Here is a 68,812-nt window from a genome sequence, read left to right on the forward strand (position 1 = left end):
GACTGACCCAGTCCACGGCTCCCATACGTGTGCTATTCATTTAAGTGTTTGGTTGTTTTGGTTTGGTTTGGTTTGGTTTTGGTTTTGGTGTTTTGTTTTGTTTTGTTTTGTTTTGTTTTGTTTTGTTTTGTTTTTAAGAGAGAGAGAGACCATCTTACCACCTAGCCCTGGCTAGCCTGGCTGGCTAGCAGCCTGGAACTCAAAGATTTGCCTGCCTCTACCTCGCTAGTGTTGAAATTAAAGACATGCGCCATCCACCAGCAGCAGCCTCCAGTGGTGGGTTTTGAGTTGCTCTGTATGGCAGTGGACTGAAGCTGAACACATTGGCTGCTAGGAACTTTTATTGAATTCAAAGACAAGTGAAGCTCAGATAACTGCAGGAGGGCTAGGAAACCATTCAAACCACAGCGGTTTTTCTTTCTGCTTCAGGCGGAAGCTAAACTTGTTCCCATTCTACAGCCTATGAATCTGAGGCTATCTCCTTAGGGAAGATCCAGGCGGTCCTTTGGGGCGGCTCCTCAGTTAGTCCTTTGCCCTCGGGGAGACAGCGAGCCCGATCGGACTTCCCACTTCCCGGAAAGGCTAAAGAGAAGAGTAAGTATCCTGGGACGGGGGAGTCCCTTTCCCCGCCCCTCCCCGCCCCGTGGCCGCGGCGTGGCTGAGCCTGGGGCGGAGCTGGCGTCTCCTCGAGCACTGGCGGCGGGACGGCGGCCGCGGCCCAGATCAGACTGGTGGGTAGACGCTGAGACCCGCACGGCGGGATCACAGGCCGGAGGACGACCGGCGCGTTGCGGTGTGGCCGCAGGGACAGAGACCCGGAGCTGTCCACTCAGGCGGAGCGGGTGAGTGAGCGCCGCGTCTCCGCGCCCCCCAGGGCCCAGTCTTGCTTCCACTTTTAGTTCTTCTTGGTCCTCGCGTGGCACCTTCTGGAAGCGACTCCGGCCCAAAAGCAGGCTGGCCACAGTCCTCAGCCCAGGGTCCGAGGCTCTCAGTGTCCGAAGTCCGGGGTGGGGGTGGCGGTAGCTGGCGGTGGTGGGGGGCGTGTCTTCAGGAGCGGAAATGTCAGGCTGGCTCCTCTGGGTCCTAGGACCTGTTTGGCCCTAACAGCTGAAGCTAAGGGGAGGTTCTTAGGAGCTCGCGGGAGGTAGGGGCGGGTCTGGCTGGACAGCGCTGCGTCTGTCGCTCCCTCTTTCTCTGAGAATCTCAAACTTAGATCTTGTCCCGCAGGGCGTGCTAGGCTAGATTCTGAGTTCAAACTGGGACCATCTTCTGGCTGATTCTAAGCCAGACTAAGGAAGGAGCAGGTGTGTCCCTGGCAGGGGACGAGGTAAGACAAACAGGCAGTGTCAGTCAGCCTGTGCTCTTCATCTAGGAAGATTAAATGCTTGGTCACGGAGTAAGCAAACCACTGACCACCTACCTAGTAATTAAAGTGGGGGGTCCACAGGGAAGAGGAAGAGAGGCTCCGTGTGAGGCTGGGAGAGGATAGTGCTAACAGACGGGATGCCCTCTTAGCTTACCTTCCGTACTCACCTCCAAGTTTACTCTTTCTAGGAAAAGTCCTGGGGCCTAAAGTTCTATACTAAGGAGGTGGGGCCTCTCTACTCCCTTCCTTCACAATTATCTATATCAGGCCAGTGGCCAGACAGCAGGAAAGGGACACTTTGTACCTTGTCATAGGCTGAGTCCCTTTTTATACCAGTCCCCTACTTCTAACTTGCTGTGCAAATTCAGGCTCCTCAAATCCTCCTCCTAGGCCTCAGTTTCGCCATCTGTTCATGTGGGACGTACCACTTGACCTCTCAGCTATCCCAACGTGTGTGTGTATGTGTGTGTGTGTGTGTGTGTGTGTGTGTGTGTGTGTGGTGCTGTGGGTATATGAAGATGGGCATGCAGAGATGGAGGCCCAGAGCTGATATCAGTTCTTTCCCCCTCACTTTTCATTTATTGAGAGGCAAGATTTACTTTCAAAACTTAATTACATTTATTTATGTGTGTCCACACACTTGCTCATGCATGCACGTATGAGCTCGGGAACACACACATTTATGTGCGCATTACAGTGCACATGTGGAGGTCAGAGACAGTTTGTGGGAGTGCTCTCCTTCCACCATGTTGGTCCCAAGAATCAAACTCAGGCAAGTTTACCCACTGAGACATCTCCCCAGCCAACTCTAAGACTCTAGAGTCTAAGCTAAAGCCTAGCCACCAACTTAAGTCCTGACGGAGAGGGGTAGGAACAAGCAGTCAGAGAAGCCACACACAAGGTTGGGATCTGGAGGAAGCTGCCAAAGAAGGGATCATTCGGTCAGATAGAAAGAGAAAACAGAAACTGACCAGCAAAAGACACACAGGCAGGACAGTGAGGACATGTTTAGGGATCAAGAAGAATCCCAGGGTGGCTGCTGGAGGCCGGTGGGTCAGGAAAGGTAGGCTGTGGAATTGAAAGGCAGAGTGAGAGAATCTGTAACAATCAATCAGTAATGGGGAGGCCAAAGGAAAGCGGAGGCCTCAGAAATGCCTTATCCCCTCCCTTTCTTCCCCAGTCCTGCCCCAGCAGTTATCAATGAAAAAGGAAACTTGCTTCAAAGTTGAGTCAGAGGCAGTCAGAGGTAAGGATAAGCTTTCTCTGCCACTGTCTCAAGCCTCATTCAGTGTGAGGCTCAGGGCTCAGACTAACCAGGGCTGGGGGCAAGCCAGAATTTAGCATGGAACTTGAGCTTAGTTTATAAGTCTGTGTTCAGGGTCCGTGTTCAGTCTGTGGCTGTTGCAGTCTTGGCCATTGCCTGGATCTGCGTCCTCCAATAGCTCATGTATATTGGTGCGCGAGATGAAATGCCTGAGATGCTCAGACACCTACCTGTAGGGTGTTCAAGGATTCGCATGGACTAAATCCATGGTGATGCAAGCAAGCTAGTTTTGAAGCAGGGACAAGATCCCAGGACTTTGGGAGACTCTGGTGGATGCTCCCTGAAGTCTGTGCTGAGTCTGGGATCCTTCTATTCTAAGAGGTAACGCAAACATGCAGAAGGACAGGTAGGGTGAGTCTGGCTGTTCTACCCCAGCCCCCAGTGCTAGGTGCATACATAGTAGGCATGCTGAAAATCCATGGAGTGTTGGGTGCAAGGGGAAGGTCAGCGGCTCATACTGTTTGGGAATTGAAGGAGGGGTTAGCTTTGAGGAAAGGAACTCTAGTGTCTGTCAGAGGAAGTAACACTGTTCTGGGCCTGCCACCCTCCTCTTCCTGCAGAGCCTGCAGCCACACTTAAGGCCACTCAGCTGGCCTTGTGAGGGCCCTTTCCTCTTTCAGTGTAAAGAAAACGGAAAAGACATTTTTGGTAGAAAAGTCCCTTCTGTTCCCTGGGAATCCCCGGTGGCCAGATGGACTTCGGGATATCCCAGAGGAACTCAAAGTCCACCCCCCTCTCAAGTACAGCGCAGCCAGGCTCTCTCACTACACAGATGGCCTATGGGGCTTCCAGAGGATACCTTGTCTGGGGCCTGCAAAACCCTCTGTCACTTCTGTAAAGCTCAACAGTAAGTCCTGTAAGCACCGGTTTGGAGCCCAGGGCACACCCTCTGCAAGATTTCAAGAAAGCAGGGAGGAAAGGAAGCAGAAAGAAAGGCTTGTGGCGCTGCTTCAGGGGTGGGGTGTGCGGCTAAAGTAGACCACAAAGGATTTGACGCTGCTGGGGATGAGAGTTTCATGGAGGTAAAGAAACTGTCCCCGGGCTGACAGCTTAGAGAAAAATGATGTGTTGGGAAGTCAAAACCCACTTTCTAAGGCCCTGACCACTACTTCCCCTGCCCCTGTCTCTGGCAGGTCATCTTCAAGTCCCTGTGCCGAGAGATCCAGCTGCACCCGCCTGGCCATGGCACTGTGTCTGAAACAGGTGTTTGCGAAGGACAAGACTTTCCGGCCCCGGAAGCGCTTCGAGCCTGGCACACAGCGCTTTGAGCTATATAAGAAGGCACAAGCTTCACTCAAGTCCGGCCTGGACCTTCGGAGTGTGGTGAGGCTGCCGCCTGGGGAGAGCATCGATGACTGGATCGCTGTGCATGTGGTGGACTTCTTCAACCGTATCAACCTCATCTATGGCACCATGGCTGAGCACTGCAGTGAGAGCAGCTGCCCAGTCATGGCTGGTGGGCCCCGCTACGAGTACCGCTGGCAGGACGAGCGTCAGTACCGAAGGCCCGCCAAGCTCTCAGCACCCCGCTATATGGCATTGCTCATGGACTGGATCGAGGGTCTCATCAATGATGAGGATGTCTTTCCTACACGTGTGGGTGAGCACTGATGACTGGAGAGGTAGCCTAGCCAGGGAAGGTCCTTCCCATATTGTGGAAGAGGAAACCGGTTGAGGCAGCATCTTGGTTATGATCAAACATTTAACAAGGACTATCTAATTCCCATTTGGGGCACCTCGTGTCTAAAACATGAGTGTTTCACTGTGAACTATCCCAGCATGTCACAAACCCCATTTTTCCACTCTCCAGAACAAGTGATATATTGTTGCGCTTGGGCTGATCTTGCTTCCAGCCTCCCCAGAGTCCCCTCTGAATCCTGGCTTCAGGGACAGGAAGGATTGGAAGCTGGATTGGCCCAAAATTTTTGGTATCTTTTCCACAGACTAGTTGGGTCCAGCTGGACTTGGGCAGGTAGGGTGTGGATAGGAGATGAATAATGTCACCCTGGCCCAGGGACCCCACCCAGAAGCTGAACTGTATTCATCACAGAAGCCCCACCTGCAAACTGGGTCCCAGCATCCTCCTGGGCTATAGAGACTCAAGTGGGTGGGGCAGATGGTCTAGCCCCGAGGGAAGAAGTCTGAATGCTGGGGAAAGCTGGGCACTGAGTCACAATTCAAGCACCGCCCCCTCCCCAGCTGTTGCTACCATTTCCTGCAGTGTTGTGTGCAACAGGTACCTTCATTTTACACAGGAGGAAACTGAGGCCAATGGTGGGATAGCACACTGAATAGAAAAGGCTTCAGAACTGGAATTCTGTGTTGTGGGGACCAGATGCCATTGTCCAGATAAGTAGGGCAGGAGTGTGGGGACTAGGCTGGGTTCTCAGAGAGGCAGAGCACAAGCCCCAGGGAACAGTGGGAAGGAAGGATGTGTATGGACTAGGGCTTAGTCTGATCCTGGCTCTTATTTCCTCTAGCCTACATCCCTGGGTTTGTGAGCCCTGGGTAAACTTTCCACTAGATGACTGGATGATTCTGTCATAGTAGAAATGAGGGTGTAAACCACCAGGATCTCTGGCCTGGATGTGGGGCCTGCACATGCACTGGCTTTCCCATGCCTCTAGTGGCCTTTCCTGGCCAGGCAGGATTGATATTATTTATCTCTAAGAGGTACTGCTGTGCAAAGAGGGTTTGAGTCCTGCCTCCGGTTCGTACTAAGTAATAATTATGGGTCCTCAGGCGGGTGGCTTCACCTTTACACATTACCTACATTTTATCATATCTGGAATGACTATCAGAGCCATCAGCACAATTGTGAAGAGCAGAGGGCAGAGGTACAAAGGGCCCAGCTCACAGCTGGGCTCACAGAGGGAAAGTCCCTTATATTATTGAATATCTGAAGGAATGAATGCTATTCTGAAGCAGTTCTTGGAGTGTTGGCAAGCGGGTGGGGGACGGGAGAGTAATGAGCCAGCTGTGAGAACAGTAAGCAGCAGAACTGAGCATGCGACTGGAGAGGGCCATCAGGATTGGCTCATAAAAGCTTTGCACCTTGCCATGCTGTGATAATAAGACTTAACCCCGAAGGCCCATGTTTTTAAAAACTGGCCCACGTACTGACAACCTCCCCACTGGACTGTACAGGAGAAAGTGGTGTGTATGTATATCTGTATGGGTGCTCAGGTTTCTGAGGAAAGGTTATGCCATAATTTTCACTGTGGTCTGAGGCAGACTGGCCAGTGACAAGCTTGCAAAGCCCTACCTTAAGGAGTGGGAAATGTGGAAGGTGATCTGGGATAGAGCAGGAAGAAGGCATTTTAAGATCTGCTGGGGTTAGGGCTCATGGTGTGAATGGATTCCTAGATTCAGTCCCCAGCACTTCTTCCCACTCAAAAAGAAAACTATAGGAGAAAGCGAAACTCTTGTTCTGCCTTTCTCTACGGGTCCTGTGCGGAGGAGGGGTGAAGACTGCCTGGGTGGGGGGAGGCAGAGTTTTCTCCCTAGGATTTTGATTCCTCTTCCACTCATCTCCATCCCTAGGAGTTCCCTTCCCCAAGAACTTCCAGCAGGTCTGCACCAAGATCCTGACCCGACTCTTCCGAGTCTTTGTCCATGTCTACATCCACCACTTTGACAGCATCCTCAGCATGGGGGCGGAGGCACATGTCAACACCTGCTATAAGCACTTTTACTACTTCATCCAGGAGTTCAGCCTGGTGGACCAGAGGGAACTGGAGCCACTGGTAAGGTCATGTCTCACTACCCTGTGCTACCAGTGCTCGCTCCTGAAAGTTCAGATCCAAAGGAGCTGTATGAAACGCCTATACCCAGGGGCTACAACTCATTTATCATTAGATTCTGTACTCTCATAGAGAATTCATGGAGATGTCAGTTTACAACTCCAGATCTGCTGCCATGATTTGCAGCTTAGGGGTGGAGGGGTGAGGCTCAATAAACCCCATGATTTGGCAAGGAGTTGCCTGGCAAGCTGAGATCAAACTAACCCTTCCTTACTTTGTGTCTCTACAGAGGGAGATGACAGAACGGATCTGTCACTGAGTCCAGATCTGGATGCTGTTGCCTGTCAGATGGACCATCTGCAGACAGTGTAGCCTGGAGAGGGGACCCTTAGGAGCCTGTGGGTAGAGAAATCTGAAGGCCTGCTTAAGAGTAGGAACCCTCTATAGACCCAACACCTCTGGACTTCTCAGAAGTCTGTCTGCATCCTAGAATGCATGAAGAAGGGAGGGTTCCAAGTGGGCCACAGAAGAAAAGGAGTTTAGCCCCTCATATTAAGTCCAAGAGTAGGGCAGGCTACCAGGGTTCTGCTCTGATATTTCAACCTTACACTCTACCATGACAGTTCCCAACTCCATGGGGGAATAAGGATGTGGCTGAGTGCTGGCAAGAAAATTATAGAGAGTGAGTGCCTGTTCCTGAGTAAGCAAGTGTGTGTGTGTGTGTGTGTGTGTGTGTGTGTGTGTGTGTGTGTGTGATTGTGGGATTTGTCTGAGAGATCTAGGTCCTTCCAGACACATAGTAGGCTCTCATTATGGATGGATAGATGATGGATGTATAGATAGATGGAGAGGTTAACTATAAGTCCATGACCATTTTAGGAGTAATGACAGCTTAGTGACCCAACTCTGACCATGTGTACAAGTGTACAAATGTGTGTGTATAGATGGAATTGTACCTCTGAATCTTCTAGACTACCATCTTCTATAAACATGAGTCCCTGGCATTTGAGTGGAGGTTAGACAGTGCAGCTTTGCCCTGAGTTCCTTAAACCTCTGACCTATCACCATGTGGGCTGATTTGCCCAGCCAAGGATGTCTATGGATTGTTAGTTCACTCATCTCTGCCTCTAGCAGGGCCTGATATCATTAAGCCTATGAGCCTGGCAGTGGTGGCACACACCTTTAATCTCAGCACTTAGGAGGCAGAGGTAGGTTCGATCTCTGAGTTCGAGGCCAGCCTGGTCTACAGAGTGAGTTCCAGGACAGCCAGGGCTACATAGAGAAACCCTGTCTCAAAAAACAAAAAACAAAAAAACAAAAACAAAAACAAAAAAAACAAGCAAACATATGGTCAGCCTCTTGAGGGTTGGGATTGATCCCTCAGGGTCCCCTGGATCTTGAACTTGGACACAAGATACTTCAATCTCAAACCCAGAATCTACTGACATGACTGAAGGCCAGCACAAAATAGCCCTCCAGACCAGGGAGCCACTGGAACTTGAATGAATTGAAGAATCCAATTTTCTTCTATCTCAGGACACTGAGGATCATGCAACTGATGGAGACCTTCCCATCCTAAAAACACCTGCCTCGGCCCAGCCTCCTGATACATTCAGGCTTCTTGGATTTCCAAGCCACAGCTATCCAGAGAGGCTAGGATGCTTATTCATTAGCCATTACTTAATACCTCCATGCTGAGCCCTCTGCACAGACTCACAGGCAGGGAAACCGGCAGAAATAGGTTTCTGCCCTTCCAGAGCCTTTATCCTGAGAGGCCAGGAGGGCAAGAAGTCACATAAGAATATTGTCTCTGTCTCTCAATATGCATTGGAGGAAATTGAAACCGGTAAAAATTCAAAGCTCTTGACTTCTACTCTAGGGCCTGCTGATTGCAACACCAAGATGCATGTGCAAATAGAGGCTGTCAGACACTCTCCAGGACACAACTGTTTCTGCTTTGAGTAAGGATTTCTAGCCTGATGCCACAAAGCCCTACCACACCCTGGCCTGGCTAGAGATGGCTGCTGAGGCAAACCTCCAAAACCAGGCCCCTTCTTATGGCTGAGGAACTGCCTGCCTTCCAAAGAAACAGTGGGGCTCTCCGGGGCAGCAGGACCTGGGATGTCTGCTGGCTCCAGAAAAGTCCCCAAGGGAAACAGGCTGGCCTGCAGCTTTGGCAATGTCTCAGAACTGAGGACAGTGGGAGATTCCCCCCACGGTGGGCTGCAGAATATATTCTGAAATCTAGGCTGTGAAAAGGGACCACAGGGGAGGGGGGAGGAGGGAAATCTATTTTTGTGAAAAGAAAGATTTTGCTATTTTTTTGTAAAATAAAAGATACAAACTAAAGCAACCACTGGTGGGAAGTGGTGTTCTGGGTGCCACACGTGTCTTGGTGGATTGTAGGAGAGACCGTTAGAGTGGGATTAAGACATTCTGTCCTAAGCTCCTGGACCATATGGGCACAGTCATGACTGACTAGCTACCCAGTGTGGGGACACCCAAGTTCTCCCAGGGCTCTGAGTCGTAGAGTAAGATAAGTCGAGAGCCTTGAGGATGTCGTAGGAGGGCAGTGCAGGGTGTGCCTCCAAGGTACTCATTCAAAGGAGGGAATTGTTCCTTGTTTTGACACTGGCAATGCTGGTTCATGTCAGGGTGGTTTGGAAGAACCGATGGCTAAAAGTGCAGTAGGAAATACAGCCCCAACCCCAACCACAGAACAAGGAGCCCCTCTCAGGACTCAAAGTAGGGGAGGTAGGGCAGGTTTCAATCCAGAGCATATTCCCCAGGAGACAGCTAGAACTCACTGCCCCTAAACCACAACCACTCAGACAGGAGTCAAAAGCAGCTTGGTTCTGAAGATTCAACAGAGGTCCTCTTATACCTTCAAAAGAGCCGGCAGGGACTCTACCTGAGAAGCTGAGGCCTGAGCTTCTAGCCTTCCCTCTATAAACCACTTTCTATTTTATGATCAGAAGTGGTAGACTACCAAGATGGCACAGTGGATAAAGGCACTTACTGCCCAACAATGTAAGCGTGATGACCTAGGTTCAATTCTCAAGACCCACATAAAGGCAAAAGAAGAGACGCCACTTGGAATGGGGTCCCACTCATGTCACATACACAGTAGTAATGATTTTTTTTGAGACAGGGTCTCGTTATGTAGTGCTGGCTACCTTGGAACTCACCCTGTAGACTAGGATGGCCTCAAATTCACAGGGATCCACCTTTCTCTGTCTCCTGAGTGCTGTGGTTAAAGGTGTGCACCTCCACACCTGGCAGAAGTATCATTTTAAAATAGAAGTAGGGGTGAGGGTCTGACCTCTAAGCTCCTTCATCCTCACCCTGTGAATGGACATGATAATAATCCAGCTAATACTCAACATGTCTCAAGTGATTGACACAAGTCTTTAGCCAGCTGCCTGGCTCTCCTTCCACCCACCCCACCCCCAGTATCTGCTCTAGAATCTGGAAGGTTTTCCATTTTGCTGTTCCTTCTAATGCCCAGAGCCCAGTGTTCTAAAAGAGTGTTTTCAAACCCATTACAAATCATTATCTCTTCAGTCACTGGACAGTCCAGCTGTTAGAAAGTCCATGTACGTTGTGGAAGAGTTAAATTTATCTCAAATTTGAGATGTCTGGAAATATGTTAGGAAGGACATATGCACAGACAGACACACACACACTTGCTTGGAGAGTCTGAGAAGGATGCTTAGAGGACAAAGAGGGAGAGCTTTGACCTTAGTAATGAGAAATAAGAAGACTCTCACCTAAACAGGCAAAACCTAACAAAAGCAACTTACCTGGGAAGCCAGGGCTTAGTTGTCTTGTTGGCTCAGGATCTGCATCCATTGAGGGGACAGGGAACAGGGAATAAGCTGTCACCTCCACCCTGGGGCAGAACATCCCACACTGACTAATGATGCTGGATGAACTCAGCGTTCATGAGCCCTGTGGCCCTTTTATATGTTCGTGGCTACCACAGTATGGAACTATGGAATGCGGTCAAATAGGCCAGAGGAAGGTCTGAGTTCTACATGGTTTGCCCTCCTTCCTGGGAGCACCCTAGAGCCTTTATCCAATGTTAATTAACCATCATGGTTGCCATGGGGAGGTGGGTAGTAATTTTGAGAATCTGGATCCCAATCTATGCTTGAGTGACCCTGGACTGGTTGGCTATCAAGGGTTGGGGAATAGACTAGAAAGGGCAGTGAAGACACGAAGTTTGGTGGGCCTGGAAGGTTATAAGTTGAAAGAGATTGCAATATCCAGCCTTTGAAGGGGACTCAAATTTGGAAAGGAAGTAAATACAAATGCTTGGGAAAAAGACGTCCCTTTCCAGTCTTCATCTAGATTTGAAATCTAGCAAAGTCTTGAATACTTCCACTTCCTTCCCTCATATAGTTGAACACATAGGCCAGAAGAGGGAATAAATGTGTTTTAGAGGAGTGATGGGAAACGGAGATGCTCTTTAAGCCCCTTACTCTCCAGACCCTAACAACAATACTGAATGGGATAGGGAAGTTTACTTCACCACACAAAAGAAAACTGCGTCAGAACCTGAACTGAAACCAAGCACCCCGTCTTCCCGTCTCAGGCATCTGCAGCCTGTGGAAGTGAGGCAAGGAGGCTGGTTGGGGTACTACTCTAATTAGTACACAGAGGGGAGAGGGGGAGAGGGGGGAGGGGGGAGGGGGAGAGAAGAGAGAGAGAGAGAGAGAGAGAGAGAGAGAGAGAGAGAGAGAGAGAGAGAGCAGAGAGGAGAGAGAGCAGAGAGGAGAGAGAAAAAGAAATAGATCTTTAAGAACATTTGTTTTAGCTGTTGTTTTAGCTGCTGTAGTGGCACACACCTTTAATACTAGCACTCAGAAGGCAGAGGCAGGTAGATCTCTTTAAGTTTGAGGCCAGCCAGGGTTACATAGTGAGACTATTTAGAAAAACAACAATTTAAAAAATTTAATTACCGGAAGTAATGAACTTCTGTATACGCAGACCTTTATAGAAATTTTACAGTCATGCCCGGTGGTGTGCGTCTGTAATCAGAGAACTCTGGAGACTGAGTCAGAAGAAAAACGAGTTTGAAGTCAAGTCTGGAGTATACAAAAGGCCTTGTCTCAAAAATAAACTTTACTTAACAGAGCTGCCCTCAGGTTTACAAGAACTCCGTTCTGGCTCGCAGAAGTAACTATTTGCACCTGCAGCGTCTTCCACTTTCCGCTTGTAAAAGAAACCCGCAACAACCAGAGGACGCTCTGATATGCCACGCCTGCGCAGTGAACTGGCCTTGCTTCTCGCCACGTGTGGCCCTCGGGGCGCAGGCGTGACTCCTCCCCCTCACGCCTCCTTCTGCTCGGGCCCTCCCCCTGAGTTTAGCTCCGCCTCTTCCGCGTTCTCGACGGAGACCTGCAGGTGGGGGTGCTCGCGGCCGTTCCCGCGGTGGTCAACTAAGGTAAAAGTGAGCCAGCGAGGAGTCCCTCGGCGGGGAAACGGGGCCGGGGTCTGGGGTGCGGCGCTGCAGTCGCCCGGGAGGGGCAGACAGGGCCTTCTGAGCAGCTCGAGGTTAAGACCCGGTTCTTCTGCGGAGGAGCAGCCGAAGGGGACATCCTTTTAGAACTGTCCTCAAAGCTGCTTCCCTGCCCAGACCGCAGCGCATAAGATCCTCTTTCGGACTCTCAGCCCGTGCTTATGGACAGGCTTGGGTTGTGACAGGTCCGGAGCCGGTGGGTACGGGCTGTCGAGGAGGAGCTCAGCCTATAAGGAGTTTGAGCCTCAGACCAAACAAGGATACACTCAAGACTGACAGGGCTCAAGACAGTTCACTGGCATGAGCACATTATAAAATATGTGTACTTCGTTGTGTTAAATTGGCGGTTTCCACTTATTTTGCAATATAGTATACAAATGATTCTGCCACACTTTTTTCAACAGAGAGGTGGGAGTGTGGGTAGGATGCAGTCTCTTTCCTATAGCTGTAGGACTGTGGACCATCAGAAGCTAGGTAAGAGGGTGGGAGTGCTTGACTTTGGGGGTGAGCTATGCTTTCCCCTCTCCTAGGAAGCATCCTAGAACAACTCATTTTTCTCTCTTAGAGCTTTTTAAAACGAATATAATAATGTCACTGTGAGGGTTAAGTATGCTTATATGTAAATTGCCCACATGCAATGGTACTGATACATACGATTGTGATTTCCAGGAAAGAGTGTTTTGATCTGGCATATTTCAGGGAGGCCCTGGGGGGAGAAGCTGATGTAACCTGAGCCTTGGAGCCTCTGGGATTTACACGTGGAATTGACCTTGCAGTATGAGGAGGGAGCTCAAACTTGTTGACCACAGGCCTTGTGCCAAGAACCAGCTGAGTGGTTGATGTATAATGTTTCCCTGGATCCCCAGCCATCAGAGAGCTGCTGCCCACTGTCCCTAGCTTCGGGCCTTCTAAAGGGCCTGGGCTGGAAGTACTGTGAAGAATAGACACGGAGTCAGGATTGTGTATAGAAGTGAACTAGCAAAATAAATAAATAAATAAAATAAAAAACAAAAAACAAACAAACAAACAAACAAAAAAAACAAGCTGGGCGTGGTGGCACATGCCTTTAATCCCAGCATTCAGGAGGCAGAGGCAGGCAGATTTCTGAGTTCGAGGCCAGTCTGGTCTACAGAGTGAGTTCCAGGACAGCCAGGGCTACACAGAGAAACCCTGTCTCGAAAACCAAAAAAAAAGTGAACTAGCCAGGAAGTTTGGAGCCCCTTCGGAGCATCTGTTCCCACCTCAGTGTTCCTCTTTCTATAATCCAGGGTCTTTGGCTTGCATAGGAGTGTCATTTCTCTAGTGCAGATTTGGCAGTCAGAGGGCCTGGCACCAGCCAACCCAACCATGGAGAGAGAAGTTCTGAGAAGAAGCTGGCAAATTGCAGCACATGTTTAGCTAGGTCTCCTGTTGTGTGGTCTGTAGTTATTCAATAATATGGCACCTTCTGCAGCTTCTTCACGGGTGCTCACACCACATCTTTGGTGACGCGTCTCATCCTCCTGCTGGTTAGATGCTCCCAATCCAGTCTCCTGTAGCAGAGACTGAGCTTCCTATAGACGTCTTAGCAAAGTCTGTCTTGGGGTACATCACTCATATGTACCCCGACTACAGTTGGTGGCAAGGAGCCAAGTCTATGTCACACCTGCTCTTCATGGTACAGGACTGGCACATAGTAGGTCTCTGTAATGCTTGTGGTCAAATGAGTCAGTGCCTTTTTTTTTTTTTATCCCTCTTTGGTCTTTGTTTTACAAGCCATCAAGATTAGAAGGAGACCTCATGTTTTCCTTCATGGCTAAGGAGGGCCCTGGTTAGATGGATGTTGCCCTACTTACAGGCACCAGAGGCACAAAGGTGCAGGAATTCTTCATGAACCAAGATTCTTCACTGCTGTTATTGATTTCAGGCCCTGGCCTTGCTGTTGGTGAGTTTAGTTACAAGAGAAGTCGTGCAGTGTTCAGGGACCTGTATAGTCTGTGATATAGTTCAGGTACGAGAAAGCTCACAGGTGGCTGACTAATCAATTGTTCTGCCTTTGGCCTTGGTAAACAGTAGTCTCTTCCATGTGGGACCAGCAGCTACAAATTCACATTTTTCCTTGCCAACAGCCCCAACATATGGAATAGAAAGTTCTTTGTGTGTGTGTGTGTGTGTGTGTGTGTGTGAAGGCAGAAAGCATAGGAACCATCTAGTTACACTACCTTTATCTTGTGGATAGGGAAAGACTCAAGCAAGATTTCACAAGGACTCAGTCAAGGATAGAGAGTTCTGGAAGTGATATGCCCAGACACTTGTTTTTTCTAATTCTACTCTAGTGAATTAGTTAATTTGAGACAGCCCTGAACCTTGTCTCTCTGACTGATCTGGAATTCAGGATGTGCACAGGCTGGTCTTACACTCAGATCCACCTACCTCTGCCTCCCACATGTTGGGGCTAAGGTATGCCACACCACATCTGACCTTATTTGTATTTTTTAATTGTGTACATGTACACATGAATATAGGTTCCCAGGAAGATCATAAGAGGGTGTTAAATTCTCTGAAGCTGAAATTTCAGGTCATTTTGAGCCATTTACCATGAATGTTGGGAACTGAACTCAGGTCCTTTGCAAGAGTAGCACATGCCCTTAACTACTGAGCCATCTTTCTGGTTCTCTACAAAATTTTTAAAAAAGAAAGAAAGAAGAAAGAACTTAAATGAATTGATTTTAATTCTTTGAGATGGACTCTGTGATACCCAGGCTGGCATCAATTGCTAAGTCAAGTTCGTACCCTGCTTATGAGGGCTCCCAAGGAGTTCTACACGGTTGGTGAAGCTAACATTTATGACATACTTACTATGGACTGAGCTATAGTTTTGTTTCTTTTTTTTTAAAGATGTATTTATTTATGTGAGTACATGTTGCTCTCTGCAGACACACCAGAAGAGGGCATCAGATCCCATTACAGATGGTTGTGAGCACCATGTGGTTGCTGGGAATCGAACTCAGGACCTCTGGAAGAGCAGTCAGTGCTCTTAACCTCTGAGCCATCTCTCTGGCCCTGGACTATAGTTTTAAGTACCTTAAACTGTTATGGACTTGGAAACCAATGCAGATAGGAACCCTTTCCACTGTTTTCTGGTCTTATAGTTCTGGACTTAAAGTATAGTTGTCATGGCAGTCACCTACCCAGTGGGGTGGAGAGCTTGTTCCAGGAGCCTTCCTTCTCTGTGAGTGAAAGCCATCCTCATGCTGAAGAGATAGCCCAAGAGGAGTCCAAGATGTGCCAGCAGGATAGACAAAGGAATGTCGCAAGTCCACATGAGTACTAGCAGATCTCAGCTTAGGGATATGAATATGCCTACAAAATTGTTGGGCTGGTGCTTACAAGGCTCTGACCCCCAGCAATACAAAAACTGTCTGCTTATTGTAAAATACACAGCTTTAAGAAAAATGCAGTCCTAGATCTTTCAATAAAGAGTCCCACTGTAAGCTGGAAAGATTCTACTCAGTAACATACAAAGCTCTTGCTGTCAAAGAGCCTCTGGTGTTGAGAAATATGCACCAGTGATAACAACTTGTTTTTTTTTGTTGTTGTTTTTTTTTTGTTGTTTTTTTTTTCTCTCCTATAAGTAATTGTCTCTTGGAAGCCTTCTCCCTCGTGTATAGTTAGGAAGATGGATCAGTACATAAATAACTGAAGTCAGATTGACTTGGGTAAATGAAACCAAGTGGGAGTTAGGCAGGAGAAATCAATGCCTGCATGACCAGATTCCTGAAGGTGGAGACATTAGGCTGGAACATGGCGGGAGTTCTTTCCTGGGAGAAAGGGCAGCTGGAACCATGACTGGAGGCAGAAATGTGTGGAAGGGAACACACACACATGTGAGCATAGCACACTGGGGGAGAGCTGTGGACTGGGACGAGAGAAGAGCTCTAGCATTCAGCATATGTATGCTCTGTGGCTTGCAGTGAGCCACACAGTTTACCCACTGTAATTTACTTAATCCTCATGACCTCTGTAATAGAGGCATATTTATCCCCAATTTAAAGATCAGGAAACCAGACCTCAGAAGATTACAGTAGCTTTGCTAAGGCTGGGTAGCTAGTAAGTGACAGCATGGTTCACACAGGACAGTTGAGTTCAAAGACTCATATTCTTTCCATTTTGCTGCAGGGCTCTGGATGTCATGATAAGGCTTCTGTTGACCGTGGACAGAGACCCACTGGCACAAAGCTTCTAGAGTAGGGACATGAATGAGGAGGCTTCAACTGTGAAGCATTGGAGATGCTCAGTCTAAGTCTGCTTGTGCAGGTTATGTGAACCTATGGCTGCTGTCACCATGCTGTAGGTCAGCACATCTCTGTCCTCCGTTCCTACAATCTTAGAAAGCGTTTACAGAGGCCGTGGGTGCCCTTGGATTTCAGACACAGGTCCTGTGATACAATGGACAGCATCATAGTGGTTCATTATTTTTTTCACCATCAGATTCAACAGGAATCTGTGATGGCCAGAGCTGGAGCCAGGAGACTGGCCTTCAGTCCAGGCCTTACTCATCCCCATTGTGTTTCTTGCCCTCCTTTCCCAGGATGGAGGGTTAGGGCTCACTTGAGAGCACTTCTGTCTTGCCAATGCCATGTATTGCTTTGCTCTCCCTGCCTAAAGATAAAGCCGAGAGGATGAACCTGAGTTTAGAAAGGTTTAAACTCCAGACTCTTCCCCCTGTGGGGAAGCCGTAGGTAGTGTACAGACTTTAAGTTGGACTGTCTGGGTTTAAGTGCGGGCCCTGGCACTGGCTAGCTATATGACTTGGACAAAGTTATTTAACTTTGCATAGTTTCAGGTTTCTTCATCTGAAAAATGAGGTACAGATGTCCCCTAGCTCATAGGGCTGCTCTGAGGACTACAATGACATTAAGCAGTTCAGTGGCCAGCAGGCAGCAGATGCTTAGTGAACAAAAGCTGTCTCAGTAGCAATATTAGTAATTACATTAATAGCCTGTTTGGTACTGATTTCATAGGAAGTGTGTGCGTGCTTGTGTGCATACACACATACATGTTATATATAATATGGACATATATAATTATATAACATATACATGTGTACATTACTCTGACATTGCTGTTCTCTCTCTTCATTGTCCCATCAAGAAGCTGGAAGTTAGGGCAGTTGGGTAGATGTAGCCTTTGTCCCCTGTGGCTGGAAGAGAGGGTAAGCTTACTATAGGAGGCCAGTCTGGGCACTAAAGGAAGCCTGAGTCACCCCAGCAGAGGCAATGGCACCTATTAGACATCTAACATTAGAATTCCATCATAGGATTCCAAAGCATGACACCACAAACGTGCTCGGTGGGAAACAGTCCATTAAAATGCCAATGGCTTGATAGAAAATCTCACCTGACTCGGGTTTCCCACACCTGTCTCCACAGTAAACAGGACTAGAGCAGGTGTTTATTTCCTTTCCCACAGCCTTCAGCAAGAGTTGCAAGCAAGGCCCCTCCAGTTCACTTGCCAAACAGAACGACAGTATGGTGTCTCTGGAAAGTGGTGTCTAATTTAGCTCCTCCCAGTTTAAAACCCCCTGGCCTTGACTTAAGCAAGTTCTTATTGTTCTGTTGCCCATGAATATGGAAAAGTTCCCTTTGATTATAAAGGGGGATGAGATCAAGATTTTCTTATGAGAACCTTTTCTGTACCTAAAGACAAAATCCAGTTAGGCCTCATCTTCGCTTCTGCAGGCTACACCGCCTGGATGCTTTCACCTCATCCTCAAAACCTGTTTTCCATCGCTCAGATCCCATTGGTTATGCTGCTTTTCTCTCTCTGAGGGTTTCCCTCTTCCTGGCAGTGACCCAGACTCTGCTAAACAGAGCCTAGCTAAAAAAGTTTAAGGGGAGAATGCTTCAGAAGTCTCACTGACTCAGTAAGTGACAGCTTTGTGTGAGGTGAGGGACCCAGAGCTGACTCAAGTGAGTCCACTCTGTCCTGGCTCAGCCTAGGGGAGGCTATGATGAAGGATCCCAGGCAATCTGGGTAAGTTACGCACACTGCAGGAAGCTGGAAGTTAGGGCAGTCGGGTAGATGTAGCCTTTGGCCCCTGTGGCTGGAAGAGAGGGTAAGGGTACTATAGGAAGGTAAGTCTGGGCACTGAAGGAAGCCTGAGTCACCCCAGCAGAGGCATGGCACCTATTAGACATCTAGCAAAGACTTTAGAGGCTCAGGTCTGGCTTTTGGGATCAAGGCTGAAAACACCATTAACCTCAGCCTTTTCTGTGTCCCCCAGATGTTCTTCATCTTGAAAGCCAAGTGATGGACCCATTGTGTTCCGTGAGTCTCAAGGTTCCTGGTAAAGAGGGAAAGTGGCCCAAGGAAATTAGGAGTGACAACAGAACAGTCAGGCTAACTGGACTCTTAGACTCCTATGTATATAACTAAAACAGCCAAGCCCCTCTCTGCTTTTGTCCTTCGTGGATACCATGTTCTCTTTTGCTGTAGTTTCCAGAGTGTCCGTCTATGTTGTTTTCCAGAGCTATAGTTGACATGGGGAGGCTGTCTCACAAGGTGTAATAATGGGAGTTATGGAGTGCCTCTTAAATTGTAGACTTTGGTGTCACAGTCTCCTATCTCACAGCATATGTTATTGTCCCTGTTTTGTAGATTATGTCAGGGAGAGGAGTTAAGATGCATGTCCCGTGCTGCTAGTGTGTGCCAGGGCCCGGGGTATTTGAAAGCCCATCTGCTTTATTTCATCAGCTCTAGACTGGCTCCAAATGACTGGGAATAAAGAGTCTATCATGGAATTCTGAATCTTGCTTTTGTTTTGTTTTGTTTTGTTTTACATTAGACTAGTTGTTGGCAAATTGTGGTTTGCCAGCTCTTTTTGTAGGTACCACAAGCTAAGAGTGCTTTCTTGAAGTTTTTAGTGTTTGGAGATGGAGAATCAAAAGGAGATGAACATTTCATGAGACACAAAAAGTATGTGAAGAAATTCAAACTGTGGTGTCCAAGATTAAGGTGTGGTTGGCATATGTCATCATCATTCATTTGCATCCAATTTGTGGCTGCACTTTTCCCTAAAAACGGAGCAGATAAAGCAACAACCAGATGGCGCACACAGTGTGAAGTATTTACTATCTTTTTAAAGTATTATTTATTTACTTTTATTTATATGAGTACCCTATAGCTGTCTTCAGACACACACCAGAAGAGAGTGCATTGGATCCTATTATAGATGGTTGTGAGCCATCATGTGGTTGCTGGGAATTGAACTCAGGACCCCTGGAAGAGCAGTCAGTGCTCTTAACCGCTGAGCCATCTCTCCAGCCCCAGGATTTATTATCTTATCTGGCCCTTTACAGAAAAATAATCGCTAGCCTCTAGTAACACTAAAGGCAGCAAGTTAAAGTTCATGGATATTCAAGGCTGACCCTGGAAGGTTACTAGTGGGAACAGGAAAACATACCAGCCAAACTCCCTTGGGCTCTAGAAATAGTTTTGCTGAGCCTGGGAGAATCCTTTGGGAATACAAAGCACAATAGTTAGGGCTGTCCAATGTGCTGAAGTCTCTCACAAGCAGCGAGCAGGAAACTTTGTGAATGGAGTGATTCATTCAGATCCATGGGAGCCCTTTTGTGCCAGATGCTGTATTAAATGCTAAAATATCTAAATGAAAATATATACTACATCCTGTCTTTAAGGAGTTTACAGGCTGGTGGGAAACTCATGGTGTGGATTTGTGTTGTAATGGAATAATGGGAGCTAGGTGAGATGCTGGAGTGAGTACGAAGAGTCTAGACTACTTTTCGAGCTGGTAGTGTCCTCTCGGGAAGTTGCTGTGGACCTTGACAGATAAATGGGAATTCCTTTGTCCAATTCTCTAGAACTGGAGTTACAGATGGTTGTCAGCTATCATGTGGGTACTGGGACTTGAACTCATGTCCTTCGCAAGAGCATCAAGTGCTCTTAATCACTGAGCCATCTCTCTGGTATGAGGATTCGTTTGTAAGGAGCTATAGACAAGGCTGAGGGAACAGCCTGGCAACCTGAGCATTTGGAACTCACACGGAGGTGGGGGGAGGGAATACTTAATGGTTCTGACTAGGTAGCTGAAAGGATGATGTAATCGGATAGAGAAGAAGAGAAATCAGGAGGAAGGAAGCTGCCGGTAGGGGCTGCGACAAGTCCAGCTTGGCAAATGTGATTTGAGGTAATGTTGAAACGCATCCAGTTTCCACTTAGGCACAGAAGCTCAGAATTCACACTTAAGCACATTTTCAGTGCTTTTGCCTAGAGAAAAGAGGAAGTGCAAGTGTGTTTCACAGAGCAAAAGTTGAGCAACTTTGACACATGATAACTAAAGCCAGGGAGTTAAAAACAGCACCATGCCTACAGAAAATGAAGTCATCACTTTGGGAATCAGCAATGATTGTTTTTGGCACAAAAGGGACTCTATTCTTACCACCTGCTACTCTCAGGGGCTGCTTTATCTTGCTGGCACTGTTACCCCTCGCCTGTGAGGCTTGGGCCTGGCCACCAGGAACAAGCTCTTAAGCACCTCTCCCAAGCGAGCAGGTAGGAAGCGTCAGCTTGAAACCTCTGTGTGAGACTCTCAGAGCCGAGAGAAAGGTCTACCTCCATCTTCATGGCAAGATACATCTTATACTGCCTAGAATCCACAGTGGGAGCAAAGCTGATTTTTTTTTTTTTAATTCAGATTTCCATCGGTCAGCTTTTAAAGCCCAGGGACATCTGTGACTCCTGTGTGTACACCTGCTTCCAAGTGTCACTCACAGAGCTGGGGCACTTGGGTTGATCAGCATCTCCTCTGGTCTTCTTGGAGAAGCCAGCAGTTTCACACTCTCTCTCCTTCCTCTTCTTGAAGATCTCTGTGCTGGAGGAGATGAAGCAGAAGCAGGTGGCAGACTAAAGGACACTGGCTGGACAGAGACCAGCAGATAACTCCCTGTGGCTGGAAGACACCAGTCTTGGGATTCCTCTGAGACTCCAAGTTAAAGAACCTTGTGGGTAAGATTGGATGTACCGTTCACCCCTCCCTTTTCTTTAAAGCCTTATCTTTATTTAATTTGTGTTAGTTGGGGATGAGAGTGCTGTATTGTGGCTATCACAGGACAACTTTCTCAAGTGTCAGTCCTCTGGTTCTGCCATGTGCCTTCCAGGGTCAGACTCAAGTCATCAGGCTCGGAGACAGGCTCCTTTATCCAAGGAGCCATCATACCAGCCCTCCACTTACTTTTTTACATTACGTTGAGTTGAACATTTCCCATATTTCCAGAGAAAGGCGTGAGTTCAAGGTCATTTAAGCAGTTGATGGCTTAGCCTTCTCAGGTCTCAGTAACTTCCTATAACAGTTACATAGTAAATAAGATCACAGCCCTTATGGGACAAAATGGCAGAGGGACAGAAGGAAAATAGAACAGTAAGTAAAACATGTAAGATAAAGTTGCCACACCGTAACAAAAAGAGACAAAGTTCAGCAGAAGTGTCCAAGGTAAAATTCTTGTGTCCCTTGAGTCTTGTTCTTCCCAAGGAGATGTTGGAAGTTCTATCTGTGTGTTTATATCCCAGACACGGCTCATATACTGAGGTTGTGGCATGTTCTGGCTTTTGCTGTAGCCGGAGGCCTCATCATTGCCAGGCAGGTTTTCTGTCAAGCCTCAGTGACTGATTTGGGACACATAAGGGTTGAGTAAGGTTGTTTTAGCCTGACCTGTGACATAATACCAGCTGCTGGATGTCACCTGTTGTCACCTGAAGCCTCCTGCTGGCACTGCCATCTTCCCCTGCTCCCCACCTCCTGAGCTCCCGTTCCTCAAGCTCTCTTCTGTTGGCGCTACTGTTCACATGGCTGCCTTTGGCTAAAAGCGTAGCTTCATACACCTGCATTGAGGCCCCACTCTGTGGCTGGCCCTGTGTTAGAGAAGAACCCTCTTTCAAGGGTGGTCATAAACTGACCTCCTCCTCCTCTGTCTCCAGTCGTTTGGCAGGACAATTTTGGCCTCTGTGGTTTCCTCCCTCATTCTATAGCATGCCCTTCCTGTCCCTGCCACCGTTGTCTCTGGTGTAAGCCTTCCTTATCTCTCTCTGGCCTGCTGCAGCCGCCTGTCTAGCCTATCTCTGAGTAACTGCTGTTTGCACTGCATATCACAGCTGGCTTGAAGGCCACAGTGCTCCTGGCTCCCTCCTCATTGCCCAGCACAAAGGTTCACAAGTATGCCACACAGAACCCCTTCCAGGGGATCTGCAAGACCAAAAGCTTTCAAAGTCGTGGTCACGGATTATTTGTTGCTGTGCTGTGACAGTGGGAGGTTAAGGCAATGGCACAGAGCTGTGGCCCTGCCCATGCTGTTCCTCACTACCACCTACGTAACAGCCACTTTCACTTAAGAATGCCCTTGACAAAGCAGCAGAGGTGTTAATTTTACAGAATCTCACCTGAGGACCATCTTCTAATATTCTGTATGGCATATAGAAGATGCACTTACAGGATACTTTTATGCAGCAAAACACAATGATGAAGTTCCAAGAAATGTCGCTAGCAGGACTGTTTGGATTGTTAGCTGAGTAAAAAGCAGCTGTTGCCATTCCTCCACAGAAGAATGATTATTGGTTATTAAGGGTGGAAAGAAGACAGGGACCAATGTTAGCGGAGGGCCTTGTGAACTATATTAATGAGCTTAGATAGCTAGCTTAGCCTGCTTTTCTCAGCCCTTATATTGTGCTCCCTACCCAAGCCCTGCCCTTTGCTACTGCTTGTTTTTGTATCCTGTAAGCACACACTTCCTGTTCCTGCTTCTCTGTCCTTCTGATGTTGTACCTCCTACCAGGAATTGCAACATGGCTGTAAAGGCTCCTGGTGACCCCAGGATGGGAGCAGAGGGAGAGGATGAGTCTGAGGTTTTGGCTCTGGGTATCTGAGTATCATAGCCCTCTTGAAGGCCTGCAGAGTATCACCCCATGCCATTTTCATGCAGCTGATTTGAACCACATGGCCCCGCCCTTCCACACATGAAGGTCTAAAGGAGAAAAAAAAAATCCCTCCAGCTCTCTGGAATCTCACAGACAGTCCTCTGACGGAGCTCATTGTATAGATGGCTCCTGATACTCACTGTCTGTTCAATTTGACCAGCTTCTGCTCAAATGTGCCTTTCTTTTTCCCTTATGCCTAGTGATGTTTCCACAAACCACATCTACCAACTCCCAGGTCAGACGGGAGGAGATTGTCACCTTACACTTCATTCTTGACTGCCATGAATAATGTGCTTAGACACTGGTTTGTAGTTCATCCTCTATTAAATGACAGAACACAAAATACTGAGGTATCTGAGAACAAGAAAAGATTTCTGAAAGGTTAAAGTTGATTAACTAGTAGTGAGGATGTAACCATTAGGCCTTTGTGGTTATGTAAAGTGGAAGAGAGCTGCCGAACCTTGTGGACATTGGAGCACATGCAAGAGCACCTGTGTAAACAGAGAGCTGAGTCTCATAATGCATGACCTGGAGTTTCCGTTGCTGTGATGAAGCATCATGATGAATGGCAAGCAGGGGAGGAACTCAAACTAGGCAGGAACCTTGAGGCAGGAGTTGATGCAGAGGCCATAGAGGAGTGCTACTTACTAGCTTGCTTCCCATAGCTGGTTCACCTGCTTTCTCACAGAACCCAGGACCACTAGCCCAGGGATGGCCCCAACCACAATGGGCTGGGCCCTCCCCCCATTAAACACTAATTACGAAAATGGCTTACAGCCAGATCTTAGGGAGGCATTTTTCTCAACTGAGGCTCCTTCCTTTTATTCACGTGACTCTCACTTTTGTCAAGTTAACCAGCCAGCACAGCACAGCACAGCAGTAAAGAAGTCCTGTTCCAAGACTTATAAACAGTAGCACCGGTGCCTGGCTGTCACCAGCTGCTGCCTTTGCCTTGGGACCATGGGACAACTGAGGGGCTTTAGTGTTCGGGAACAGCGTCAGGACAGGTTGGAAGCTCACACTCTTGAGCCACACTCCAGGCTGCAGTTCTAACAGTACCACCACTCGCTAGGGTGTGGTGGGCATATCACCTTTACCTATTTATATCGGTTTCTTCATCAGTAAAACGTGGACAACATGATGCTTATGTCAGCATTGTGAAGACTGCATCCGTGAGTCTGTAGAATATGAAGTCCTGTAAAGGGCTTCAAACATTGCCTGGCATAGGCAGACCACGTGAGAGTGTGTACTGTATGTATGGTAGCTACACCACAACTTCTGCTGCTACAGAGGCACAGATGACCCAGGTCTCTCACGTTCCCTCTTCCCTTGTCTCACATGGCTTATTCAACCCCTTCCTTCAGTGTATGCCAAGCTTCCTTCAGTTCCCTTTCTGTTTATGCTTTTGTTATGGTTGGTGCTGCGGATGGGACCCGGTCCTGTGCATGGTAGATGAGCGTTCTTACTAAGCTACTCCCAGCCCCTCAGTTTCCTCCCATTGTCCATTCTCCTCAGCTGACCCTGAGGATACAGCTGAGTTTGTCTGTGATTTTGCCCTTTAGCCTGCTCACCACCGTTCTTCCTTTCCTAGAAAGCCCTTGAGGATGAAAGAAGTACTCAGACAGACCGGGATCCTCTAAGAGCTGCAGAGGTAGAGTGGGGAGGGACGAGAGCTGTTTGCAGAGCTGAGTTAACCAGGTGACCCTCTGGCATTGTAGGCAAGATGTGATAGCTGGTGATCTGTATGCCGACTCCATCAAGGAATAGATGCATGTCTAGGGGAAAGTGGGGCTGACTCACCAGTCTCTATAGAGAAATGGCAGTTATTTTTAGAAAGTAGACCCTGATGTTCTCTGCTGGAGAGAGCAGTGCCTAGTATGTCTTATTGTTATGGGTTGCCCATACTTCTTGGGCTCTCCCAATTGTTTCATGAGTGGAGGTACCAGGCTGAGTCTTAGATATGTATCCTTAACACCTGCTATACTTCTAGTGCAATCTGTTCATGTGGGTGTATACTTGTGTGCGGTATATACATGTAAGTGCAGATATATATTTGTGCACAGAGGTGTGGAGACAGAAGGTTGACACTGAATATCTTCTTCAATAGAAAATGTTCTCCAGCATTTTTTAGACAGGGTCTCATTGTATAGCTGACCAAGCCCGCTCATAAGGTCAACAGGTTCTCCAGTGCAAGAGTGAGGCTTAAAAAGAAAAAAAGACAATGGGACAACATTATAGCATGACCCCAGGCAGTCCTGAGGCTGAGGCAGGTTTATATTTTCCCAATCTGCTTTTATACCATTTTAATTACATGCAAGTGTTAAGGGCGAGCAGTATAATGAGGAACAAGCAAGGCAATAAGCAAAGTCCCTTGATTACTCCTGTGACAGTCATTTCAAGGGCTTGTCAGAATGACCAAAATATCTGAGCCCACTTCCTTGTCCAAGTCCAAAATCCGATTCTTGCCTGAAGCCCACCACTTTTGTTCCACCCTAAGATTAAGATTCCTACCTGAGCTTACTTCCTTGTCATGGCCTAATGTCAGATTCCTGCCAAGCGGCCCTCCAAATAGCCCTGCCTTGACTCTTTTTTTTTTTCTATCCCACCCCCCTGCCTTGACTCTTTTTTGTTTGTTTGTTTGGTTGGTTGGTTTGGTTTTTTGTTTGTTTTTCGAGACAGGGTTTCTCTGTGTAGCCCTGGCTGTCCTGGAACTCACTCTGTAGACCAGGTTGGTCTCGAACTCAGAAATCCGTCTGCCTCTGCCTCCTAATGCTGGGATTAAAGGCATGAGCAACCACTGCCCGGCCCTGCCTTGACTCTTGATTTGTAAATCAGACTGACCTTGAACTCACAGAGATCTGCCTGCCTCTGCCTCCTGAGTTCTGGGATTAAAGGCCTTTGCCTTCACATCCAGCTAAATGTTGAATTTTTATACAGAAAAATATAGACATAACTTGAAAAACTGTAATCAACCTCTAAATTGCAAAGTATATTTGATAAAAGGGTTTTTTCCCTCCCCAGTGTTGAAGATCAAAACCAAGGCCTTGAGCATGCTGAGCTCTGCCACTGAGTTCCTTGTAAGCATGCGCGCGCGCGACACACACACACACACACACACACACACACACACACACACACACATCTCCCACTCAACCCTGACCTCCATGTACCTCCCCCCTGCCCATTTATTTTGTTTAAGTAAAATTTGATTCAGGCAATAATGGTATAAAATGATAAATTTCAGTCACATATAATTTGGAAAATCCTGAAAAGAATGAGGAAGAAAATAAAAACCATCACATAGAACATGTCTACAAATTAAAAATGGTACAGACTTAAAAGAGCATATAAACTACCCAACATGGCACTAAATGGTCCATTGACAAATTTTAAATTATAATATTAACAAGTTCACATATTCCAGCCTGGACTTCCTCCTCTGTTGTATGTTCATGTGTTTATATAAATGCCTATGCACACGTAATACAGTTTTGAAGCACATTTGTATTGATTATGTCATTGGGATCTTGTAGCAACCTAGCAAGTAGACAGGGAATGTGTGTTTTAATGCGTGTGCAAGAAGATGAAGGGATTAAGGATCTTAAGAGGCAGAGCTGCTCACTCAGCCTTGAGGCTGTCTGGTAAGACGAGCACCAGAACTTCTCCTTTGTTCTCCTGACCCAGGCCCATGTGTCTCCCCTGTCCAAAATGAGTGTCTCCTCATTCCACGTGCACCTCCAGCAGGATACACAGATATGCTCCCCAAGCCCTGCTGACAGGAGAGTGAGGGTGGGAGCCTCCGGGCCACTGCAGGCTGTCTGGAAACTGAAAACAACTGCTCACTGCCTCTTCATGTTACCGAGTCTGAAAGAGGACTGGGCTTTTAGAAAACAAGTTAAGAGCCTTGTGTGTCTGAGACATTTTTGGAGAGGTCTTAGAGTTGATGGGGCTTACAGCCCAGAGCAGCCTTTTCCCCACATCATCTGCAAGATGCATGTACACCCACATGTCTTTTAGAGTGTGCACTAGGCATTTAAGAGACTGGGTACCATGCACCATTCAGTGCAGTGTGTGATGGATGATATCCATCTATGCTATACTGTGACTTACAGTAGAGATGGGTATGCAGGGACAGTGTGGAAACATGGAATGATCAAGGCCAAAGGAAATCCTAGTGTCTTAATGGAACTTCTCCCAGACACTTGGTACCAGCCCCTAGCTCTACACAGTCATACCCCGTTTGCCTCATGCCTAACTGACTTCCAGTGTGATTGGTTGCATGCACCATAGCTCATTTGGAGTCACTGGGGAGCTACATGGGGTGAGGACTTTTGAGCTGGCTTTGATGGCCAGAAAGAATTCCTACACCAGAGAATCAGGCATTTAGAGGTGCGAGATGATGGTGGGGCTTCCCTGAGGGTGCATTTGTCCAGGGGACTGAATTAAGGTCTCTGATAAAACTAGAGTGTGGTCCGCCTCATCCCAGCAACCTCCCCCACCCCATACCTCTTGCTATGAGAACAGAGAGAGTTCATGCTGCTTTCGTTTCACGGTTTCCCTACATTTTTCCTTCCTAGTTCCAAAAACAACTCTCCCTCAACAAGTTCTGTTTACAAGGAAACCTTACCCATTTGTCCTTTCTGGCGCGCCTTCTTCCACTGAGATCCATGCAGAACAGACCAGGTACTCTGTCTTTGTGTGTGAAGCCATAAAATCTAATATTGAGTATGTGGCTCTGCCCAAGGGTATGCTGCTTCCACGGGAGGCTCCACAGCCCTGCTGTGGTAAAGAGCACCTATAAACTGCTGCTAACAGGGTTTTCTGTCCAGAGCTGTAAGTATGTCTGCGAGTCCCCTGTGGGTCACAATGCTGCCAGCTCTCCTGCTGTTCTCCACACTGCCTGCCTGTGGGTTGTTTGGTTTGTCCGCAGGCTCCTAATCAGAGGGTGGCCAGGGGAGGGTGAAGGAGCAGAAACCACATCTGTTCACTCCACTCTGGGTTTGCAGCGCTGGTTAGGAAACAGTTGGGACGAGGGCTGACACTAGACTGCACGCCAGAGGGAGGACAGTCCAGTCATGTCCCAACCCATCCTGACCCCCTCCCCCAAACCTTAAAAGACGAATGACCTTGTGCTTTGAAGAATTTCTCCCAGTGACCTGTAAATGCATCTGGATGGCATTTTTCTTTGTGATTTACCTTAGTGTGGGTGCTTCAGTAGCAGGATTTCATCCTTTGAGAGTTGTAGGGCTTTCTCGTCTCCAGGTAGACCTTGTGCTTGAAGCTGTTGGCAGGAGTAATGTTTTTAGGTACTCTATGGATTCTTTTTATCTGGGTGTTTTTTCTTCTCTGTTCTGGGTTGTAGTTGAAAACCTGCTGTGATCAGATCCCCACCGTGGAAGGAGGGATGCATCTAAGCAGGGCTGTCAGATGCTTGGCTGCTTAGCTGTGCTTTCTGGAGTGTGGTGTTGAATGTGCCATTCTGCATGCTTCCTGCTAACAGCTGCCAAGTGCCTGCCTCTGTGGGCAGCATGCATGCCAGCAGTGGCACTTTAAGTCGCTGCTGTCGGATCCTTGGACAAGGGAGTAGGCCTTCCCCTCCGTGAGCAAAGAACCAGATTCCATTTTAAAATTTCTCAGGACAAACCAAGCCTCAGAGCCTGTGTTTATTGAAGTTTGGTGTAGAAGTCTCTAACATCCTCCACCCGTCAGCTCTCCGGTGCCTCTATCTTAGAAGGATGTAGAGGCTTAATCACCCTGGTGGGGATTTAGACCCAGAGACTTCAGAGAAATCTTATTATTTCTAACTGCAGGCAAAGAGTATTAAGGCTCCACTCTGGATCAGGGGCATGCCATATTCTATAAGTAATTTATCTTTACCAGGGGAAGGCCCCTGCTAGAGTGGCCTAGAAACAAAACTGAGATCGGCTCTCATTGTTCCCCATCTTCTTCCCCATCTCAGTCTCTTGCTGCTTCCTTCCATCCTGACCCTTCCTGCCCAAAATGTCCTGTGTCTGTGTCTGCCAGCATGGGAGCCAGGTGCCTGCCAGGGAGAGATAATGATGTCTTTACAATAAGTGGCCTCATCCAGCCGCCCCATAGACTTGTCAGCGGCCGGCCTCCCTGCAATCTTTCAGAGAAGGACCAGGGAAGGGAGAGGATGATGAAGCATTCAGTCTGTGCCCCTGGGGTGGAGGAATTGAGGCCTCTTCTCAGCCCAGGCCCTGCCCCCTTGTTATCTTCCAGGATAAGGCAGACTCTACAGAAGGCTTTCACAGCCCCCAGTGCAGTGATGGAGATAACGCTCAGCTTCTGATTCTGCCATCAGATTCTATTCTTGCCCCCTTCTTACTCAGCTCCTAGCCCCAGGGGCCCTGCTGCTCTGATGATCACAGGTGGGCCTGCTTGTTCTGTTCAGGGACTGTGGTTTGGCTGGTGCAGACCTAAATCCAAGCTAATAAGCTTGGCAAATGCAGGCTTCTGGCCGCCTCTCCTAATCTAGCTGCCCGTCTGAGTTCCTTCCCACAGCTAATGATCTCCTATAATGGTTTTGCCTTTAGTTTTGCCTCCTGGGTCAAAACAAATCAATATCCCTCACAGATATTTAAAAACCATCAGTATAAAACTCCCGGGTCTCTCTCTTTTCTCCTTCTGGGTAAACTTTGATCGGTATGGTGCAATTTCCCTTATGTCCTCTCTTTGTATCCCAGAGATGGGCAGCAGTGAGCCCCTTCCCATCGTGGATTCTGACAAGAGGAGGAAGAAGAAGCGTAAGACCCGGGCCACCGACTCTCTGCCAGGAAAGTTTGAAGGTTGGTGCCACACTCTCATGGGGGCTGAGCCTGAGTGCTGCAGGAGGGGAGAGGCATCTCTGATATCCATTGGGCCAGATGCCAGGACACCTCCCTTAGAGCCAGGTCATCCATGTGATTAAAAAGACAGGAGTGAGTGAGAAGCGATCAAGATGGGGAAAGGATGGGCAAACCTCTCAGGCGAGCACTGACCTCCTCTGAATGGTCTGCGCATCACCTCAGTGGCAGAAAACCCAGTCTGTGAGAGCTGAGAGCCTCACTTGTGCCTGCTCCTCTTCAGATGTGAGCCTTCTTCCTGTGGTTCCTGGAAGGCTGGAAAGCAGAAGAGCCAGAAAAGAGGAAGCAAAACCACTAAGGCCACAGCTGCAGTGACATAGCTGCAGCTGCAGTGACATGGCCATCTTCTCAGGAGGGGAGCTGGTCTCACAGAGGCTGTACGATGTGTGCCATGAGTGCTCGACCTCCCCCCCCCCCTTGAGAAAGCATTGCAGCCAGGGGACATGACGTTGCATCATCAGACATTTTGGATAACCAGGGGCAAGTCACTAGACTGGGGGTTGCCAGGGTTATCTCTGGGCATTCGATGAGAAGATATGAGTCACTAAGTGTCTCTGCTAAGTGGCAAAGGATCAGCAGCCATTCCAGGACTAGCAAATCCCCTCTATGTGGTCATTTCCCTGTGAGACGTGGAGCAGCTTCCCTCACGGACCCTTTTCCTAGTCTTAACACACATTCCACGAGTTCTGTAGAATATTCTAATAACAAGCACTGTGTGAGTCACGAATACTCTGCTCCAACCACCTAGCATTGTGGTGTACGTAAGGGCCAGTACTGATGGGCATGCTGGGAGAGAAGCATGCCATTGAAGTCACCTACAAGTAGTAGCCAACAGGGTACCGCACATTCATATAGAAAGCTGCAAGCCCAGACTGTAACAGAACCAAGAAAGGACTTAGTATAGAGGTTTAGGGTCTGTTTTTTGTTCTTGTTGTTTTGTTTGAGACAGGATCTCCCTGTATAGCCCTGGCTGTCCTAGAACTCACTCTGTAGACCAGGCTGGCCTGGAATTCATGGATATCCACCCACCTCTGCCTCCCAAGTGCTGCAATTAAAAGCATGTGCCAGCAACCACATCTGGTTTGCTTGCTCTTCTTAAAAGATTTTTAAAATATTTTTTTACTTATGTGTATGTGTGTATGTGTGTGGTCTGTGTGAGTGTATGCCATGTAGGTGTTTGTGGAAGCCATCAGATCCCCTGGATCTGGAGTTATAGACGGTTGTTATCCATCTGACATGGGTGCTGGAACTGAACTCGGTTCCTCTGGAGGAACAGCACGTACTCTTAAATGCTGAGCCATCTCTTCAGTCAAATTTTGTGCCTACTGTGTGTGTGTGTGTGTGTGTGTGTTTGGTTTGTGGTTTGTGGTATGTATGCATGTGTGGTATGTGTGTGTGTGGTTTGTGTGGTGTGTGTGTGTGTATGTGTGTGGTGTGTGTGTGTGTATATGTCGTGTGTGTGTGGGCGTGGTGGGTGTGTCTGTGTGGTATGTGTGGATGTGTGTGGTGTGGGGGTGGGGTGTGTGTTTGTGTGTGTTGGGCAGTGGAAGAGACAAAAGTCCCTGGAGTTCACAAATCAGCATGTCTAGCCGGGCGTTGGTGGCACACGCCTTTAATCCCAGCACTTGGGAGGCAGAGGCAGGCAGATTTCTGAGTTTGAGGCCAGCCTGGTCTACAGAGTGAGTTCCAGGACAGCCAAGACTATACAGAGAAACCCTGTCTCGAAAAAACCAAAAAAAAAAAAGAGAGAGTTTCCTGTGACTCAGAGATAGTTGATACAAGCTCAGATATCTCATGACTAAGAGTGATGAAATCTGACATTGATTAAATCTTCTGCTCAGGCAAGGCAGTGGATTGAAAGACTAGATTGCCTCCAGAGAGCGACTGAGGAGGGGTGCAAAGAAGGACGATGTCAGCTCAGCAGGGGTGGTGGTAGAGCCAGGCTTCCCTTGGAAAGGCTCTGAGAACTCTGTGAACTTGAACTCTTCCAGCCTGGGTCTGGTACTGCCCTGCTGGGACCATTCTCACCTGCACTGCAAGCCACTGTTTGCATCCTGCTCGGTCCCTAACTTCTGTGGTGACTTTCAGAAACTTGTGAGACTCCTCCACTGACCTCCACTTTTTGTGTATAAAATAGTTGTGTATTATTCCCTTCATAGCCCCCATGCCTGGCAAACGAGTGCCCAGCAAATGAGTAAATGAACGAATGCGGTTCATTCAAACAGTACCCTTCTCTGAGGATTCCTGCATTGCCCAGTGGGTTTTTCCCATCCCTTCCCTGGTTGCTTCTCCCTCTACTCCTTGCCCTTGCTGTGCTGACCCTCTGTGATACTCACCAAGGCCTGGATTGCCCTGGCCTGCTGTGTGTGTGTGTGTGTGTGTGTGTGTGTGCGCGCGCGCGCGCGCGCGCGCGCGTGCGCACTAACTCACTGGTACTCACCAGGTTTACTGTGGGCTGCTGTGTCTGTCTTGTCTTTCCTACTGGACTCAGCCCCTAGAGGGGAGGGACTAGATTTTGTTCCTCTTTGTGTCCCTATTATGGTACCTGACACAGTAGGTGCCCAGAAAGTAGGTACTGAAGGACAAAAGTGAATATGTGAATATCTGCTCTGCCCTCATCTCTAAACTGAGGAACAGGTGTCAGCCAAGTCTTGTGGAGACTGGGTGCTGTGTGGGAAAGCTGCGTGGTCCTTATCACTGTGGCTGCAGAGTCACCATGGTCTCTTCTGCCTGGGGAGCAGGCCTGAGAAGCTGAGTGACAGCACCCTTCCCATCGTGGCTTGCAGTGGTGACTCACCTGATTCTTCTTCTCACCTGTGTCCTCTCTAGATGTGTACCAGCTGACCTCGGAATTGCTGGGAGAAGGAGCCTATGCCAAAGTCCAGGGTGCTGTGAACCTACAGAGTGGGAAGGAGTATGCTGTCAAAGTGAGTGTCCCACTTGGTCCCCATCTCTACTTTGCAAATCGTCATTCCTAGCTTGTCCCAAACCAGATAAAGTGTGCATAATGCAGCATGGTAGCTCAGAAAGGTTGGAGCAGGGAGCATAGCTGCTTTCACTGGACTCAGATTCTGGGCTTTTCTACTTATTTGCTTTGTAGCCTTGAACAAGTTATTCAACCCTTCTTTCAGTCTACCCATCTGTAAAATGGGTATAAATAATAGAACTTATCTAAGATTATGAGGATTAAATTAATATATGTAATGTACTGACATTAGTGTCTGGCACAGAGTAGGCTGTTTCTGATTACTCCAGTAAGCATCATCAGTAAAAGCTGCTTAAACCTGTTTTAAGAAACTTACATGACTTTGGGCAACTCACTTAACCTGCCTAAGCTCTGGTTCCTGTATCTAAATGGCAGTGACAGTTCCTGTCCTCAATGTCTGATGAAGTGACTATGCAGGCGGAAATGAAGATGAACTGGTGGACGCACTTTATAAACTACAAAGTGCAAGTGCTGAGCAGTGTCAGGATGGCAGGGACTAACACCTGAAGTGGCTGAGCACGTGTCCTTGGGGCAGGAGATGTGGATCGGTTTCAATGCTGCCTTTAATTGGCTGCATGACTCTGGCGAGTTTCACTTTTTAATTCTTTGGCTTCTGAAGGGATGGAGGCAGAGTTGTGGTTTTCAAAGTAGGGTCCCTGAGCCAGCAGCACCAGTGTCCCCTTGAGAGTGTGAGCAGTACGCTGGCTCTGGCTCTGGCTCTGGCTCTGGCTCTGGCTCTGGCTCTGGCTCTGGCTCTGGCTCTGGCTCTGGCTCTGGCTCTACTATATTAAAAGTAGGCCTGGCCCAGCACGGTGCAGGTTACCGTCCAGGTGAGTATGATCCTCAGTTGTTTGAAAACCCTGGTGAAGGGCAGGGTCAAACTGCAGTGGTCACAGCTGAGCCAGCAGCACAGAGAGACAAGTTCCTCAGTGTAGGAGAGCCTGAAGCTGTGTCTTTGCCAGGTGCCCCAGTGGTTCTGAGACCCCCTGGGTGAGGACTACTGAGCTCTGTGGAAGTCTCTCTGAACCTGGGGAGGCACACGGGTTAAGCTTTTCTCAGATCAGCCAGTTGAGCTATCAGGTCTATGCACTGCCTCCTTCAGGGAAACCCTGCTGAACTGGATCCAGAGAAACTCCTCTTCCAACCAACCCCTCCATCCCAGCTGTGGATTATGACCATGAAGAACATCTCCACTAAGCCTTCAGGATGGGGTATTGTTCCACATAGAACAAAAGGCCTACTTTCATTCCATTTTGGAAACAAATTACTATAAATTAAAAAGAACTTTTAATATGCCTAAAAGTGGTTTTAAAGTGCACACACACATGAGTATTAAATTGAATGGAGCCCATTGTGGTGGCACTCACTTAATCTCAGCACTTGGGAGGCTAAGACAAGTGAATCTGCGTTTCAGACCATCCTAGTCTACATAGTGATCTCCAAGCCAGTCAGAGCTAGAGAAAGAGACTGTCTCAAAAAAGAGATAGATAGATAGATAGATAGGTTGACAGACAGATGGACAGCAGGTCTTTTCTTCCAGGGTGAGTCACAGAAGGAAAGCATTTCTGCCCCATGTTTTGGATCTGGAGGCTTAGACAACTAGAGACAAGCTAGATCTCCCAGTACGGCTCCGCAAGGCATGGTTTACTGCTGCTTCCCTCTAAGCATCCACCCTGGGACCTCCAATGATCTGATCCACACTGCCTCGAACTCAAAGTAGTTACCTATGGTTTTTGCTCTCTGGCTAATGATCAGGACCCATTGGTTATCTCCTCAGAGAGAAGTTGCTGTGCTGGAAAGTTGCCTCTAACCTTGACCATCCCTGTTTGACGAATGCAGCTGAATAGCTCAGAGTCAAATAGTTTCTGTTCCCCAGCACTGCACCTTGCTGACTGTTCAAAATATGGGTCCAGGGTGACTTCCTAGCAGGTGTGACCAGCCTTCAAGTTACAGTTGGATACGCATGTTTGTGCTACAGCATATTAAAATCTTTTGATGTATTGTACCAAGCAGCTAGAAGGAAGGGGCAGAATGTTCCCTTCTAAGCTGTGAAGTAGGACTAGTTCTGCAAGAAGGCTTGCCTGCAGCCTCTGTTTACAGGGCTCCAGGGCTCTTGATGGCTCCAGAGGGCTTTTCAGAGTCAGCCAGACACCACGCAAACCTCTGCTGCATAGGCTTGGATGTTCCTGAATTCAACACTTGGCAAGCAGCTCCAAGTGGAGATGTAGTGATGTAGCAAGAGCTGCCCACAGCATGGGAGAAGTGAAGCCTTGGGTGCTGAAGGAAGCTGTTTAGGCTCGGAGCAGTGTAGGCTAGAGAGGACTGGGGATGGGCAGAAGAATATACACCTTCCTTATTTTTTGACAGTGCACTCAGGGTTAACCAAGACAGAAGGTCTGAATTACTTACAGAGCTGGCCAGAGAGTGAGGGTATCAGGAGAGGAGGTATTTTATTCTGTCTGTGGGAGTTGCTGAGTGGCATCTGAGTAGAGTCTTTGCTTCCTCTTCACCCTGCCCTCCCTCATCCTTGCCCTTCCTCCATCTCAAGAAATTAAAAGGTATCTGCCCTTTGGGGGAAAAAGCCAGTAGAAATTGCTTTATCTCACTGGTTGCTCCAGTATCCCATGTGCAGCCAAGAGCAGCCATTTCATAAGCATTAGTGTCCTGTTTCCCCACGTCACTGAGGCCTACCCGAGACTCCTGTTGCTCCAAGTCTAACCTTGCCTCCTCTCAGGGACTCTGGTTGGGGATCTGTCCTGAGGTCAGGTACTGTACCTGACCGATTTCATTCTTCCTGCAGATCATCGAGAAGCAAGCCGGGCACAGTCGAAGTCGAGTGTTCCGTGAGGTGGAGACACTGTATCAGTGTCAAGGGAACAGGTGGGTGTTAAGTAGGTGTCTGCTTCTCCAGGAGCACTTGGCCACCGAAGGGAGGGGTTCCTTCTTACCAGCCCTGACTCCAAGATGTCACTGCTTCTCCACAACTGCATGTAGCTCCTTCCAGCTTTCAAGGGGAGGTGGGATAGCAATAGCCCCAAAATACCACCTTCTCTTGGCTGAAATACTATAAATGGCAGTAGTCCATAAGGTAGAAGAATGAGCACCCCTAATCAGTGTCTACTTGAGAAAGAAATGGGGTTTCGTTTTCTTCCAATGCCTGTGGAATATGGGCCAGCAGCGTTGCCTGGGAGCAGTCTTTAGGGCTAATGTAGACAGTTGAGACCAGGACTGCTGGGCTACTCACTGCTGTTTCCTGTTCCCAGTATAGGATGCCATTACAGTGCTGAAGGTGGGACCAGCCGCCTTTGCTTGATGACTGGGCCACAGTAACCTTTAGCCCTGCGTTACACAGCTCCAAATGAGTGGTCCTCCCACAGTGGCTTTAAATCAGGGTCACCTCCAAGATTTGTCCGTCCCCCACTTCCTTGGCAGGGTCAGCAGGGAGCCAGTGGCCTGGTATTGATGGCTTTGTCATTAAGCTTGGAGGAAGGGGGCCGCTGTTGATTTAACTCCAGGCACTGCCTCTACAATCTTCTTTCAAATTAGGCCATTTTGGCCATCTTATTCGGACGCCTTCACACTAGTAAAAGCCTGGTCTCTCCCCAAGTGCTCAGCATTTTTTTATGAGGGACAGATTTTTATTTTCAGCCCTGCAGCTTCTTAGTTCAGCATTAGAGACTCTACTAGGTTTATTTCGTTCTTCCAAAGAAAAAAAGCCCCCAACACCTCCAATATCCAAGCTGGTGGCTTCCCCACTGAGTTACAAGACGACCTTGTTGGCAGAGCACTGCAATACTCCGGCAGACAGAGAGTGCTCACCGGGGAAGGCCACAAGTGCTACAGTGGCCAGGAACGCTGTGGTTTCATTAAGCAGCGCTTAGCAGTTAGGGTCTAGCGGTGCCCACGTTAGGCCCCAAGTCTATTTGACAGATGTTTCCATTTTCTCCAGGCAATGTAAATACTGCCCCGTGATTTATGGGCAAGAGGGAGGGCAAGTAATTATTTGCTGCTTGCCTCCAGGACACACACCTACTATTCAGTGTTATTAGCCGCAATTGCTTCCAGTCGGCTGCAGATTTTATTCAGTTTAATATGACCAGGACTTTTTATAACTCTACCTAGTGGGTTTTAGGGTTGGGGTTTGACAGCCCAGACTTGGTGAAAACACCAGAGACTAAACATTATGGAAAGATAAGGTGACCTGAATCTTGCTAACACTGTGGGCTGCTTCTCAAACATGAGTCTTTGATAAGCATTCTGATTTCAAGTTGCTTTCTGCCCTCCTCAGCCACTGTGTATTGTCCATTGGATATTTATGAGTGGACTTTAGCATATAATGCTCCCCCCTTTTCTCTATTTAAGGAACATTTTGGAGCTGATTGAATTCTTTGAAGATGACACACGGTTTTACTTGGTCTTTGAGAAATTGCAAGGAGGTATATCTTGTTGAGTATGTGTTTGGACTTTGGATTAAGACCCAGGGTGGTGATCATCCATCATGAATCCCAGAGACTTCTAAAATGAGTCAAGCTAATAAAAAGGATGAAGGACTTAAAAACTGCCCTTGGTTTGGGAGAAGGGAGGCCGGAGGGAAGGATGATAATTAGCATTTTGCAGCGCTTAGAATGTCACCTGTGTGGATAGTCTATAAATGCCTTTTCATTAGAATAGGAGTTCTATATAGATACTGTTAGTGATCAATTTATCAGTCCCCTGTTTTGACACATTCACTACGTAACTAAATTAATTATGAAGTGGAAGCTTTGACTTACACTGTGAAGTCTAGAAAGACTAAACAGAGGAGAGGAGGGCCCTATTGTTTGGAACGCAGACTCGGGATACAGGGAAAAACAAGAACATACCAGCCTTCAGGTGGAAGGAAGATCCACCTGCCACCACACTGCTGTCACTGGAGTGACCCGTCCCCTCCCTTCCCCTCTGTGCACCAGATGAAGGGCACATTTGCAAGATGAAGGCTGCAGGAATGTGTGGGGCTGAGGAAGGCTGCGTAGAAACTAACAAAGCTAAGCTGAAGTCACACTCGTCAGCCTCCTGACCTTGGAAACATCGGTTAGCCTTCTGCAAACAGTATTCTCATCTGTGAACTAGAGCTCTTGGTAGCAGCTGCCTCAGAGGGCTGCAGTGGAGATGGAATGAGAAAGCATTGAGGAGAAGCACTTAGCACCAGGCTGCTAGGCATGAAGGGATCAATAAGTGCTGGCTGTGGGCACTATCAAGACAACGGACTGGGCTGAGAAGTCTGTGAAATAGTTTTCCTGTCTTGCTTTTTAAATAAATTTATAAATAACAAACAGCAGGGCAAAAACTATAATAAGTAAGCATGGGTCATTTTTAGGACCCAGGAATGACACCTTCAGCCCAGTGGACGCCCAATACTGGCTTCCAACAGTGAGCATAGACTGTGAATTATATGTTAAGACTACCAGACACAATAGGATGGTTTGAAGCCATATTGCTTAAGGGATAGCTCTAGTAAGGCCAGACTGTGGGATGAAGGGGATGTGGGAGGGCTCAAGACTATCCACTCCCCAGCAGTTGGACCACAGTCCTGCATGCGGAAAGGACCTGTGCACAAGCTCCAAGGCTGGATTTACTGGGCAAAAGCCATGGCTCCACCACTTGCTGTGTGTTAATCAAGTTGCTTAACCACTTCTTGACATGAAATTGCCCATTCATACAATGGGCATAGCTGTTCTGCCCATTTTGTGCATTTGTGTTGAGATAATGTTTCTGAAGAGGATTGAACAGTTTGGGGCACATAGTAGACACTCAATAAATGGTAATCATTGCCAACAAAATAATGACGTGTGAAGGAGAAGGTTTAGGAGGAAAAGCAAGCCTGTCTTTTCTGTTTCCCCCACCCCTGAGGCTTTGCTTAGACAAGGAGTGTGGGGAATTTCCACTGAAGGCCTGCCTGTGTTCTCTGTGTCAGAGTTCAGAAGAAGAGAGGGAAATGTCTGTAAGCCTCACAGCCATGAGCGATTTCATTTTTACTTCCTTTTGATGTCAGAAGCCAGCTCAGCCCCAGTGGCATCAGTATCTTTTTGCCTTGTATGTAGTGAACTGCATCTGAACTCCTCACAGGCAGACACAGAGGTAGCAATCAGCTTCAGCAGAGTTGCGCTGGTCCTGCTGTACCAAGCACTGCAGTTGGTGCTTGGCATGAATCAATAAGAAAGCCTGTGTCTCGACCACAAACTTGTCCTTAAGAAGTTATGCTTGCCAGAGCCTACAAAGCCATTCTTTCTTGTCCCTCTGCCCCAGGCTCCATCCTAGCACACATCCAGAAGCGGAAGCACTTCAATGAGCGAGAAGCCAGTAGAGTGGTGCGGGACGTCGCCACTGCCCTTGACTTCCTGCACACTAAAGGTGAGTCAAGGCTTTGATTTGGGTGGGCATGTTGGGCAGGTTGGGCCAACCACGTTCTGGGTACCAAGGGGAGGACATAGTCCCGGCAGAGCACCTATTCAAGAGGTGGCACAGATGGCACCTCACGATTCACACTTGTCCACCTAGGGAGAGGAGGTGTGTGACTCCAAGGCTTCACTGTGGAAGGTAGGGGATGATAGAGTGGCAAGATAGAGGTACAAGCAAAAGAAGGGGCAAAAAGACTGGATTCATAGTGCCCAAAGCACATGTGGTTTGCGCACTGTGGTTCGATGTAGGTGATGTTTCTCTTTTTTAGAATTCATTTGATTTTTAATTGTTCTTGTGTGAATCTGGTGCTGTGTAGTGACATTTTTGAGAATTCTGGAATTTTGGGTCCCTTTTAAAAAACACAAGTATTATAAGAATATGCTTTTGTTTAAGTCCCAGGTGTGGGGATGTGGAGTGGCTTCAGACTGCAGCAGCTGACTATGATTTGCCTCGTGCTCTAGCAGAGGCATGGTTTTGCCAGCTATAGATAGTTTCTGCGATTGTGTGACGTTGTTTGGAATTCTGCAAACTTTTCAGAGGGTATATAAGTGCTAGAACCCCCGATAAGCTGTTGGTCATTCAGGGGGGTTGGCTGCAGTTTGATACTAGTTGTGCTCAAAGAAGGAAGAAATCAGATTCAGAGATCTCCCCCCACCCCATCCCTCTTTCTCTCCTTTCTAGTGATGGGGGTGGGTGAAGGGGGAACAAAAGGTGCAAAAAAAAAAAAAGAAGAAGAAGAAGAAGAGGAGGAGGAGGAAGAGGAGGAGGAAGAGGAGGAGGAGGAGGAGGAGGAGGAGGAGGAGGAGAAGGAGGAGAAGAAGAAGAAGAAGAAGAACCCACAAAGTAACAAAGACATGTGCAAGGGGTATACCCAAGGAGGCCAGAAACGTCAAATCCCCTGGATCTCGGCTTACAGGTGGTTATGAGCTGCCTGGTGTGGGTGCTGGAATCCAAACTGTGTCCTCTGGAAGGATGATTAGCAGTCTTAACCATCAGGCCATGTCCCCAGCCCCTCCTTTCCCTTACAAATGATGTACAACTCATAAATGAACGGCCCATTCCCATGGGAGCACTTTAGCATCATTCCATTTCATCTTTTAAAGCATCTTTCACATTGGCCTGGTCGGATTAGGTAGTCCTCCGTATTGGATAATTTAAGAACTACTGTAGTGAATTTAATCTTTTTGCATATCCATAAGTCTGTTCAACTATTTCATACATGTTTTAATGCCACAGAAAACTGAGTTACCCTCTTGTGTTCCTTCAGTGGTAACACATATCCTGTGGCATTATGATAAGGATTAAGAAAGACAACAGTGTCCTCCATGGTAGTTAACACATTACACTTGTTATGTTTTAGGTGAATTCATTTATGTAGTTGACTGTATCTTCTGTAAGTCTTATGGGTATATGTGTGTACACATGTCAGGAGCTATGTGGTGGGGTAATTGTGCACAGTTCTTGTCATGTATATGCACAGTACATACAGAAGATTCACACAGCTACATACACAAATTCATATATAATAAAGGTTCTAAGCCTATATATATGTATATACTTATACATATATATTTATTATATGTATCATATATATATATATATATATTGTGTGTGTGTGGCCTTTGTTAAATGTTACCTCTTCTGCCCTCTCACTAGACTTAAAGAGTTTTTATTTCTAAATTACTTTCCTTGAAGCAAAGCATCCTTCCTGGTTTGGGCGGAAAAATGGAGGTAGAGCGAATAATTGGTTAGCTCTACTTCCCACACAGCTGTGAGTGCTCAGAGCCAGCTGTAAGCATGCTGTACATGGATCCCACTCTGTGTCAGACATCGAGCATAGCCAGGTGTGGCAGGTGAACAGCAGGTCAGGTTCATTGATTCCTCCTGGGTCCTCGATGGCTGGAAGTGATCTGCAAACTTCTAGTGTCCATGCTGAGGCCCTGACTCTGCGCCTGAGCTGAGACTCCCTGGAAGGGTATCTGAGCATTGCACAGCATGATGAATGGAAGTGGTTCTGTCTCTGAAAGCTGGGGTGCATGCAGGGAACACCTGCCTGACAGAGATTTACAACTGCTCCCCAAGCTGCCTCTGCAGATTGCAAAACTGGGTCATGCTTTGAACAGGAGCCATACCTTGGAGGAGGGGTAAAGGCAGTTTTATTTTTTATTTATTTATTTACAAAAATGCACTAAAGGGACCAGAGGCCAATGGTGTCTTAGAAGTTGTGAAGTGCTTGTTACCATCTAGCTGGCCCGTGCCCATGTGACTAGAAGTTGGAGAGGATGAAAAACGATTTCCAGGTGAACTTGGCTGTTTTCTAAATAACTTCATGCCGGGAAGATGAATTGGGCAAGAATGGGTCAGCCTCAAAACAAGTTCCCTACTTTTAAATACTGGACACACTGCGGCTTAACCTCTGGGAAATGAACCAGAGCCGCTCGATGGCTAGAGCACTCACTCAGGCAGCCCCTTTATTACAGCCCGGCTCCCCGAGTTCTCGGGCCGAGGCACAGATGGGCCACGGCACCTATTTGGAGAGTAAGGCTCTGTGTGCAGCTTGTGATCTTCTGTGGGAGCACTTGCCATAATGGAAAATATCCTTCACTTTTAGTGCGGTGAGCAGTAGCCTGACTCAATTTGTGCAGGCCGGGCTGAGTTGCTCTGGGTTCTCATTCAATTAGGTGACTGATGAAGTTACTTAGCTTGCTGGAGCTCAGCTGTTTCTTCTCCAGTGAAGTAACTTCAGAAGGCTGGGCCTGTTAATAGAGAATTGAGGGCTGCCTGCGAAGCTGATCCCGGGAGTTTGAATGTGGCATGTTCACTTTCCCCATCATCACTCTGTATCTTCAGCTGCTTCCCAGGCCTTCGAAGCAGCATGTTCAATCTTTAGGCAGTGCTGTGTGTGCTGTCGAGGGATGGAGGTAGAATTCCGTGTTCTCTGCCAGAACACCATGGCCTCCTTTGTTAGCTCTATCCCTTCCTATGGGTGAAATTTTAATTTCCCGTGAAAATTTAACACCTTCACAGGTCTGCTTCTATCTGCAGGCCTCTGTAGGAGGTGTGGCCCAAACACTGGGGTGTCTCCTCTGAAGAGCTGTGTGCTCACTCGATCAAAGCTTTGCTGCAGGCGGGGCGGCCAAGCATGCACATGGGGTGCGGAGCAAGTGAGAGGGAGAACCGAGAAGCCTTGGGAGAATTGCAGAGTTAACACTTGGTCCTCAGAACACTCCAGGAGTCACACTGAAGGACTCTTCTTCTAAAATCAGTTACACAAGAAGAAATGAGGGAGAGCCATCCTGGTCCCAAGATGCTCTCAAACAAGGCACTCATTATTTCTGCATGGCTGTCCCAGCCTTGCCATTTGCAGGGCTGTCTGCCTAGCTTTATGTCAGGGGGCACAGTAAGAATTCTCGGTTGTCTCTGCGGTGCGGAAAGTAGGCGGCCCAGGATTCATTCAGCGCTTCTTATCCCTGCCAGACTTCTAAAGCCTCTACTTCAAAAGAACTTTGCAGAATCAACCCTGCTCTCGGTTTGTGTCTCTGGTTACCGCTGCCTCCTGCAGCTCGTTGATTTTTTAATGTACCATAATTGGGAATTAATCTGCGAACAGCAGCATTTGGAAAAAATTAATTGTGTGTGGAATGTTTGATAATTATGTGCATATGTTAACCCCTTCTTTGCTGTTTATCACTCCAGGCATTGCTCACCGTGATCTGAAGCCAGAAAACATACTGTGTGAATCTCCAGAAAAGGTACTTGGCCTGGTTTGGGATGTTACAGTTCATGTTGATCAGGAATACCTCCCTGCCTCAATGAAGGGAGTCAGAAGTCCCCCTGGCCGAGCACCAAGAGCAGCTTAATGTGAACACAGGAGAATGTTGTACCTAATATGTAATGTCCCCACATTCCAGCCAGGTGTGGCAGCTTACACCTGTAATCCGAGCCCTCTCGAGGCTGAAACAGGTGGGTCACTACAAGTTCAAAGCCAACCTCAGCTACAGAGTGAGACCCTGTCTGAAATGATCCCCATGCCACCCCCCCCCCAAAACTTCCAGGTAGTTAGTCCATGTGCCTTTTGATCTTATCACCTGTTTGATTGGCTTCAGCCTGCAAGCTTGTAAAATATGTGAGCCTTGAGCAGCATTAATATTTTCTATCACAGTGCTTCAGAGCAGTTGGTATGAGTCAGAGACAACTGAAATATGTTCTTTTATATGGCTGTCTCTGCCCATAAATGCTGTGGTATGGTATTATGCCAGATGGTGTCCACTATTAGGAGTAATAATTAGGGAGCAAGTTCTTGATAAGAGTTTGTTTCTATTTCTATCTCCGAGGTGCTCATTAATAGTGAAACTCTAATGCTTCTGTTGAACAATGCCCCCGAAGTAAACATTACCATAGCCTGTCTACTGGTAAATGGGAGTGTTTGTGTTTCCATATAGTGTATGCATTTAACAAATTCTGTGTTAGAGGCTGATAGTACCAGTAGCCCATAGTCACAGCTCCATGTGTGTACACATGCATGTACTAATGCAAGAACAGCATTCTTAGTGTAGAAGCTTTAGCTCATAGCTAAGGAACAGCCAGAAGTGAATGTGTGAGCCAGTCCACCACACACAGTTCTTTGTGGGATGCTAATGTATTAACTCAAGTAAAACTTGTGACTTCTGCTGGTTGAGGTAATGCATGCCCTGAATCCTAGCACTGGGGAGGCAGAGGCAGGCAGATCTCTGAGTTTGAGGCTAGCCTGGCTACAGAGTGAGTTCCAGGGCACCCAGGGATACATAGAACTTGTCTGAAAAATCAAAAACAAATATTTTTGTGATTGTGACATCCTATCAGTAGTTCTGCATATACCTTCATAATGTATCATTATTATGATCATTAATAATTATTATAGTTAACATTTCAAATATTCACATTGTGTCAGGCATTTAAGCTTATTTGGTATGTATAAAACATCTTAAGATACACACTACTATTATCTTCATTTTATGGATGAAGAAACTGATACTTAGAGAGGTTTTTTTAAAAAACCATACAGAAGGTCTTTCCATGGTAAATGGGAAGGCCTGGACTATGGCACAGGAGCAGGCCCTAGAGCCCTGTGGGTGCTCAAAGCTTTCATTGCTGCCTCTGACATACACAGTGTTTCAGGTCCTCTCTTTCATTGGTTCTCCCTGGTACATGTTTATTGCCCCTTTTTTTTTATGGTTGGAAAAACTAAATTTTAAGAGAAGCTAAATGTCAAAAGGCATTATCAAGAAACTGAAAAGCCAACTTGAATAATGGGAGAAAATATCTGAAAGTCATATATCTGATCAGGGTTTAATGTTCAAAATATATAAAGACCTCTTAAGACTCGGCCACAGAGCAGCAACTCAATTCTGAAATAGTCAAGAGGCCTGAATGGACTTTCTTCAGAGACTTGCAGATGGCTAGCAAGCACATGATAAGATGTTCTGCTCCATAAGTTATTAACGGACTGCAGCTCAGCGTGGCTACTATACACCTACTAGGCTGGCTCTATTTTTTTTAGTAGAAAGGGGAAGATGTAGGTGAGTTGGAATCCTCATACGTTGCTGGTGCTGTGAAATGTGGGAAATGCTTTCACAGGTCCTCCAAAGGCTAAGTGCAGAAACAGCAGTTCTCCTACGGATGTGCCTAAAACTGAAAAGAGAAACTGGAACAGGTATTTGTGTGCTAACCTGTATAACAGCATTATTCTTAGTAGCCACTGAATCCATCAACAAAATGGATAAACAAAATGTGATCGCTACATACAGTGGAATATTACTCAACCCTAAACAGAATGAAGTGCTGATGCCCGCTATAACATACATGAACATTTATACCAGGACTGGAGATACCACTAGAATACCAGGCTAGCATGCAAGGCCTGGGGTTCCATTCCCAGCACATCCCAAATAGCAACAGTGGAAACTCTTAAGCTGAGTGAGAGGAGCTACATATACAAGTATGTACATTCTGTTATGTGGGCTATCTGAAGTAGGCCAGTCAATCAAGGCAGAAGTAGGTTAGGGTTGCCTGAGTCAGAAATGAGCAAAAGTGGCGAGAGTCCACCCTCACTTGGAGTGGCAGAAGAATGTTCGAAACTGGTGGTGGGAATGGTGTATATGATTGATGGTGCCAGGTCGTACATTTAAGAATTGCTAAAACGGGCTGTGGTAACATGCCTTTAATTTCAGCTTATTTCAGGAAACAAGCAGTTGGATCTCTGTGAGTTTAAGGTCAGGCTTCCTGGCTGTCCTTGAACTCGCTCTGTATATTAGGCTGGCCTCAAACTCAGAGATCCACCTGCCTCTGCCTCCCCAGTGCTAGGATTTAAAGGTGTGAGCCACCTCCACCCAGCTAGGTCACAGCAATCCTAACACCATCTAGTTCAGCCCCTCTCCCTTAGGAAATAAGAGAGTGTCGGGGAGAGGAGAGTCAGTCCTCAGGTGCCTTGCTAACCCAAGGACAGGAAATATGGCCTGGTAGAGAGAACAGCTGCCATTGACAACCAAGCCTCTGTTGGTCACATTGCTGTCCCATGACCTCCAGTTTCTTATGACAGGTCCTGTCTTCTTTTGCAGGTGTCTCCGGTGAAAATTTGTGACTTTGACTTGGGCAGTGGGGTAAAGTTGAACAACTCCTGCACTCCCATAACCACGCCAGAGCTGACTACTCCAGTACGTATGGCCTTGTAGCCTGTGCCCCTGCTGCTGTGTGTGTGGAGCATTTGAATCTGTAAGAGAACAGAGGGATAAGAAGGGAAGACCCATGTTGCACCTCTCAGGCCTGAGCAGTCCTTTGGCTTTCAAACGGATCCCACCCAGTTGCTAATGAAGCTGCCATTGGAGCTTTCATTGGCCAAAGAGGAGCCCATTGTCTCTGCAAGCACAGGTTGCATCCAGACTCCTGTCCCAGATGAAGACAGACACTGCCCTATTGCACATAAGCTCCAGAGAGTCCCCTGAGTCCCTCATCCCCCTGTGTAGGGTACAGGAGTGATCATTCCACCCAGGAAAATACATGGTTCATGCTGTGGGAAGCCGGTGAGGCCCCAGACATCTTGCACAGAGGATCGCTTTTCCTGATGTTTCTCCTCCTTCACATTTCAAACGGTGGTGCTGGGATCTCCCAGAAGACATCTCTCACACATACTTACTACACTGGAATTACGATGGTTCTTTTGAGATTTGCATGCTTCATCGGTGAATTTTGCTAATAGCCTTTTTTAAAGACTTGACTTTAAATATGCTTATAGCGTGTCTTATTCTAAGCAACAGTATTAGGAATGTTTTCATATCGGCATCCAACATACAGTGTTCCCTTGTTCTCAAATTCATTAACACTAATTGCCAGTAGCAAACAAAATATCTGTTCTTGAGAGCACTCACCATCCTCTAATCAAATTAGTTAGGAGTGGTAGGGTAGAGGGCTGGGTAGGAGTAGGTGAGCCTGAAATAATAAGGGGAAGCAAAATACATGTCTTTTATTCCTCTCAGCAGTCTCCTGAGACTGCCTGGCAGGCTGCTGTCCATCCTGAACCTTCCTTCTAAAGGGCACGGAGATCGGATGTTTCATTCGAGTTCAGTACTTGATAGACTCTGAATTTTAAACCATTAGGTTTCGGAGGCAAATCTCCACAGATGCCTCTCCCGTGCCATTCTTGGCAAATATACATACAAGGTCTGCTTAGAGAGAGATGAGGTGGGGAAGCTCTCCTGGGGCTCCTTTCCTGGGACCACTGGAGAAGGGCCCAGGAAGATAGGAAGGTAATGTGAGGTTGGCCTTGTGAGCCAGAGGATGGTGTCTCAACTGACACTTGTCTTTGTGTCTTTGGGGCACTGGAGAGCCCTGCAGCTTTCTCGAGGACTTCTGACTGTGACTTCATCCTTCCTTCCTCTTGCTTGAAGTACATTCTGCACTTGGCCCTGTGCGTGCCCACGAACTCACCCTTTCTCTTTGCCATCTCCCCTCCCCATGCCCTATCCTACAGTGCGGCTCTGCAGAGTATATGGCACCTGAGGTGGTGGAGGTCTTTAGGGACGAGGCTACTTTCTATGACAAGCGCTGTGACCTGTGGAGCCTGGGTGTGGTCCTCTACATCATGCTGAGTGGCTACCCCCCCTTTGTAGGTCACTGTGGGGCTGACTGTGGCTGGGACCGGGGAGAGGTATGCAGGATGTGCCAGGTAAGTACTACCTGCGCCTCACTGGGCATAGGTGAGGGCAGCGTGATTGTGGGGTGCCAAACAGGTTTAGGATAGGAGACTGTCCCCAGTCCGAGGGGAAAACCATAAGTAAACAGAGAGACATTCGGCCAGCTATAATATTTTGGGAGAGGGTTGTTGAGACCAGCAGACTTGAACAAACTCAAATATGCCTGGCCCAGGGGAAGAGACTAGACCTGTAGGTAGGATGAGTACAGGCCAAGAGATGGAGGCACGAAACACTTCGTGTGCACTGCAGGGAGGAGAGGGCGACTAGAGCAGATTTCCAGGAGCAGGCTTTAATGTATGGACGCTGTTTACACATCACCTCTCCTGTCCTACAAGTAGCATAGCCATTCTCGCCTTCCACGGTCATTGAGTATTACTGAGGGACCTCGGGGAGATTGAGGAAGGAGGCTCTGTCCTTGGCATTCTCAAACCATGAACAACATTTCTAGCAGAGTTGGAGTCAGGGGGGCCAGATCAGTAGCAGCATGTCCTACCCATCCCTGGCCAGTGTGACCTCAGAATGAACTCTCTTCGCCTAGAACAAGCTGTTTGAGAGCATCCAGGAAGGCAAATACGAGTTTCCTGACAAAGACTGGGCTCACATCTCCAACGAGGCCAAAGACCTCATCTCTAAGCTCCTGGTTCGAGATGCGAAGCAAAGACTCAGTGCTGCCCAGGTTCTGCAGCATCCATGGGTACAAGGGGTGAGTGACCACACACAGGATGGGTGGCATGAAGCCTCTACTGGCCTACAGGAGGTATCACAAGGAAGCTCTCACCTCACAGTGCGGCTTCCCCAAGCTGGGGACAGGTGGGACAGCAGCTCCAGTCATCCTGTGGTAGAAGGAATGACTCCTGGCTCAGCCCCTTGACGTGCCATAGATTTGCCTCTCAACCTGGCCACCCCTTCCCACCAAACCCCTGGTGCCCTGTGAGGATTTGACACATGGATCCCTCTGTTAGCAGAGGCACCCATCCCAGGAAGCTGTCTGGAGTTACCATTCAGGGTCTGTGGTATAAAACATTATTATTAGCTAAGAGTCCCCAGGGGCAAGCAAGGTCTTGCAGCTTATGTGACTGCATTAGAGTCATGTGATTCTCCTTGCAACTGAGAGTTCTAAAAGGCAAGTTGGTGATGTTTTCCATGAGTTCAGAAACCAAGTCCTCACTATAAAACTAAATCCTCCATGGTCAATCACAGGACTTGAACTTTTCCCTCCAAGAAATCTTTGTCCTTGGTCTGCCAGTCCCTTAGCAGCCTCTGTCACCCTGCTGGAAGGAGGCAAGCATTGCCTACCCAGAGAGATGTCAGGGTAGCTCAATAGCTAATTCCCATCCACACCATGTCAGGACCACGCAGTAGAGAGAGGAGTAAGGCCCAGGCCTGGAGATGGGGAGACCTTGTAGAACAGTGAGGTGGGTGCTGGAGAAAGTGCTAGAGGGGGGCACAAAGGAGCAAGGCCTCTGCCTGACATGGGGTGGGAGAGTGGCAGGGAAATTGACCTTTGAACTGGCTCTTAGAAAGCAATTAAGACTTTAACAGGAAAGGGGAGAGAGGGCTTTGTGCAGAGGCACTTCTCTTACTCTGTCTTCATAAGGTCTGACCCTGCAGGAAGCATAACCAAGTCTCCTTGTTGGGCCAAGCACCTGCAGTAACATGCCCCTTCTGCTGGCCTGGGTGGGGGCAGCTCTTGGAAGTTGGGAGCAACGTTACCCACAATCTGTCCTTCCCATTCTAGCAAGCTCCAGAAAGGGGACTCCCCACGCCGCAAGTCCTTCAGAGGTAACGCTTCCATCTGCCTTCTCACCTTGGCCTTGACTTTCCCTCAGATCTCAGCCATGTGTGGGGCATGAGCCCATCTTCAGGCTCTGAGGCCCTCTCTGCAGAGTTCTCTGGGCACTACCCCTCAATCCTATTGATCCCATAGATTCCCCTTTCTCAGCTTCATCTCAGCCCCTCTTTTCTACTCACTTGAGTGTGACTGAATCACCATCTGCATCCCAAAGTGGTCCTTATCTCTGGACCATCTTCACAGGAAGCTTCTGCTCCTAGCAAGGGAGAGGAGGGGTTCAGGGCCTCTGTAAGGCAGAAGGACAGATTGCCACATATACTGTTAGACACACAAGAATGATAATGACCTCTGTGTCTTAAATACTTACCACATGTCCAGTGTGGTACTAAACGCATTTGTGTGCAGTCATGTGTTGCTCAAAGACCAGGGTCCAGCCTGGAAAACGCAGTGAGAGAAATGTCCAGACTTCAGACCCCAGCACTAAGAATAGAAAAGAGAAAAGAATACAATTTCATCATGTACAGTCATCAGAGATGGCACTGGTATGTGTCAGCAACTGAGATGCCATGCAGCAAATGACTGTGCTGTTTCTTCACAACAAACTTAAGTTTTCCAGAATCCATTTTAGAGATGGAAAAGATAAGAGTCAGTGGACTCAAGTTAACTTGTGCTAGATCACAGAGCAACTTTTTGTAAATCCCTACCAAGCTCTGCCCATAGAGATGGAGCTAGGCTGGGCAGGAACTCCCTTGGGAACTCAGCCTCATGCAAATCCATATTCAGCATCCATGGTACTCTGAACTACTGCAACTTTTAGGAGGAGCTACCCAAAAGGATTTCTCTTTGTTCACCCCAGGCTGCCTCCACCTGGCTGGCATTCCCACCCGGCTAAGCTGTTGCAGATGCTTGCACGGGCCAAACCCCTAGATAACTCAACAGGCCCAAAGTGTCTGGCTGGTGCCCACCTGGGCTAGGCTCTAGGAGCACAGATAGAAGTAGCACAGGGCTGTCTGTACCAGAGCCCCTGCTTGTGGGGGAAAGGAGACAACTGCAGCCCCTAGCTTGGGAAGAGCCGGGGCAACGGTAGAGCCTGGAAGTGGGTGCTCTGACTGCCCTGCCCATGAGGCTCAAAGCCCATTCTCATCTTAGTGGAACAAGGTTCTAAACCAGGCAAAGCTGCGTTGGAGAGAGCAGCATGGGCCAGGAAAATCTGCTGGGTTGTAGAACCCAGCAATGGGTAGGTACATCCAAGCGCCTGCCTGGCTGATCTCAAATCCCGCTGCCCTCTTCTCCGTGCCTTTCCCGGCCCCTACAGAAACAGCAGCACCATGGACTTGACTCTCTTCGCAGCTGAGGCCATTGCCCTGAACCGCCAGCTGTCTCAGCATGAGGAGAATGAACTGGCCGAGGAACAGGAGGCCCTAGCTGAGGGCCTCTGCTCCATGAAGCTGTCCCCTCCATCCAAATCTCGCCTGGCTCGAAGGCGAGCCCTGGCCCAGGCTGGCCGAAGCCGAGATGCAAACCCATGTTTGACACCGGCAGGGCTCTGAACCACTGCAGGCACTCCTTGTAGGCCTGTCCCAGCGGTGCCCCCTGAAAACCTGTAAGGTCAAAGTGTGAAGTAGGCAGAGGGACCTGCCCTGCAGCCCCTGCAGGCCTTTACCATCCACAAAGGCTCCCGGGTTCCCACCCATCCCCCATTTCCCTGGAGTCTTCAAAGGAGAAAGCTTTTTCCAAAGGGGTTGTCTTTGAAAAGGAAAGCAATCACTTGTCACTTTGCATAATCGCCTGCAGCAGGACCGTCTCTGCCGGGCTCCAAAGGCTGCTGATGTGCAGATCCCGGATCCAGCTTGCGGTTGGGGCTGCAGGGGCTGCAGCCTTCAGGGAGTCCAGCTTCCAGGAGCTGACAGATCTGCGGACGTGCATGCCTCTTCCCTGCACTGTCACCTCCTTCTGGCGATCCTCCCACCTTCCTCTGTCCTACAGACGTCCTCTCTGCCTGTCCTCTCCCTGGCTGAGCAAAGCCATCCCCTCAATTCAGGAAGGGCAGGGAACCAGATCAGTCTTCCGGTCTGTAACACAGAGAAGCACATAATCTTTCTTTGCCGTGACCGAAATGTTCCTCATTTATCATCCTCTTCCATGTTTGGGATTGCTGCTAAAGTCAGTATTATTTCTTTTTAAAAATATATTTGCTTATTTAAACCATGTTCTTCCAGCAATCATAGAACTTCAAACTTGCACTGCAAGCCCGTAGATATTCCCCACGCGGATATCCACGCACTTAGTTTTTAATCCTCTCCCCGACAGTCTCAACTGATTTTAAGCTGTTACTATGATGAAAACGTTAGAGACTGGTGTCTTTGCATCTCTGTCTGCCGCTGCTGCCTCCACAAACCCAGGGTAGTCAGACTGCTGTGTCTGAGAGGAAGCCCTGTGCCCTGCTATGAGGAATGCTGCGCCCTCTGCCCCAGACATGAAGGCACAGCCACTGGAAAATAAGCTGTGGAGTCACGTAAAACAGATTTGCATATATGACATACAACATTAGTCAACCACAATCACCAAAATTCTCTCATAACTTGTGCTTGTTTTAATAAATAATTTAAAATTCTGCCTGTGGCAGCCTTGGTGGTCCTTTTGTCGACTGCAGGCTTGAAGAGGAGGCAGACCTCCAAGATGGGGGCTGAGCCTAGTGAGGTTGCAGGACGGATTCCCAAATATTGATCCACAAGGTGAGATTTGCTTTTCTGTTTGTAGTTGAGGAAAGGAAATTTATCAGACATCATGTCTATAATAAACAACTCTGCTTTTGAGAGGCTGTTTACCAAGAAGTTGAGGTGGGGTCAGTAGCCATCACATAGCAGGTTTCAAAAGGAGCTGTAATAGAGGACCCTGTACCCACCCCCACAGAAGGCCATATTTCCCTGTCTAAAGCATTACTATGCCTTTATTGCAGACCTGATGTATGTCCAGAACTGCAGTTGTCCTACCAAAATAGATGACAAAAAGAAATGGTGCTTCCCACTGGTACCCAGACTAGAAGGAGCTGGGTGGAAAAGGCCTTTGTAACTTCCCAAGGTGTCGAGAGGGATTCTGGTACCAGGGCTCAGGTCATGGGCTACCAGTTATCCTGTAGCATGAATGTCTGCATATTTGGGTGGCATCGTTGATGGTTTCCCCTTTGCATCTCTTCATCCACCTGAGGTGAGAGCAGCTGGAAAAGCAGATTTGCAGAATGGCCCAAAGGCTCCCTCCCAGCCCTGGACATCCAGAACTAGGAAATGAATTCTGTCTGTGGACTTGAGCACTGGCCTGGTCAGTCTCCAACAAGTCTCCGATCCTGCTACAGCCCAAGACCCCAGGCTCTCATCCTTCTTACCTTTGCTTAAGCTGTGCCCTCCCACCCGCCTCCTCACACTGGCTCCACTCCCTCGGAAAGCTGCTCACATGATACAGTGCAGCTTTGGCTTTGCTAACAGTTGTACATTTATAAAGTAGCAGGTCCATTCTAAGTAGTTTACAGGCATTTCATTTGCACAGCTGTTCTATGGGCACATGCTATTATTTTATCCACTGGACATGAAAGACAGGCAGACAAAGAAAAAGGTGGCCCAGAGCTGGATAGCTAGGAATGAATAGTGGGACTTGAGTTCCTCCCACTAAGGCTTGGAACCCAGAGCCTTGCTGCTGTGGTTCAAGTCCCAGCTCAGCCACTCATGGGCTTTGTTTTCCAGACAAATTGCTTACACGTCCATCTCTTAGCAACTCTCAATGAGCATAGCGGTCGGTGTTTAGTACACAAGTGATGAAGGTGAAGGGTCGTGCTGATCTAGGAGCATCCAACAGGTAGTCCATTATCTTTGGTTATCTTGCTGTGCATACCTTGTCTCCTGGGTGGATTAATAAAACTATAACACCAAGCTTGGAAATACGCTGCCCCTTCCCTTCCCAGGGAGTCCTCTGAGAGCCCCTGTGTGGTATGTAGAGTGGTCTGACTGAGGTGTCAGCTCTCTGGCTCCTTATTTTGATTGGCTACTCTGCCCACCATTCTGTCCTGGGGTCCCTGTCAGAGGGCCAGCCATGGTGCCAGGGAACAGTCTGCTATTGGAAGCTAGAGGTTCTGGGTTCTAGTTCTGCCCGTACCACCATTCACTGAGGTATCCGAATGACCTAGCTCTGCTGGACAGAGACATGTATAGTGGATGCTCAGAGGGAGCTCTGCGATGTGGGGCTCTGTCCTGGCATTGAAATTTGGGACAGATGGTAAAGGCCAGTTTTCTAGTCCCCAGGATCCCACTGGGCTGTAGTCTTCAGGGAGCCAGCTTCAAGGAGCTGACAGAGGCAAATGACATTTGTGTTTCCGCTATCAACTTCCTCTGGCAGTCCTTCCATCTTGGAAAGAGAACTGGTTCCAGCCACCGAGAGTGTCTCAGACCTCATTTCTCAAATCTAGCTAGAGACCATTGGTCTAGCTTCAGTACTAGTTTCAATTGGACCCTGGGAGCTCTGGCCATGGCTGACCAAGTCCGTGGGCTTCCACATGTCCACCTTGAACTCTGGGGCCTCTTCTCCCTCCTGGTCCACTGCCCCTTGCCAGACCCAGCTCCACAGCCAGCTTACATTGGTCTCATGCAAACTACTCCAGCAGCTTCAGGTCTGGAGAGACCCTAGGAGCAAGGTCCCCAGAAGGCTGACATTCTTGTTTCCATGGTAGCAGTTGCCTTGGAAGCTGCTTCCCCGACTTCAGCTTCTGAACCATCCAAGAAAGCTGCCCATCCCCCAGGGGACCAGTGAATTAATCACACTCTGTTCCAGGGTTCTCACCCATCATGGAAAATAAATAGAACCAAACTAAGCTGGGGCTCATTCAACCATTCTCCCTCCACACACTCAACCCACACTTGGACTTAGCATTTCTGAGAAAGAAAGGGCATAGACAGACACCTTCCATAGTCAGACACTCATCATAGGCAGACATCTCTGTAGGCAGACACCCTCTCAGCCCTGGCCTCACTGGGAGACGAGAGATTCTATGGTGGGTCCGAGTATGTGCCATGTCTCAGTGATGCTCTAAGTCCTATGACTCCAGGAGAACCCAGGCTCCCATGAGAAGGACTCTGGTACTTGGAAGGGCTAAGAACTCCTGGAACTTAGGCTGCTGCAACTCACTGTCTCCCACAGACTGCTTCGTTGAACTCATCTCTGACTGCAAGCAGATCACTCAGGGATCAACATGTATTTCCTCAAAGGTGGTCTAGCCTACACTGAAAGAAGAGTGGGAGAGAAATCAGTTAATGTGTATGTGTGGGTGCATGTGCATATGTGTGTGCATGCATGAAGAGGCCAGACGTCAAGTTCAGGTGTTCAGGAGTCATTCATCCTGGGGCTTTGTTATGTTTTCGAAAGAAAAAATTTTTTCATGGGGACCTGAGACTTACTGATTCAGATACATCAGCTGGCCAGTGAACCTCAGGGACTTGTCTGTGCCCTCCACAGCAATGCAATTATTAGTGTGTGTTGCCATGCCCAGCTTTTAGTGTTTGTTCTGGGAATCAAACGGAAGTCCTCATGCTTGCACAACAAGAGCTTTACTGACTGAGCCATCTCCCCAGTGCCACTACAGTGCCAAACAGAACGTCTAAATTTGAATTTGGACACTGGGTTTTAAAGATGAGAATGTTCTTGAATCTGGCTTGAGGTACAGTTCCTAGGAGAGGTGCCTGATGTAAGACAGAGCAAGTGGTGAAGGCCAGCCCAGCCCCAGGGCATCTGTCTTGATGACAGTGTGGGAGAGCCACTCGAGCTTGGGACCTGTTTAGCCCCTCCCCCACACTGTAAAGCAAGAGAAGACTATTGCTAGAGATGGGGCTTACTTGATGCCCTCTTCCCTGATGACTTAAGGTGGAGACGTAGGGCCAAGCCCAGAGCTCCATCCTATCCTTTATCCAGAAGCTTCAGCCAGGTCTCTGTAGCATAGCATTCTGCAGAGTGTGAGGCTGGTAAGCCATGCAACTGGGAGGGGGGTTGTGGAAAGAGGAGGAGCTGTGAGGTCTAGACTTGTCCAAACCCAGAAAAATTCCATCCTGAGACCAGCGGGTGCAGGACTGTTTCATCCCTGCTCTGGACCTGCATGACCTCCATGCAACCCCCATCTCTGCCACCCTTGAGGTAGTCATGAAGCCTGGTGGCCAGGCTCCAGGTTAAACTTCCTCTCACCTTATAGGGACTTGTCTAGGAAGCACCTGGAATTCCTCTTCATGCAAATGAAGCATTCTCCAGCACCTCAGCCCCAGCCAATGATGTACATTCATCCCCAAACCCCCTGCCCACTCCCTAAGGTTTATATAGCCCTTATCCCCACCCCCAGTAAAGAGTTGTTCCACTGAAAGTTGTCTCTGGAGAAGGCGTTAACCCCAACCAAGATCCTGCCTAACCCACCAGCCCCAGGTAAACTTCACTCCTGCCCAGCCCACTGCATGGATACCCAGAGGGGAGAAACAGACCAGGATCCAAAGCAGAGTTCACAGTCTCCAAAGAAAGCAGAACAAAGAAGAGGAGGGAGCCCTTCAGGCGGGATGGCAGAACAGCCCAGGCATGGTCAGGAAGGCTGCACAGGAATGGCTGTCCATGTAGGTCTTGAGGGACAAGGAGAGGTTTACTAGACAGCAAGCACCAGGCAAATGCTCAGCAGGGAGAAGGAAAAAAGAGCTTGAGGAAGGAGAAGCAGTGGAGAGAGGGGATTGTGAGGCTGATGGAGACCGAAGGCCTGGTAGTGAGAAATGAGCAATGGAAGGGAGGCCTGGGGATTCAGTGCAGGGTAATGTGGCTTTGAGAAGTGTCCCCAGGTTAGAGAAGGGAACAGGTCTGTGCTGGAGGACTGGGAATACCCTGATCCATATAGATTCAGGGAATGCAATTATTGATGAGGGTTGGAGCTAGGCTCTAGGAAAGAGGGATGGGAATCAGGACTGGACTTGTTTGTGCTACTACTGCTCAGGCTTAGTTGGGTTGGTCCTCCAAACAGGATGACCATGTCAGCCAGGCTGGCTAGAGGTCCTCAAGCTAAAAGGTCCCTACCATGTCCCAGTTTCATGACACTTCTTGCCCAGTCCCTCTGTCCAGCCCTACCCTACCCAGCTGGCTCTTCCCAGCCAGGAATTGCCAGGGTTTAGCCTTTCCTCCTACTAGAAGCTTAAATGGGGTGGTACCAATGCCTACCTGAGATAAATGGGATGTCTTAAGATCAAGGCTTAGGTTAAGAGCTCTCAGCCTTACCTAGGCCCAGCAGCTGACAGAACAGTTGGAGAAGCATGGGAGGCACCGGGAAGAGTAGACCTGGAGGACTACCCCTCCTTCCATGTTTCCAAGCAGGGCCCCAGGTGCACCGCTACGCCAAGGGGCAGAGACCAGCAGGGTCAGCCTTGAGCATGTGACTGGGGAGTCTCCTCACATCCTTACCCTCTGAGCTTCATACGAAGCCATAAGCCCAGCCTTCCTGCTCAGGAACCAACAGTGGAACCTAGGCTGCCTGCCCACTGGACCCTGGGGATGCAAACAGAAGCTCATATTGCAGGCTCATGAATAACTCATCACCTGCTTGCTGCCTGTACCTCCGAGAAACCTGTTTCCTAGGCCTGCCCCTGACCCCCGCCTTGCATTTCTTTAAACTTTAATAGGCCCAGGCTCCAAGGCAACTGAGCAGGGTCGACAGAGCTGGCAAAGTTGAGCAAGAGAACTTGGGCCCAGCTCCCTGAGATCCTAGGTGACAGCTGACAGAGGAGGACCCCATGAGGCAGACCCACGTCACTAGAACCCTGGCCAAAGTGGAAATGTGGCCAGGCAGGAACCCCCAAAGTGGTTTCTGGCCGCAGAGCCCTTCACAAAAGGAAGAGTAAACTGGGGTGTTGAGGTCAAGCTAGGCCTCCGGGCCCCTGGAAAACTGTGGGATAAGGTTGCAGATAAATCCCAGGCCCAGACCGGCCTAAAGACTTACAGCCCAAAAGTTTCCACCCTGGGTGTGGCGTCCCAACAAGGAAGCATCCATCCAAGAAGTCCAAGACTCCCAGGAGGCCTGGAAGCAGCGCCCCAGGGTAGACCTGCATGGACATCCCCATCAGCACCAGAGACTTCCGCTGCCTGCAGCTGGCCTGTGTGGCCCTCGGCCTGGTGGCCGGCAGCATCATCATCGGTGTCTCCGTGTCCAAGGCTGCTGCTGCTGTGGGTGGTATCTTCCTTGGTGCTGCTGGGCTTGGTGAGCAAACACAAGCTGAGGCAGAGGGAGGGGATTTTTCTGGGAAGCAGGGGTCTGGTGAGGTGAATAAGAGGTGAAGGGCTTGGCTGGTCAGTGGTTGGAGAGAATGAAAGCCTAAGAAGTTATAAACAGTGCAGCCTCGGCGTGCAGGAAGGAGAGCTGGCTGCGGGCTGGTTGAGTGAGTGTGCTGGGAGGGCAAGGGAAGACGGGTTGGTGTCCAACACCTTTACCTGGTGGGATCTTGCGTTTGTAGCAGGATTCATCAACCTAGATGGAATGGGGTGATAGAGTCCTGTAAAACAAGACAGCTCAGACAAGACTCTCCTCCATTGAGTCAACAGCAAGCAGCTGTCTGTCTGTCTGTCTGTCTGTCTGTCTGTCTGTCTGTCCTGGTCAGGCCCATTGATGTAGAATGCCACCTCTCACCCTACGTCCCTGTCCCAGGAGAGCCTGAAGCTCCATATCTTTAAACACTGAATGCCAGGAGCATTCAATCTGGGAGGACAGCAGGGCAGGTCCCCTCCCTGTGGCTTCCTGACCATCAGGTTTGAGTGGAGAGGAGCAGCAGTGGAGCCTAGAAGGCCACACTAGAGGTCTTGGAAGAGAGAGAGCTGGAGATGGAAGGGGAGGGGGCAGTGGGATTGGTGTTACCTGGCCCAGTTCTAGCCAAGGATGGTAAGTGACCAATCTGCTTTACCTGAGCAGAGCCTAGAGCCAAGAGCCTGCAAACCTGTGGCCTGCATAGCATGTAGCTCCTTCCCCAGATAGGTACTGAATCCCCATCCAGAGCTGAGTGCTGGGGAGACACACATACACACACACACACACACACACGCGCGCGCACACACCTCCAATTTGCACCCCCACAGTCCCTGATCCTTTGTTTCTGTGCCTCCTACATCACCTTCATAAACAAACCACCCACCCCTACCTCCTACATCTCACACCAATCAGGCCTTCCCCATCACAGCATCCTCTGTGTCCCTCCTCAGGGCTCCTCATCTTCGCCTACCCCTTCCTGAAGGCTCGGTTCAACCTGGACCACATCCTACCTGCCATAGGTGAGCATTTCCTCCCCCACAAACCCTTTGTGTACAAACCTGTGAGTGACTGTCAGTGAGCATGCCCATATGTGAGACTGCTCCTGGATGTGTGTGTGTATGTGTGTGTGTGTGTGTTCTATGCCAGTGTCACCATGGCTACAGAGTAGCAGAATCCAGCAGCTGCCTGAGCAGACATGGCTAAACCTCAGGAATCAGTCTCCCTTAAGAGTCGTTTTGCTTCCCAAAGTCTCCAAGCTCTACAGATGACACTCTCATCCCCAGCCCAATAAATACCCTCTTCTGCCTTGGGTCCCACAACCTCTTAATAGTTCCCACCTGACTTCCACAGCCTGCACCCAAACTCCCAACACCCTCAGTCCTATGCAGCTTCACACACACCTACTTCCCTCCTTAAAAAACACTTCTGGCCAGGTGTGGCAGCGCACACCTTTAGTCTCAGCACTAAGAAGGCAGAGAAAAGCAGATCTCTGAGTTCAAGGCCAACCTGGTCTACAGAGCAGGTTCCAGGCCAGCCTGGTTTACATAGTAGATGCCAAGAACACCAAGGCTACACAGAAAAACCCTATCTCAAAAACAAAACAAAAATCACTACCACTTTTTCAAGGATTTGTTTCTTCTGCCCTTCCCCAAATCAGCCTCGATAATGTGACCTAGAGGAGCACGGGAGAGCAGAGACAGCCACCCACCCGTGGCAACACATTAGATTAGACAACAGGAAGAACTTCATTTCTCAAGCTAGGCTTGATTTGGGAATAACCCAGTAGATGGGAATTTGGGGTGCTCTCATCCTGCAGGAAACCTGAGAATCCATCCTAACTCAGGACCAGACCATGGGGAGGGAAGATCTAGCAACAACAGCAATAAAGAAGGTAAGTGCCCGACGTTCTGAATGCCATCTTTTGTCTCTGCTATCTGATGGAGCAGCTCTGTAGGTCCTGGGAGGAGCCCTGAAGGTCATAAGCAGGGAGGGGTCCCCAACCAAGCGAAGCAGTGATGTTGAGTCAGCTTCCATATGTGCAAGCCCTTCTCATTTGTCTTTAGGGTTTCCCTGTCCTGCCAAGCTTGGACTGGGGGCCTCCTGCTTTCTCTTCCCTTACCCACTGGGCCTCATGCCCTGGTTACTGTCCACTCTCCTCCTGGTGCTGAAATGTGGCTCTTGGCATAATACCTGAAACTAGGCATCTTCTCCCTTCCTGACCCTGTTCTCCACACTGGGAAACCCAGGGGGGAGTGTCTCCAAGGCAACCCAACCCCATATGTAGATATGTCCTTCTCCTAGAGCTTACTGAGCAGAAGAGTCCATTCCAGATGCTGCCCCAACCATTTTACCTGCATTAACAGCTTGGCTCTCACAAACAGCATGCTGGGAAGTACTACAATAAACTTCATTTTTTGTTTTCTTTGTTTTTTGTTTTTTGGTTTTTGGTTTTTTTTTTTTTTTTTTTTTTTTTTTGGTATGGGGTAACTGAGGGGCAGAAAGATCACATGACACATCTGAGATCACATCTGGGAGGCAGTGGGACCAGGGCTGAAGCAGCAGCTCCTCCCACTGTACTTGGTCCCTAGGACTCCCCATCTCCCTCTCCATCCTAGCTCTGCCTGGAGCATCCCGATCCCTGCTTTCTTGGACTTTCTGATCTGACATCTCAGTAGGGGTCTGTACTCAGGCATCCCTATCCTGCTGTCTCTTCCAGGAGCCCGCAGCGGCCTGTCCACAGTGACCAGAACCCTGGAGAAGCTGAAGCCTGGAGGCCGGGGAACTGAGGAGGGCTAAGCACCCTTCCCACTCCCCACACTCCAGTCTCGGGGTCCTCCTTCAAGCTGGACGATGTGGAAATGAGCCCTGGGAATGCTGGGCCTACCTTCTCTTCCAGTGATGCTCTCCCTAACGGATTCCTTCACTCCCAGAATCGTGGAAAGACCCACAGGACCCCTTTGCCCTGGCCTCATTGTTCTGGACAACACCTCAACTTTGTTCCTTCATTGATCCCTTATTGAAATTTGATCAAGGGCCTTGACTAGAGTCAAAGATGGTTGTTTTATCCTGGCCATAGAAGCTGAACACAGGAGCCATATACGGGGGTCCTGGCTGAGGCTGTCATGTCTATGTCAGGAGCAGAGATGGTCACTGACAAGGTAACTTTCCAGATAAGTCCAGTGCTGGCACAGTTGCTATTGAACATCTTCACTCAGGGCTGTGAAGCACCTGGCTCCACACAGCCCTCCCAATACCCCATCTCCTATTCTTCCCAATCTTCTTTGCAAGAAGAAGGTCCCTTGTGTTCTCTAGAAGGCTATCTCAGAATACCATAGCTACATGGCTCCCATGTCCTGTTCTAGCAGCCTGTGACCCCACCCCACCCCCTCTCAGAACCTCCAGCAAGGCTTGAATTCTTTTTCACAAAGACATTTGTGTTTGTTTTAAGACAGGATCTCATAGCCTAAGCTTATCTTATGTGTTCAATGATTTCTAGCTAAAGTTAGCAATTTTATGTGTTCTCTGTTATGCGTACTGAACCTAGGGTCTTGTACACACTAGGCAATCACTCTACTCAGCTCTATCCCTAGCGCTCACAAAATCAATTCTCAAGCCTACGTAAATATGATGAGTGATGCCCCCCCCCAATCCCCAGCACAAGTCAGGGCACATAGTGGCTGCTCAGCAAATGCTAGTGGCTTAAATTAGGTTGAAAAAACCTGCCCACTAGGCTTTCCTGGGGAGGTACATTCTGGTCTCTCCACAGCAAGGTTTCAGGTAGGGAGGTTCAGGTGCACATGCCCAGCAGAAGGCTGCCACAGCCTCCATGCCTTTAGCTCCAGGAACAGCAATATTGTCTGATCTCCACAGACATCCTCCTTGTCTTGCTTTGAGAAAACAAACTGGAAACAGTCTTATTCTTGCAGGACCAATGCAGATGACTCTTCTCAGAAGCCTTCTCTGACATTGCTCCAGTAGTTCCAAGGGGAGCTGGTCACTTGAGTGGCTGTGGTCTGTTTCTCTTTGTTAAGCATGAGAGCAGAAAGCTAGGCTTTGGGAAACAGGGACATGGGAGAGCCCATCTTGAGCAGATGAGAAAGCTGAGATATCTCAGGATAAAGGACTCATTAGGTGCCCAGAAAAAGTCATGGAGACAAGCTCTGCCTCCAGGTCTCCTCTCTGCATAGCCACAGAGCTCAGCTCCCTGCCAGCAATGGACTAACATCCACAAGGGGTGATTTTTCACCAATGCTGGTCAGCTGTAGAGACTGGTTCCTCCAGCTTTCTCCCCACTTTTGCCTGCTCCTCTTCACTTGTCTCTTCCTCCTTCTCAGCCCCATCACCACCCACCCCTTCCCTGATAGACAAGGAACACCCCTTCCTCCTATTTGTCTTCACTCTTGACCTCTGTGCTTCAAAGAAATGCCCAAAGGCAGATGGTGGGAATAGCAGATAATATCCTAAGCCCATGGATAAGGTGGCTCCTGACTATTTGACCCTCCCAGGCATGATAACCCTAAAATAGGATACAGTAAGCCTGATACCTGAGAGGCCAGGCATAAACAAGTATTTGTGACCATTAAGGAATAAATTAAAATAAAATCACAGGAAAAAAGCAAGAGCTACATTCATTGGAGAAGCTGGCAGAGTCTTGAGGTGAGTGGGAGTTCTGGAGGCCTTCCCCTACCATCCCCCTCTTTTCCCTGCTGTGAGCTTTCTGAAACCATTCCTCCAGCGCACGTGGATCTTTAGATACAACCTCCCCAGTGGCCCCTGTGAGGCAAACCTTCTCTCATGGTCCTTTTGGAGAAGAGAGGAGGTGGGCCAAGCTTGCAGTAGTTTATGTAGTTCTTGGTTAGTACTTGAGCAGCAACAGAACGCTCCAGTGGTCCTAATGGATATAGGAGTGGACAGTGGGAAGGGGATCTCTTCCAGGAGTCTACTCAGAAAGGAAAATGGGTCTTTCTAGAAGTCCCAACACCTGAGCCCTGGGCCATAACTGAGCTGGTCCAGAGAACACAGCAGTAAACCAAAGCTGGGTGATGCTGGATCTAGGTAGCCCCCTGGAGTCACACCCTCACTGGATCTCTCTGAAGGAGAATGGCTCACTAAGGAAGTGGAAATGAGACTCTCATCTTAGTTCAGGCCTCCAGGGGCAGAGCAAGAAGCTGGGAGCCTTGGGCCTAACGGCTGTGCCAGATCATCACTGGCCCATCCTCTGTAGACACATCAGGTGGATTTGTGAATGGATGAATGAAGGGACAGTGGGCAGAGATGTCCTCCAGCCATACTCTTCCATGTCCATCTAGGCCTCTGCAATAAAATCCAGTGTAAGCTGCCTCTAGACTTCCATTTAGGGACACGTGGCCACGCCCCTTTCTAGAGTGCTGGGCCCATGGCTAATTAGGGGAGTGGTGCTGAAACCAACAACAAAGTTTCACCTCTGGGAAAACTCTGTCTCCCCCTCCCTCGTACTAGGGCTGCAGAAATGCTAGAGAATGCAGGCAGGGGCGTCCTGAAAGGAGCTGCACCGTTTCCACGCAGGGTGGGAAAAACTACAGCCTAGACAGCGTGGGCGGTGGGGAATTAGTTGCTCCGGTGCTCACAACCCACGAACTCAAAGGAGCGAAGGCGAGAAGGGCGTGTGCGAGGCTTCTCGGCTGGAGGCAACTGGTGGGAGCCCGACGAGGTTGGCAGCCCACACTGGGAAGGGGCTCCGCCCGCAGCGCGAGGTTGCAGTAGACCACAGCCAGGCTCTGCTGACCCAGCCCGCGCCGCGCCGCTGCCTCCCACTCACCGCCGATGCTGCCACGGTCTCCACTGAAGCCGCTGAGAGTCGACAGAGAGGAACTGACCGCTCATCTCCCTTCTCCCGGATCCCCTACCCGCGGTGGGTCGTTTGGCTGATCCAGCTCTCCCAGGCGAGGCACGGATCCCGCGACTCGAGCTGGACCAACCCCTCTAACACAGGACACCTGGACTCCCCTCAGGGGCCAGCAGGGTCACTGCAGGGAAGTGTCCACACTCTCAGGCAAGTGAAGTTGCAGGAAATGGGGGAAGAGGGTGCTAATGAGTGGGCAAGGACTCTGGGAGGGTTGCTGAAGGAAAGGGGGAGATGCTTATCCTGCTCTGAACTCCGAGAGATGGGAAGGTACCAGACAAGGGGCCAGGACCTCTGGTCTTGAGAAAACAAGTTTAAAAGAGAAAGGAGGATAAGAGAACAGGAGACAGATTGGCTGCCATGACTCCCCTACTCTGCCCTGGTCCCTGCTGCTCTTAACAGTTGACTCTACCCTGTAGCTTCCTTTGCTTTCTCCAATGCCCAAAGCTGAGAGAAGCTGGCAGATAGCAACTCCAAATCTGAGAGACAAGTGAAGCCCGGAAGGCAGCCTTCCCTGGCTTCTCCCAGCAGTGTTCCCTTTCCCTTTGTGTCGCTAATAATCATGGAGCACTGAGAAGAGACAGGTACCTCGATGGGCCTACAGTCCTCGACACAGGAAGCCCTATGACTAGGGGACCCTGAGCTGAGTGGCACACCGTCTGCACAGGAAGGCAGAGCTGGGGGAACTAGCTGAGGACAGAGCTGACTTGGAGACCCGCTGGTGAGCTCAGCCCCAGCAGAGAAGAGTCAAGAGGGCTTCCTGGAGGAGTCTGAGCTCAGGGAGCAGCAGAGGGTCCAGGACGGGTTTAACAATGAGAAATGGGGGATGAACAAGGTGAATTACTGGGAGAAGAGAAAAAAGAATGGACTGCAAAGATCCGTGGCAGGGATCTAAGAGGTCCCAAGAGGGGTTGCAGGTGTATAGTAGGGAGCCTGAGGATGAAGGAGGGACCAGGGCCAAGCTTGGGTCCTGAGTTTGCAACCTTTGTGGAAAAGGGCAACAGTAAAGAAATCTACATCAAGAGGCAGTGTTCCCAGGAAGTATGGCTCAGGTAGCTTCAAAAGCAGAAAGTAAATGCTGAACAATGTTCACTAAGCTCAGTGACAAGGGGTCACTGGTGACAATGATGGATAGAGAGGCAGGAACATGATGGGACAGAAACCAGACTAGCGTGGCCCTTGTAGGCCATGTATTCAAGAAGGGAAGAGACCGCTAGCTCAAAACCATGACTGGCTTGGTTGAAGATGGGATAGGCAACAATTCCCAGGAGGAGGTATGGCCCACTGAGACTCTCACTCAGGCCCGGAAGGGGAGTTGCGACCATGCAGTTGCGGGCATGCAGTGGACTGGTGATACCCAGTAAGGTTTCTTTTTATCTCCTAGGCTTAAGAGTTTGGGTGAAGACTTGAGAAGGCAGGAAGCTGGACTGCAACAGGGTTGAGCTTCACTGGTCAGCACTGGCAGGATAGAGAGATGAGACAAAAATCACAAAAGTAGCTAACGTAAACTCAGTGTGGATCAAGGTGGACAGAGAAAGGATCAGAGGCATGAGGACCATTGGGACCGGCTCTAGCCACCAAAAAACAGCTACAGCGAGGGGCAGTGTGCAATCCTGGAGCTGCAGTGGCTTAGGTACAGACTTGGGCAACACAGCCCAGACTTTAGGCTGGGCCTTGCCGTGTGTTACCACCAGGTTGTGACCTTGGATAATTAATATAACCGGAATCTGTGTTTTCTCGTTTGTCTAAAAGAGATGGCGATGTGTTTACTTCTTAGGATTGTCGTGGGATTAAATGAATTAATGTATATAAAGGGTTTATATCATTGTCCATTTTCTAATGTTATAGCAAAACCTAAGACTGGGGAACTTACAGTAACTTGCACTATTCTGGAGACTGTGAAGTCTAAGAGAAGAGGCTGGCCTATATTCCCTAACTTTTTTTTTTTTTTTTTTGAGACAGAATCTCACTCTGTATGTGTGTGTGTGTGTGTGTGTGTGTGTGTGTGTGTGTGTGGCCTCTGTCAAGTACTGGAATTACAGGCATATGCTACCTTGCTCAGCTCCTAATCACTTGCTTTTAAAGATATTTATTTATTTTATGCATATATGAGTACACTGTAGCTGTCTTCAGTCACACCAGATGAGAGCATTGGATCCCATTACAGATGGTTGTGAGTGATCATGTGGTTGCTGGGAATTGAACTCAGGACCTCTGGAAGGACAGTTGGTGCTCTTAACCACTGAGTCATCTCTCCAGTCCTCCTAATCACTTTTTAAAAGTGATTGGCCTTACATTCAGGCCCTACCACTAAGAAATCTGATTTTGTCATGAGTTTGGGAGAGATGAGCCATATTTGAACCATAACAGCTTGGAACATCATTGGGCACACAGTAGGTGCTGACAGAGTCTTACTGTGATGGAAGTAGGGGGATAGTGGAGAACACGATATACGGCCTCTCCAAGGTGGGCTGGTCCAGGGTAATGCCAAGGGAGATGAAGTCCTGGAGGTCACCATGGGAGCAGGGCAGCTGAAATGGGGTGAAGGAACTGGGCAATGGAGATAAGATGTCAAAGAACTAAGGGAGCACGGGTCAGGAGGACTGCAGGACCTCAGCAAGCTAGGATGGGGAGGAGGGATAAGTGGGGCTAGACACCAAGCCTCAGAAGGAGCTGAAGGAAGGACAGCCCCACTCCAGCAGTCTAAAGTCCCTACCAACCATCCCTCCTATTGCTCCAGGTAGCTGAGTTGCTGTTGTGGAGGCAGAGGTCTAGACTAAGTCTGCCCATGCATGTCCCCTGGCTTGGGACCAGGAACACATCTGAGAGCATCAGGAAGAACTGAGAGGAAATAAAAGAGCCGCTGTTGCCTGCATGGATATGAAGGTTAGCCTAATGGACACAGGGATGTGACTGATGCAGAGTCCTTTGTCCCTTGGGCCATCTACTGTGCTACAATGAGAGCCTCTGAAGTCTGTTGGAGACCTTTTAAATGTGACTCCTACCTTACAGGCAGGTGTGTGACAGTGAAATGGCCCATGATGGGGTCTCGAACTGCTTGCTGGCTAGAGGCATGAAGACCACTGTAAGCAGGAAGGTATCGTGGGAGCATCTGAATCAGAACCCCCGCCCCCTCACCCCATGACCTCTCCTGGGTCACTGTTCTCAGGCCCCTCACTCACCCTCCACCAGCACCAAGCAGGAGGTGTCTAGAGACACAACTGCTACGTAGAAGCTCATCTCCATCAGATGGGAATATGTCAGCCCGTGTCTGCAGTTCTGCATGCAGTGCAGCAGTGTCCGGGGTATGTTTGGTCCATGAGTGTGCATGTAATGAGTGAAGGCGGTGGGTGTCACACACTGAAAGATGGGATGACAGAGCCCAGGAATCACACACAGACTAGAAAGCTAGGCCTTCCAAACGTCCTCCTCCTCAAGCATTATTTCTAGGTGTGTGTGTGTGTGTGTGTGTGTGTGTGTGTGTGTGTGTGTGTGTGTGTGTTTGCATATGTCAGAGGGTGGGAAAACTTCTAGCCATTAACTGAGAAGAGATGATGGTGTCTCTCTGGACCCTGGGGAGGCAGAATCCATTTGGCAAGAGCTGAGAACTTTCAGTGTAATGAATAAGCCCCAGCAGGCAATGAGTAACAGCAACGGGGGAGGTTCCCTGAGGATGGGTGGAGTTGAGGATAAAGTGAGCATTAGTCTGGGCTTCCAGAGGAGAGGCCTCGCACAAACTGTAGAGACTAAGAAAAAAAAAAAAAAGAGTTCCCACTCAAGGGACAACAAGGGCTTTGACTGAGCAAAAAGACTGGTGGGAGACAAGGCAGAGCCAGTGGCTAATATCTTTGTCAACGTCCTGAGGCTTTTACCCAGAGAATCTTAGAGCAGGAGACAGGCTCACATAGGGGCTTCAGGCAGAAACTTCCCCTCAAGGAGCTAGCTCTTAGCTCCACCTACTGATGACCACCCCAGGTACTAATGGTTACCTGGGTAATTACAATCAATGGCTGCAGTCTTGTTTTGTTTTATTTTGGTTTTGGTTTTGGTTTTTTGTTTTTGTTTTTGTTTTTTTGAGACAGGGTTTCTTGGTATAGTTGTATAGTCTTGGCTGTCCTGGAACTCATTCTATAGACCAGACTGGCCTTGAACTCAAGAGATCTGCCTGCCTCTACCTTCTAAGTGCTGATACCGGAGGTGTGTGCCACCACCACATGGCTCAGCTATAGACTTTTTAAAAATTGTGTGTGTGTGTGTGTGTGTGTGTGTGTGTGGTATCTGAGGAACATAACATTTTCTCTGAACTAAATGCTAACACGTGTACACAGAATCAGAACCCGAGTGCAACGGTGACTTCTTAGGGAATAGCTTAATTCAACCCAAAGGAAAGAATTTACAGAAATGATTAAACACAGTCATGTTACTGGTCGATGGGTTTCTTTTATGATACATGTGATGTTTTGATAGGAGTTTCTAAACAGGCACCTATTTTTATTTTCACAAACCTCAGGAAGTTAAGCATGGGGCAGGTTGACAAGAGACCTCAGTTCAGAGATAACCATCACCCGTCCTATCCCTTTCTTTTTATGTTCAGACAGCTCAGGTCCAGGTCCTGAGGAGAGGTCCCAGCTATTTCAAGTTGTCTGTCAGCTCAAAATTCAAACCTGATTACTTCCCAACCCCAAGTTTCTTCCCCTGCCCTTTCCCCAAAAGCTTCTACACCAGATTCCCAGACAGAGATCACAAGGCCTTCCTGGACAGAGGCAGGCCGGCAGGGAGAGGGAACTGTTTAGCCAGGATCATGGGTAGCAGACATCAGCGATCAGCATCCTGTCCGTGCTGGGAAAGGTTTGGCAAGAGTCTCCCTCCATGACCTTTCTCATTCCCAGCCTCAATTTCTCCCTTCTATAGAGGCCTTGGTGGTGGAATGCGGTGGTAACACCTGTAACTTCACCTCCTTGTGAGTGTAAGGCAGAAGGGTCACAAGTTCAAGGCTACCACAGGCAGCTTAGAAATTTAGCATCACCATGTTTAAAAAAAAAAAAAAAAAACTAAGGATCTAGCTCAGCTGTAGAGCATGTGACTTCCACTCTTGAGGCCCTGGGCTTAATTGCCAGCATGAACCCTGGGCTATCTCCATGGACCAGACAACTTGGAGGAGTCACTAAAGCAAAGTTCTTTTAGTTCACACAATTCACTCTTCAGAGCTCTGTGCTGGGCTTGAGGGCTTTAGCTGGGATGAGACACAAAGGGCCAGGAGGATTTTACTGCAGCAACAGAAGGAGGTCAAGAGGTCAAGAGGGCACTATTGGCTCCTCCCAGGTGAGCACAGTGTGAGTTTCCCTGTTTCTCTCTCTGCAGTGCCATCTGCGGAGCCACCTGGTTACCCACCTCTCTACC

The 68,812-nt window shown here is 48.6% G+C and overlaps 4 protein-coding genes across 20 annotated transcripts in view; all 4 read left to right on the forward strand.

Annotated features, from left to right (window-relative positions):
• Positions 1 to 486: 486 nt before the first annotated feature.
• Mob3c (MOB kinase activator 3C) lies at positions 487 to 8,786 on the forward strand. 4 transcript variants are annotated; one of them, XM_011240381.1, is made up of 6 exons: positions 751 to 842; positions 1,228 to 1,327; positions 2,547 to 2,612; positions 3,824 to 4,290; positions 6,234 to 6,436; positions 6,723 to 8,786. In XM_011240381.1, exons 4-6 carry the CDS (start codon positions 3,873 to 3,875, stop codon positions 6,750 to 6,752), a joined length of 651 nt encoding a protein of 216 aa, XP_011238683.1. In that variant the 5' UTR covers positions 751 to 842; positions 1,228 to 1,327; positions 2,547 to 2,612; positions 3,824 to 3,872; the 3' UTR covers positions 6,753 to 8,786. The 4 variants fall into 4 exon arrangements, with proteins under 4 accessions (XP_011238682.1, XP_011238684.1, NP_780517.1 ...); XM_011240382.2 differs by lacking the exon at positions 2,547 to 2,612 and having other exon boundaries at positions 639 to 842; NM_175308.5 differs by lacking the exons at positions 1,228 to 1,327; positions 2,547 to 2,612 and having other exon boundaries at positions 681 to 842.
• Positions 8,787 to 10,543: 1,757 nt separating this feature from the next.
• On the forward strand, positions 10,544 to 51,857 carry Mknk1 (MAP kinase-interacting serine/threonine kinase 1). 13 transcript variants are annotated; one of them, NM_001285487.1, is made up of 15 exons: positions 11,799 to 11,882; positions 18,223 to 18,266; positions 20,821 to 20,963; positions 27,503 to 27,608; positions 29,633 to 29,734; positions 32,621 to 32,718; positions 35,578 to 35,657; positions 37,140 to 37,213; positions 39,063 to 39,167; positions 42,912 to 42,967; positions 45,812 to 45,907; positions 47,221 to 47,415; positions 47,982 to 48,146; positions 49,182 to 49,225; positions 50,551 to 51,857. In NM_001285487.1, the coding sequence occupies exons 4-15, from the start codon at positions 27,593 to 27,595 to the stop codon at positions 50,783 to 50,785; spliced, it is 1,266 nt and encodes a 421-aa protein (NP_001272416.1). In that variant the 5' UTR covers positions 11,799 to 11,882; positions 18,223 to 18,266; positions 20,821 to 20,963; positions 27,503 to 27,592; the 3' UTR covers positions 50,786 to 51,857. The 13 variants fall into 13 exon arrangements, with proteins under 13 accessions (XP_030109151.1, XP_006502888.1, XP_030109149.1 ...); XM_030253291.1 differs by lacking the exon at positions 18,223 to 18,266 and having other exon boundaries at positions 10,544 to 11,882; positions 47,360 to 47,415; positions 50,551 to 51,851; XM_006502822.3 differs by lacking the exon at positions 18,223 to 18,266 and having other exon boundaries at positions 11,774 to 11,882; positions 50,551 to 51,851.
• Positions 51,858 to 57,000: 5,143 nt separating this feature from the next.
• Kncn (kinocilin) lies at positions 57,001 to 60,483 on the forward strand. 2 transcript variants are annotated; one of them, NM_001320545.1, is made up of 4 exons: positions 57,001 to 57,489; positions 58,482 to 58,550; positions 59,318 to 59,422; positions 60,248 to 60,483. In NM_001320545.1, exons 1-4 carry the CDS (start codon positions 57,339 to 57,341, stop codon positions 60,325 to 60,327), a joined length of 405 nt encoding a protein of 134 aa, NP_001307474.1. In that variant the 5' UTR covers positions 57,001 to 57,338; the 3' UTR covers positions 60,328 to 60,483. The 2 variants fall into 2 exon arrangements, with proteins under 2 accessions (NP_001307474.1, NP_001034213.1); NM_001039124.4 differs by having other exon boundaries at positions 59,348 to 59,422.
• Positions 60,484 to 63,266: 2,783 nt separating this feature from the next.
• The window catches only part of 6430628N08Rik (RIKEN cDNA 6430628N08 gene), an 8,563-nt gene continuing 3,017 nt past the window's right edge, over positions 63,267 to 68,812 (forward strand). Inside the window, exon 1 of the mRNA NM_001357060.1 lies at positions 63,267 to 63,562. The gene's annotated coding sequence lies outside the window, so the exon portion shown is untranslated. The remainder of the gene's footprint in view (positions 63,563 to 68,812) is intronic.

This window comes from Mus musculus, chromosome 4 (assembly GCF_000001635.26).
Source record: "Mus musculus strain C57BL/6J chromosome 4, GRCm38.p6 C57BL/6J".
Classification (NCBI taxonomy): Eukaryota; Metazoa; Chordata; class Mammalia; order Rodentia; family Muridae; genus Mus; species Mus musculus.

Excerpts from the sequence above, each read along its gene's own strand:
- Mob3c (XM_011240382.2), top strand. The coding sequence starts at position 3,873 with ATGGCACTGTGTCTGAAACAGGTGTTTGCGAAGGACAAGACTTTCCGG. Across the intron at positions 4,291-6,233 it reads TGTCTTTCCTACACGTGTGG|GAGTTCCCTTCCCCAAGAAC; the intron begins GTGAGCACTGAT and ends CTCCATCCCTAG. Across the intron at positions 6,437-6,722 it reads AGAGGGAACTGGAGCCACTG|AGGGAGATGACAGAACGGAT; the intron begins GTAAGGTCATGT and ends GTGTCTCTACAG.
- Mknk1 (XM_006502822.3), top strand. Across the intron at positions 37,214-39,062 it reads CTTTGAGAAATTGCAAGGAG|GCTCCATCCTAGCACACATC; the intron begins GTATATCTTGTT and ends CCTCTGCCCCAG. Across the intron at positions 49,226-50,550 it reads ACGCCGCAAGTCCTTCAGAG|AAACAGCAGCACCATGGACT; the intron begins GTAACGCTTCCA and ends CGGCCCCTACAG.
- Kncn (NM_001320545.1), top strand. The coding sequence starts at position 57,339 with ATGGACATCCCCATCAGCACCAGAGACTTCCGCTGCCTGCAGCTGGCC. Across the intron at positions 57,490-58,481 it reads CCTTGGTGCTGCTGGGCTTG|GGCTCCTCATCTTCGCCTAC; the intron begins GTGAGCAAACAC and ends GTCCCTCCTCAG. Across the intron at positions 59,423-60,247 it reads CAACAACAGCAATAAAGAAG|GAGCCCGCAGCGGCCTGTCC; the intron begins GTAAGTGCCCGA and ends TGTCTCTTCCAG.